Source organism: Diadema antillarum, unplaced genomic scaffold (genome assembly GCF_040938485.1).
Source record: "Diadema antillarum isolate AM-2024a unplaced genomic scaffold, OU_Dant_1.0 seq00000506_RagTag, whole genome shotgun sequence".
Lineage (NCBI taxonomy): Eukaryota > Metazoa > Echinodermata > Echinoidea > Diadematoida > Diadematidae > Diadema > Diadema antillarum.
The window spans coordinates 99,900-171,988 of NW_027271461.1; the positions used below are offsets into that span (position 1 = coordinate 99,900).

The window sequence follows — 72,089 nt, forward strand, 5'->3', positions numbered from 1 at the left end:
GCTGTCGCTCCACATGGCATCTGGTCGGGCTAGGTTTCTTGTGGCAGAATGTATGAGAATGCATGGAATATGAAAGCGTATTAGTGCTTTGATATTATACTTACTAATGTTATCTTAGTTCCATTACCATTACCAGCACTAGAATTAGTAGACCTAGGCCTATTATTCGTACTATGCTAGCCTGCATGTAGGCTATGATAAAATGATGTAAACCTAGCCCACAGTGCCCTGCTGGCCTTGCCTTGGCCTGATCTCGCTGACACTGTCACTGGTACTATACAGTATACTGTCTATGCCATGGTCAACTTCCCTACGCACATGGCCCTTCCTGCAAGCTTTATTAGTACGTCTTGACACCCAAGTTAACTGCGAGCAGCCCAAACTGTGTACAACCAAGGAGCTTCAAAGGAGCTTCAAAGCTCCTTGGTACAACGGAGCACCCTGGGCCCGGGCTGGGGGTTATACCCAAGTAACGTGTTAGATCTAACCCCCGAAAGCTCAAAGCTCCAGCTCCAAGATTGAAGAAGTTTAAACACAGCACATGGCATGCACAGTACAGACACCCATCCATGCGGCCTTGCCCTTAGTTTAGGGCATGGACATGGTGCATTGGTGGTCATATAGTTAAAGGGTGGTTTCAATTTCATTGCCTAATTAAAGACTCAAGAGTTTAAGACTAGGCCTATAGATTTACTCGAAGTAATTGTTAAGTTGAAGTACGTGTGTAGCAGTTTTAAACTAACTTTAGAGGAAGAGTCGATTTCTTCGGTAGTACTAGTCTAAAAGAACAAGGCCAGGTCGAATGCGAGGAATGTCATTGCATGCACGTGAAAAAATGACATGCATGCATTTAAAATTTAAATGAGTGGATGTGGGGAATGGCAGGTGATATGAATTTACACGATGTTCAAACACAATGAATGCCAATTTAATTATCGCGGTACTTACGTTGCATTAAGGTTTCCGGTTTCTTGAACTTCACAGATATATTGGAGTCTGTTTATATTCAACAGAATAGAATACTACTAGAATTTACCAGTAGACGCTGAGAGCATATAAAACACACCATCGAACGTATCACTATCTGAACATGTGATGTGTAAACTAGAGTAGCTATCATAGCTCGTGTAGTAGGCACATCGTACAAGCTTGCCAACGAGCGGACGGAAGCCGGCTTCTCTATTCAGATGTAAACATTGCTTGCAACGCGCGAAATCCGTGGGAAACCCCCCGAATCCGGATTGGTCATTCTTGGACATGTGACATAAAAACCGTCCAATTTCATGTTGATAATTGCTACATAAAAGTTGTTGGAAAAATGTAGAAACAGTACTAAACAACTCCATATAAATTTTAGCTCAGAAGTAATAATGTGTGAGGACAAACATACATGTTATATGAGAGGTGTACCTGTATTTTCTTGTAAGTTAACACTGATAAAATAGCTAACCGGGGATAGGCCACACCTCTCAGTTGCTGAACTCGCCGGCCGTGGCGAGATACGTGACAAAACATGCATTTTGATTGGCTGCAGGAGTCATATTACACATCGATTGACCAATGATGAGGACTGGTATCACTGTGCATAATCGTTTGTTAGTCATTCATTCGCGATCGGTCGGCTAGTGTTGCTGTTAATTCGGGAAGCTCTGTGAACGTGTAAGATCAAGTTTTGTGAATTCATCGCTACGACATTATTGTCAGACTTCAGTTATTATCGGTAATTCAAACGTGTTCAGTTTCCGATGATCTGTCATATGAATCTTTTGTGTAACTTGTACGTCTGTGCGTCTTGTTCATTTCATAAAGTCGGTCGTGTGTATGCTTCCGCAGCCGGCAGCCTCACCATAGTCACATAGCACAGACAGCACAGCCAGCCACAGGCACAGCTGTAGCTGCAGAACAGAACGTATTTCAGTCAGCTGTCGCTGTGCCTATGCCTGCGCCTGTGAAGATAGCTGTGCTATTATAATGCGCATCAAGGTCGTCCAGCTCCAGGCAGGCCATTTGGCATTGAGAAGACTTACCATACCATTCCATACTCATAGAACTAGTCTAGTGTAGGACGTATACAACGGTGTAGGTACCCTATGGCTATTTGCCTGTCTAGTTTAGAATCTGACATTAGACAATATTGCAGTAACCCCAGTTCAGAGTTAGACTATCTAGTGCATAGAATTCTAGTGGTAGCAATCCAATAGTAATTAGCAATAATAATCCCAATTAATATTGTGGAAATCTAATTGTAATGTTAACCGTAGCTTTGTAGTAGGTTTAAAGGACAAGTTCACCTTCATAAACATAAGGATTGAGAGAATGTAGCAATATTAGTAGAACACATCATTGAAAGTTTGAGGAAAATCAGACAATCCGTTCAAAAGTTATGAATTTTTGAAGTTTTTGTGCAGTACCCGCTGGATGAGAAGACTACTGCAGTGTATGAATAACTTAGATGTCACATGCGTACAACAATATAAGGAAAATATAAAGAGAATTTCACAAAATTCCATCTTTTGAAAAAAGTACACATTCCCCTGACTCGTTACCGATAACTGTTATGGGTAATATTATTCCCCCCGCCTTTAGAAAGAGGCAAGTCAATTGCTCTTTTATTATGCGAAAAAAGTGAAAATATGTTGAATTTTCTTTTATATTTTCTTTATACTGTTGTACGCATATGACTCACAAGCTGTAGTAGTCTCCTCATCCAGCGGTTCCAACACAAAAATTTTAAAAATTCATAACTTTTGCATCGATTGTCCAATTTTTCTCAAACTTTCACTGATGTGTTCTCCTAATATTGTTGCATTTTCTCAATCCTTATGTTTATGAAGGTGAACTTGTCCTTTAACTCTAGACAGGAAGATCTGTCTGTCCGGAGGACTCTCTTATATTTTTGCCATTAACGCTGTCCTCACTCCGCAGAACATTCCCCGACGGACAGATACAGACCGATCTTTCGGTCAAGTTTAACTCTTACAACTCTGCTGCTGTGCTCTGGTCTAGAAATAGAATAGTGGAATCTATCTTGTTTCCTTTTTTTCTGTAACGTTAGTTGGCTGCCTCTCGACTGTGAGTGTGATACTGTAAAAGTGGATATTTTCGCGCGACTAATTTTTCGCGCTTGCCCAAGTAAGAAGAGTTTCTCGTGTTTTTAATTCCGAGGAATCAAGACATCAACAACTGGGACATATGGCACGCAAAAATATTCGCGTGCTTTTATTTTCGCGCTAGCTTGCGGTTGCGCGAAATGCGCAAAAATTTCAACACCGCGAAAATTTCCACTTTTACAGTCAGTAGTGTTAGCTGAAATTTATGCCTTTTTGGCTTTGTATGGATTCTGAGTCTTGAGATGACAGGAATATCCAACTAGACTACGGAAAGCAATAATTTTCTGATGGGCATGACACAATGACAATGTATGGCATGCTGTCACTGAGAAATCCAAATGCATGATTTCACTCATGTAGAGCAGAGGTACCGTAGTTATGGGTAAACCGTAAACTCGGCCTAGCAGGTAAACTCGGCCCCCTGGGGCCAGCGCATGCATTATAACTACTAACTAATTGTAATGTGTGCGCTGGGTGCCAAGTTTACCCACTAGATCTTGAGAGAGGTGTACCGGTAGCTGTATTGCTTGCTGGGGGCCGAGTTTACCCATAAGTACGGTATACTTTACTTACTTTTACTTTCTACTTTACTTTTATCCAATGTGGGTGTAGGACAGTGCCTGTTCATTGATCAAAACTCGGTCCGAGAACTTGTCAAGTTGATTGTGTGGGAAAGAACAGGGGCATAGATCTAGTATAGTCTTCACCTTCACCTTCACCTTCGTTGTAAGGGAGTTGAGGATGTCCTGTAGTTCTCCCGGTCGAAAACGCCTTTGATGTACATGTAGATATCTCGAAAAAATTAAACTTTAACATTGTGTGCAGCGTGCGTTGATGTCAGACATAACTGAATTGCTTATCTGCCCAAAATTTGTTGAGACCATTTTTGAAGAAATTCAAACTTGAAGCAGTAACCAATTGTTCTGGTAAACTATTCCAAGCGTTGATAGTACGTTTGCTGAAAAAAACTGCTTCTAAGATTAAGTCTGCAATGAGTGCTGAAGAGTTTCATAGAGTGACCACGGGTATGCTGATACTCTGCTCTCTTTAAAAAATATTCAGGGTTTAATGTATCCATGCCATGGATAATCTTATAAACTTGGGTCATGTCGCCCCTCTCTCGACGATAGTGGAGGGAAAACAAATTAAGATGTGGTAGTGGCTCTGAATATGGCAAGAAACTCATACCAGGGATCAACTTTGTCGCTCTTCTCTGCAAAGCCTCAATCTTACGGTCATCAGTTACAAATCTAGGACTCCATGACACATTACAAAATTCAAGATGGGGGCGCACCAAAGTTTTGTACAATGGTATAAATGTATCTGAGTTGACATTATTGATAAGCCCAAGCATCTGGTTTGCTTTGTGTATTGCGGCTGCAATATGTTTCCGGAAGGAAAGTTCTCCATCAATGATAACTCCTAAATCTTTCTCAGTCGTGACATTTTCTAGCAATCCGTCATCCATAGTATATGTCCAATTTGGGTTATTATTTCCAAGATGGAGAGTTTTGCACTTTTGTGTGTTTAATGGTAACTGCCAAGTACTTGACCAGTTTGAGATACAATCCAAATCATCTTGGAGTTGCTGGCAGGAAAATTGGCTCGTTATTGGTGCATAAAGTTTGGCATCATCAGCATATAACTGAGCATGGCAAGTTGAAGTTACATCCGGCAGGTCATTGATAGACATAACGAAGAGAGTAGGGCCCAGCACACTTCCTTGGGGGATGCCGCTTGTCACTTTAGTCCACTCGGAGTTGCATCCATCCACCACGACTCGCTGCACTCTTTGTGACAGGAAGGTTTGTATCCAAGAAAGAAGATGACCACTAATTCCATATGATGCTACTTTCTTTAATAATCGGATATGAGGTACAGAGTCAAAGGCTCTTTTAAAATCCAAATAAATTACATCAATGGAATCTCCTTGATCAATATAAATGGTCCAGTCCTCCAGTTGACATAAAAGCTGAGTCGTGCATGATCTGCCAGGGACGAAGCCATGTTGAGCCTCACAAAAAAGGTGGTTCTGACTCATGTGATTTATGACAGCATCTCGAAGAATAGACTCCATAACTTTCACCACCACACCACTGAAATGAGACTGATCGGTCGGTAATTACTGGGATCTTTCCTGCTGCCCTTTTTATATATAGCAGTAATATTAGCACATCTCCAGTCATCTGGCAAGAAACCTTCATCCAGTGATAATGAAAAGATGATTGATAATGGGGTACAAATCTGGTCCGCAAGTTCTTTGAGAACACGAGGATGAAAACGATTCGGTCCTGCCGATTTAGAATTCTTCAAAGCTATATAAGTTTCTTTCTGACAACATCTGGTGTAAAAAGTACAAAATCTGTATTCTGACCATCATAAGATTTAGATGCTTCAGGAATATCATATACATTTTCATAAAAATGTGAAGACTTCACTAAACTTGCAGTTTAAGAGGTTGGCTTTTTCTTGGGCAGAAATGGCTTAAGTTCCATCAGGCTTTGAAAGGTTTGCGATCTTTGATCTGCTTTTAGTCTGACTATTCACGTACCTCCAGAAAGCCTTGGGGTTTGTTTTAACCACTGACAGCAATACGAGTCTCAAAATCACTGCACAGATCTCTTGTCATTTGTCGCAATTTATCCCTTTCATGAGCATAGGTGACATAGTGCCAGATGCTGTTTGTGCTCAGATATCTCTTCCACAGTCTTTGTTTCTTCTTGGAAAGTGTAACAAGTCTATATGTTACATAGATTTTCTTTCTCCTGTCTTTTTTTAACATCTTCCTGGAAATATTGTCATCCATTGATTTCTTTAATTTTTTTGCCGTTATTTCCCATGCTTCAGCACATGTCTTATTGGCAAATAATTCTGGCCAATTTTGATTTTCAAAGTCATGTCTCATATTATCATAATTTCCCTTGTTGAAATCAAAGGTAGACTGTCTTTCCTCCACTTCATGTTCATACACAAGAGTTAGATCGATTCTAAGACAGACGTGATCACTTTTGCCAAGTGGCGGAAGGTATTCAATGCTATTGATTATATCACGGAAGGTATTCAGTGTTATTGATTATATCAATGTCGTCAGTAAATACAAGATCAAGAACATTTGCTTGCTGGCCTTCTCTATGGCTGCGTTTATCAACTCCTTTTCTCGGCAGAAACAGGTTATCCAAACAGCTTTCAAGGAAAATTTACGAGTTGATAAACGCAAAGCTGTTTTGAAAGCCCTTTAGGAAAGCCTTTTACGAAAGGGTGCATTTATCAACTCTCCTTTCTCGGCAGAAACAGGTTATCCAAACAGCTTTCAAGGAATTTTCACGAGTTGATAAACGCAAAGCTGTTTTGAAAGCCCTTTAGGAAAGCCTTTTCGAAAGCCTGAAATTTGTGACGATCCAAACAGGTTTCCTAAACAGGTTATCAGAAACCTGTTTGTAAAAGCCTTTCGAAGTTGATAAACGCAAAGCTGTTTTGAAAGCCCTTTAGGTCGCCCTACTGCGGTTACGCAACCATGCGTTTCCAGTTTCTGAAAAGACGCGCGCCACGTAAAGTGCCCACGAGTACGTGTACACAGGTGTATACATACAGCTGTGTGTAATGCACGCATATGCTTGGAACAAGGAGGTGTTTCTCTCACCAACAAGGTTTGAGAAATAGAGTAACAACAGTCTCATTCCCTTTGATCCCATGTCTCATGCCGCCACTCAGAAATATTTGAAGTATGTGCTAAACTGGAGCTACCTCACAGATAGGAAGACAATTGATTCCTGTGGCATTGTATCATGACTCGTCACTCTCAAAGGAAGATATGTCTTTATGATGGTAATTGCTTTTCGCCGTCCCGTCATAGAAAACAAGCGGCACATTAATAGTACAGGCAGTCAGGGCTTTGGAAAGGGCTCTCGAAAGGGCTATGGAAAGGGCTATGGAAAGGGCTATCGAAAGTTGATAAACGCAGCCGACGAAAACAAGCGGCACATTAATAGTACAGGGAGCAGACAGGGCTTTCGAAAGGGCTATGGAAAGGGCTTTCGAAAGGGCTATGGAAAGGGCTATGGAAAGGGCTATCAAAAGGGCTTTCGAAAGTCGTTTAAACTGGGGAAAGTTGATAAATGCAGCCTATGTCTCGTTGACTGAAGGATATGCTGGATGAGGAAAGCATCCTGCGTTGCCGTCTGTTACTGAGTGTTAGATCTATATGCTAATACCAAATGCCTGGCCTGATGAGGTTGTGCATATCTTGGTATCTACTAGATGACTGACTTGTTGAGTTGATGTGGTTGATTTCAGAATCATAATTTTTTTTTTCCTTCTTTTTGGCATGGGCGTCACAGGAAGGGGGGGGGGGGGTTCCGTTGGTGTGAACTCACCCACTTCAAACACTTTGGCTTAAAAAAGTTTTACTTATAAATCAAGTCTGCACACACAATTTAAATCTCCATGGTTTCGGAGGTGGGACACCCCCTCACAGACACTCCCCACTCGCTCATACGGGCTCAGTCCTGGCATGTGCTCTGGTAAGAGGCTTTTTTTTTTCAGAAAGTTGCGCTGAAAGCCCTTTTTTTTTTCTTGTTAGCTGATGAAATCTGGAAGTGGAGAAATCTGGAAGTGGAACCAGAAATATAAATGCACCCCCCCCCCCTTTGCAAAAAGCTGGTGACGCCCCTGTTTTGTTGTGATTTGTCTGTTTACTGTGAGCCACAAGTTTGATTGATTTACAATGAATTTAAGTATTGCGACAAGTCCAACAACGAAAGATGACACATAATCATTTATTATAGAAATTGCTTTTTGGTAAGTTTAGCCTTTAAAGGCCCCAAAAGGGTGTTCATGTTCATTTATTTTATCACTACTGATATTAACCAGGCTTGTGTCTCATGTTTTGGTGAACTTTACAGTTTGAATTGTGCTAGAGATTTTTATGTTTGTACTGGGAAAGAGTTCCTTTTGCATCCCCATAAAATAATCCTAACTAGGCATATGACTCTGTAATCTAGCATAGACCTGACACCCTTAGCATTAGACTTACTGTCTATTGGCTAGTGTTGTTGTCTATTGGCTAGTGTTGTTAAGAAATTTTAAGGGTAAAGGATGAAAAGTCAGAGTTTAATGCAGAATGGAAACCTGCATATATGAGGGTTGAAACTCTGGCAGTGCAAACTTACAGACATGCTAGAAACGCTAACAGTGTGAATAAAAAGTTTGGATTGATTTCCTACACACGTTGTAAGAATTTTAAAGAACTAATGACATGTGGTCTATTTTCCACAGAACATTGTGCATATATGTCCGCTTTAACCCCACTCTGCCCTCATTCTGGCATATACTATGTAAGATGTTACCTTTTGATTTTCTCTACAGAACCAATTTTCTGAGACCACAAGTATCAACATGACCTCTGTTAACTGCTTCCAAGGAAAAGGAGACAAGAACTCTTCCAAGTAAGATTATCATTCAGATTTTGATATGTTATATCTATGTTTTTTTTTTAACGTGTCAAGTCTTGCTGATTTTGGTGACAAGAAATCGACAACAGAATATGCACACAGTTGCAATACAAAATATGCCTCAACCAAACTGGAATTATCCCAAAACAAAGACAAGACCATGTTGTCATGATAGCAGTGCAACAAATGCAAGGTAGTCATTAGTTGGACATTTTAGTAACATCATGCATTGTTTTTGTTTGTTTGTTTGTTTGATTGATTTTTTGTTTGTTTTTTCAGTGCTGTGTCTTTAAGGATGGAATTGTCTACCATTGAATCAACAATGAAGATCTATTCCCATAAATGTACTCATTCAAAGCAAACATGGATGAACAGTAAACATTTCTCCTCATCAAGTATAGCCCATTCAAAGAGCTGATGGTTATTATATGATTGAGTGGGATCCATATTGTGTAAGGTTTGTGTTGATTTGATGTCTCTGGTCAATTGAATGAATTTTGATAGTATACCGGTACATCTAACACCATCAAAAGACTCCACTGTGAAATGGTGTTCCACAACGAAAGTTGCTTCACTTTAGTTGTAGGAAATGCAAAGATCACAATATATGTCATACTAAATTACTGGTTCTTCTCAAAGTCACTTGAAATTATAGTTGTGTGTGGATACATATTAAAGTCATATTTCATCAATAAGCTGTAGGACAAATCTTGTCAGTTGTGATATAATCCAAAATCTCACACATGCTGCTGTGAAGATGCCCTCGACAGGATCTAGTCATGTTCTCTACCTCCTGGGATAACATTCATTCCTTTGCATTCCTTTCCCCATATAACAGAGTTCTTGCTCCACCAGGTGGCAAGTCCAATGATATTTTTGGGTTTGCAAATGAGCCAGCAGACCCCCCTCCACAGAGGAGGCAGAAGGCTACTCAGCCCCCGCCTTTTGCCCAGCACACCTATGACCAAGGCCCTGCTAAACCCTGCAAACCTGTCTGTAAGTATTCATATTTCCAGTCTCAGTTACATCTAAAACATAAAAAGTGTAATTAAGGAATGGTTTAAGAGACCATGTCATCATAAAAGTAAAGGCACATCTTTTATGGCAGAAATGGGATGACTGAACACAAAACATTAGTTAGATAAATTGCATTTCTATGGGAGTATTCATATATCTTGCAGTCGAAAGACTGAATTGCATAAGGAGTTACATTGTAAAAGAGACAGTGTAAATGCATAAAAATAAGCATTAATAGATGTTTAAAAAACAAATATTGATACTAAAAAGGGAGTGATGCACACAAAGACGTACAAATAAAGCAGAATCCAATCACAGTAATTCACGTCAGGACTAACTGCATAACATCCCATCACATTACACATAAAGACACTGTGAGGAGGGCTCTGTTCTCCCTCTCTCACGCACTCCTTTGCACTTATTCCCTTTCCCTCACTCTTTTACACAGTTTCGTGCATGCACACCACCTCACGCTTACAGGCACATGATAGGCCAGATTACACACTCGCTACAGTACACATCACAGATCACTGATCACATACATAGGCATAGCACAAAAGTTTGCCATTATGAGACACCTAAAAGGCTTATGATTATTGAGAGATACACTGCACACAAATATATGCAAGGATGGTTAGGGCTTACAAGAAAGACGGCAGGAAACACAAAAATCTGCAACTAGCAAATTGATTAAGCATTATTCATGGCATATTGAAATAAGAAATGAGAAAGGGAAGAGATCTAGAGGTTGGAGTAGATAGAGAAAGATTAGGGAAGGAGGAGAAGATGTGGAGAGTGAGTGAGAGGAAGGGAGAAAAGTGGAAATCGAGGATAAAGAATGGAGGAGAAAAAGAAGAAGAAAGGACTGAGAGTGTAAGGAAAAAGTAAGAGAAAAATGAAGTGGGATGATACAGAAAGGGGAAAAGGGAATGGAGAGCTAAGGAGATATGGAAGGAAGGAATGTGGGAAAGGAGGGATTAGAAGAAAAGAAGATGAATATAGAGAGGATAATGAGAAAAGGAGAGAGCAAAATAAGAGTCGGCAGGATAGATGAGGAATGGAAGAGAAAAGGAAGCATACCAAGCAGCAAGTATGTCGCCTTGATATCTGGCATGTACAAGACATGTACATAATCATGAAAGGTAAATCAGTCATCAAAAATAAGAATAACTAACAATTAGAAATATTGTTGGCATGAGTGGGGTGAACATGAAATCAAGAGTCATGGATGGAAGTATTCTTTCCATATTGACTGAATTGAAAATGGTGCTCAAACTGTACCCCTGGTAAATAAAGCAGTTGATACCAGCAATCACTGTTGTTAGAACTGATTTGCTAGTTATTTTTTAATGTAGACTTTATGCTTTCTCCCATTGCAGAATACAATAATCATATGTGATACCTTATTCAAAGAAGAAAGCTTATTGAATTACATGTATCAGGGATTATTGGACAGACACCATCAAATGGCAAGAAATTAAATGTTTGGGAAAGGCATAGAGGTCATTCTATAAGAATCTTAGAACTAAAATATGTCTTTCTTTTTTTCTTTGTTATGGAAATTCAGCTTCCTTTAACCCATTGACTGGTGAGCCATATGGAGCATCGCCAAACCAGCAACCTGCACGGTCAGACCCACAACCACCCCCACAACAGCAGCCACAGCAGCAACAACGGTCCAACACTGCGGGAAGACAGCAGACGCAGGCACAGTCTTCGTCGCCTCCACAGCATGCAGCCGGCACCAGCAGCGGCGAGCCAACGCACACCAGCATCAAGATATACAACCCTCCTGGTGGCAAGTCCAGCATCTCCTTTTAATGCCTTACAGCGACCACCCCCCCCCCCCTCCATACTGACCATTGACAGAATCAGTCATATGCAATGCCTGTCTGCTTTGTTCAGAATTGTTTCATGTATGTATACAAAAAATAATTACTAAATGAATTAGACAGAAAAATCTTTATGTAATGACTAAACCAGCAAATGTGAGAAGAATACAGCAATATGTCTTAGCAGCACAGAATGGCATCCTTAAAATTGCACTTAACCTTTGTTTCTTGTCAAAGCAATATTCAAGAAGAAATTATGTGGTAAGTACTGACAGCATATTTGTGCATTCAGAAAAGTCAGTGCACAAAAGTGATGAATTATAATGCTGAATGCTTGGGCTAAGTTACACAGAGTAGATTTGATTAAGATGCTAAAAAGAACCTGCGATCCTACTGCAAACTTGTCAGTGTTATTCAAGACATTCCCTCCCATATTTCATCATTGCATAGTTGATAAATCTTGTGGCTAGATTCTTTACTGTTCTCATCTTTTGTGGATAAGAAGAAACACTTCTGTCACTTTTTTACATTTGTCACCACAGGAAAGGAAAAAAAAAAAAAGAAGATTGAACACATCATGCATTCCTGGCAATGAGTTAGTTTGAAATGATGTAGTTTGCCTAAATTCTTACAGCAGCTACAGTTTTGCAGTAAAATTTAAGCAGCATGTGTGATATGAATTTTCACTTTTATCACACATAAAAAACATATACATAAAGAGGGGAGAGCCAGAAGAGATAATGTATATGGAATGCTTTGTAATAGATTTAGAATAATTTTTGAAAAGATGAATTGAGATGAACAATTGATTTGTTTGTAGCATTTAGTAATCAATGTAGAGGCTGATAAAAATTTGAATTATGCTTCAAAAAATTTATGATAGTTATTTCACATGCTGAAGTGTATGTGATGTTAATGTATATTTGACAAAATGGTATATATACAAAATATATCTACTTAGTGATTGAAAAGTAATATATACAACAATGATCATGAAACGAACTGATGATGTTCACCAAAATTAGGGTAGAAATTAATTAACTTTGTTTGAATTGTTACATGGCAATTTCCATGCAGTTGTCTCATAAATCTCTTGCTTTTTTTTTTGACAAACATTCTGTGGATTCAATATAGTGGATTGACCAGTTTTTGAAACCACTGACACATTTTGTTTGAGTGTGGAGTGCGTGGCTAATTTTCAAACAGTGTCATGTGTAGCTTTCCTGGCTATTAGTTTGGAACCTCCTCCCTGTACTTGCATAATGATAATTGTAGTGAATGACGATAACATTGAACAAGAAATATTTATATCATAGTATGCATTGGCACACCAAAGATTGATGATCCGAAGCTGATCTCAAAATCTGAAACCTTCATGTGGGAGACCGAAAAAATCATCACTTTTTAGTTGGTAGTTCTTAGATGTAACTCTCACTCATCATCTATGCCAGATTTCCTTAGATTATGGCCATCACAACATGAGAGAATATCTCTCTTTTCTACTATTTTAGAGTTTACCAAAATGTGTGGATAGTAAGACTTTGCTAAGTTTATTTGGGTCATCCTAATCTAAAATGACCCTTGAAAATTCTTTTAATGTAAGATGTGTTTTGTGTGTTTACAGCGCAATTTTTCCTCAGTCAAGAATCCGTGATATTGGCTGCAGGTTCTCATTTAAAAGTGCTGAAATGTTGCTGTGTGTGCATGGCAAGCACTTGGAAATAAAACACATGTGTTGCAAGGTGTTCATGGGTAACTTCCTGGAGATAGTGAGGGAGCCACCTTGTGATGAAACACAGACAGTTATTCAGGACTTGATGCATGTAGAGGGTAACCTGTGTGCAATTGAAGCTTGCATTCATCACTGGAATAGAATATATATTCTCTTAATATCAATATTATATTTGTATTGGCAGTGTATGGTGAACACACAATGTGGGTACACAGTGTGTGACTGATTTCATTGTTACCAGAGCCTTTCAGTAGCAGTTATGTGATTGATACAACATCATTACTTATGTTCCAGCAGCCAGAATTTAGTATTCTGTCCAACAACCAATGTTACCGGGAAACATTACTGCGCATGGAAAGTGTTGCGAAACAGAAAAAAATAAAATGATAATTTTATAATCTAATAATGACTGGAAGGAGAATGGTGTGTTTTGCAATGCAGGGCACACATGCTTTAAGAGATTCATTAGACATAGGGAAGTGTTTTTTTGTTGCTTTGGATGTTGACGACGCCATTCATTTCATTTTGATGTACTATGTGCAAATTTGTACAAAGCATTATTGAAGTGTGGATGACACCCAGTATCTTCCAAAATGTGCTAAGATTTGGGGTGTTGAGATTGTAAACTTTCACATTTCATGCCAAAAATGACTAATCTGGATCCGTGATTCTGGGGAAATATATTACATGTATAGGAAAATATGGTAATACATTATAAATGTAGTGATGATTGCACAAAAGAAGAGTTTACATTTCCAAGTAAAGTGTATTGCCTGGGGTCATTTTCTTGAAACCAATTTCTTATCAGTGGAAAGTAGTAAGAAAAGAACTTTATGTAGAGCCACTATTAATGAATTTGGCTTTAAATTATATGTATTTGGATATTGCAGAGCTAAGTGAAGTGAGACTGCTGTTTTTATTTTGATTTTTTTTTCATTAAATCAAAGCTGATGATGATCATGATTATGATGATCCATGTACTTTCAACTTGATTTTTTTTTTTTTGTAGTGACAAACTGTTTCTAAAGAGAAAAGATTGATACGAATCTACCCCCTGACTGGAGTATGATAATGACATGTCCACGAAGGATGTGGGGCAAAGAGTTACAGATTGCAAGCTGTAATTTAGTTTTCAGTCCTATTAGTATTTGATAATTTGCAGTGTTATAGTTTAAAGACATCTTGGATATTTAATGAATTACAACCAGAATTGTGAGGAAAATTGTATAGAATGTACCATCATAAACACACACACATACATACACACAAAAATACATCATAAGTACACACATCATGCAAATGTACATATGCTCTTCATGCAGTGCCCATATTTGTCAGTTTTAAGAGTTTAATGATTAGTGAATTCTGTTCAGGTTTATGAGCAAGCATTTGATTTCTTTATGTACACCGTACATTTGTTATGTAGAGTTGTGTTTGTATGTTATTGCATTTTTTTTTTTCAGGAGTATTTATGCCATCATACGTGTTATACACAGTTTGTATTGACATAGGGCTCCACATCTAGATGTTATGTAGAACCCTGTTAGAGTAAAATGACTAAATTACAGTATGTTTTGAGATATGTCGATCATAAAACCCTTTGCTCATTTCCCTCTTTCCTTTTTTTGTCTTCCAATGATTTGGTTGTGTTCTCATATTGCCATGCTTATATTTTTAAGTGTCTGCAAAAAATGCTGAATCACAAAGTTGGCAGGTAATGTTTCCTATGTTGCAGGTTTTCTTGGTTTTCATGCCTTCTCAATTTCTACAAAATTCCTTCTAGTTTTAGTCGGCTTTTGTCAAATTTCACATCAAAACTTCCTTGTAGATTGATCATGAGAAATAGCTATGTTTGGTGGCGTCAAAATTCAGCGAAGTATACAGCTGGAAGAAGCATTTTCCTGAATCCATATGGTACAGTTGTAGACATATCTTGCATTTTCTGGATATAACTTTTTTATATTGCAGGTATGAATTAGTGCTTGTCATTAAATACTGTGTTTGGCTAGCAAAGGATCCCACCCACCATGCAGGGACTGCTGCTAGGGTGGACCTTAAACATAACACTGGATTCTGTCACTGATACATCAACCAACCGTATGTATTATTGTGTGTTTTACTGATGGTGATACATACTGTATGACTGATGTTATGGCTTCCAACTATACCTGGTATGTTTGTTAGATTACAGTGACAAGAAATGTATTTCTTTCTATGGTAGAAATTTGAAAAGTGTGGTACTGGCAGTTAATTCCAACACCAAGTAAAAATGTTCACAAGACCCAGGAGATCCAGAAAAAAAAAAGCATTGGTTGGATGATATGTTTCAATAGTAGAGGCAAATGTTGCAGTCATGATATGCAGGATATGAATAGAATAGAATGTCTTTTCATGATACAGTTGTGCATATTCTTAAATTGGTTTTACTTCTCCACATGGTACTTCCATTTTTCTGTGCAATCATGCATGTTACTTTTTACCTCAGTCACAGGATAAAGTCCTCTCTCACTAAACCATCCATTCTGGCACCAAAGCTGAGATGGCATGTGGTATGATGTCAGAACAGCTGCTTTCAAATGTTTTGGGCAGCTGTAGGTATGTCAATTGTAGCAATGTATGGAATATTTGTCCATATTCTCTATAAGGATATTAAGACATTGTCTTTTCAGAAGACAAAAGTGATGTTATAAATCAGGTTACAAGTTTCAGTGTTGCCGTAAAAGAGATGCTATGACATGCCCACCACATAACCTGTCAATGTATGCCACAGTAAGCCCAGTTTTATCATTCACCCTCCTTCCTCCATGAGATCTAGAAGGAAGACATCGCCCCTGAAAATGATGTCGTGTGACTTGACTTTCTCGTACACATGCTCAGGTCAAAACTGCATTATGGATCAATATACCATATCTGTTTTCTTTTTCTTTCCAAGATGTATTCATTTTTGTTTGATACAGCATATGATTGTACATGTGTCTACAGAAGATTTTTTTTTTGACAACCTCAGAGCTCATCTTAGATCTCTCTGAGACTCTACAGACATGGCAACAAGCAACGATGTTGAGTGGCATTCTACCAACAAAATGACATTGTTCATTTTAAGTTTTTCAGTTTGAATGATGCTGTGCAGCTGGGAGGAGAAAATGAATAGTTATTATGTCTGGCAATGGTATTCAGCAAAGCTGTAGGCATGTGTAATGGCTGAATCTTGATGAGCCTAATGCCAAAACAGATCAATATTCATTTTTCCCCTGTGGAATATAATATATATGCATGTGGCAAACCTACTTAGACAGTGTGACTGCAATTGAGTCAAACTAGTATATTGTATGTGGCAATATTTAGGAGGAAATGGTGAATCAGGTATACAGGTATGCAGTTTATAAGCACCACTTATTCAACCTTTTCGTAAATAAGTGTGTAACATGTTACATACGCACACACACATATGCGCACTTTGTAGGTGTCACATCGAGGCACTCATATCTGACTTAAATACACAGTAAGGTGTATGACATTGATATCAAAGACGTACTGAGATAGCCGTCATAAGAATGTTAAATGAAATCATGTACTATATGAGAGTTTTGTCAAACATTGTCTCCATGCAACCAGCTTTCATCAAGAACCCTCAAAATGTGGGATGAAGACTGGAATAATAATTTTAGATGGCCACCTCTGTCACCGATGTCTTTAAAATATGTGATCTGTGATCTTACATACTGTAAAACCAGAAATTTTTGCATGCATTTTAATTTCACAAATTTCATGATAGCCAAGATTCGCAAAATTAAAATGCACACAAAAGTGCTTGTCTACTCTACAATGTATTGGATGCCAGTGGCAATTTGCGAAAAATTTCATGCCATGAAAAAGGTCTTCAGCTCCAGTTCACAAGAATTTCATGTCGCAAATATTTCTTGCATTATAGCATTACAGAAAGCAGGGTTAGCACAAGTCCGCCCTGACCCACATGGGCATGTGTAAGCGAAGGTTAGACTCATTTGCAATTTTTGTACAGCACTCTTTCTTTTGTTGCAGACAGTAGTACATTGTATCTGATTCCAGTGGAAGATAAGTTCGGACATGTATATCTTACTCTTAATACAGTGACTTTAGCAGACCAAGATACTAGTTTTGTGGGCATGGTTATAATTTAGCCAGATATAATCATAAAGTGGATGTGGAAATTTGGTCACATCTTTCTTGTATATGTGTGTGTGAGTTTTCTTTGTTTTTGTGTTTTTTCCCAGGACTATAACTGAACAATATGTGTGTTTCCATCTCTTTTTCTATCAATTTGCTATTTATAATATATACATGTACATGTCAAGTGAATTTCTGTCTTTTGCATGAGATGTAAAAGTGAGTCATATTTGAATGAGTTTAATATTCCAACAAATGTCTGATCTGGAAACATGTACAAAGTGCTCTGACCTTTATCAGCTGGCAACAAAGTACTGTCCTACTTATGCACTGTATGTATGACCTGCTTCATAGCGATGGTTGCAAGGGAATTAACTTTTCACATGCGTACTGGAAAACAGAATACATACCTAGGTATGTCGGCATTTAGCTGGAATTAAATTGTGCTTGTAAGATGTAATCTATCAGTAATCTGTGTGTCTGTTGATTCCTGAGTGATTTCTTGGCTTATTTGTGAATGGTACTGTACTTATGAAAACAAGAAAAAAAGAAAAAAAGAAAAACCAGAGCAACAGAGAAAAGAGGGGGAGGTGGACTGTCAATACAGCTGTACAGGAATATCATTTTTTGGTTGAAAAGAAACTCATTACTCAACAACATTGTGTTTGTTTATGTTGATGAATAGAGCAAAGTCAAACAAGGATTTATGAAAATGAGATAAATTTGAAGTATACATTAATTGCTTGTGCAAGTGCACATGTTTTTCACAGAACAGTTTTAAAGGGATAGTACAGTATTGGTGGAGCTGAGGATTTGGCTTTTAACCTTTTGCAAGATACCAAGAAACCACTTATGAAATAGTACAGAGCATGCCATTCTAAGAGCAATTCAAAGTTTATTTGATGAAAATTGGTTTTGGAATGGCTGAGACATCCAAAAACAAAGTGAAACAAAGCGATCGTGAAAAAGTGTGGGTCCCACACTTTATCAGAATCGCTCTTTTTTTGATATCTCAGCCATTTCATAACCAATTTTCATCAAATAAACGTTGGATTCCTCTTGGAATTACATGCTCTTTCATATTTCATAGGAGGTTTCTCATTATCCCACCCAAAAATGCTAAAAACCTGAATTTAGGTCTCAACCAAAACTGTACGAGCCCTTTAACAGTCACATCATGTTTGTAAATATGATAAGGTGATGGTATTGCAATTGATTTCTACATAAAAACAATACGGTGTAAAATCTGTAAAATAATGTCATTTACAGAGATACTACCTTCCACTCAAGTTTATATGTATGTATACAATACATACACATATGTAGAGTCATAATTTTACCAGGTAACTGTAGCATGTAATTTGCAAATCAAGTACAGTACCTGGTGCTCGGCCCTCAGAATACAATTGCAATTACACATAGGCGTACCCAGGATTTTTTAGAGGGGGGTGTTCAGTGGCGTACCGTGGGTCAAGACATTGGGGGGGGGGGGCGCACCTCATGGAAGCAACATCAGAATTGCATAACTGTACAATAAAATGCGAGCGAGCGGAGCGAGCGAGCTTGAAAATTTTGACATTTTTCAGTCCCCAAACTGCCGTTTGTAGCTATATATGATAATATATGTATATATAATATATATATATATATATATATATATTTGCTTTGGAAATTAAGGGGGTTGCACCGGGTGCAACTGCTGGCAGTTATTGGCAGTAACATCAGGAGAATGACATAACGATTAAATGCGAGCGAGCGAAGCGAGCGAGCTTGAAATTTTTGACATTTTAAGTCCCCAAACTGCCGTTGGCAGCTATATTTTTTCGCTTTAGAAATTAAGGGGAGGGGGCGCACCGGGCGCAACTGCTGGTAATTACTGGCAGCAACATCAGGAGAATTGCATAACGATTAAATGCGAGCGAGCGAAGCAAGCGAGCTTGAAAATTGTGACATTTTACAGTCCCAAAACTGCCGTTTGTAGCTATATTTTTTCGCTTTAGAAATTAAGGGGAGGGGGCGCACCGGGCGCAACTGCTGGCAATTACTGACAGCAACATCAGGAGAATTGCATAACGATTATGCGAGCGAGCGAAGCGAGCGAGCTTGAAAATTTTGACATTTTACAGTCCCAAAACTGCCGTTTGTAGCTATATTTTTTTCGCTTTAGAAATTAAGGGGAGGGGGCGCACCGGGCGCAACTGCTGGCAATTACTGACAGCAACATCAGGAGAATTGCATAACGATTAAATGCGAGCGAGCTTGAAAATTTTGACATTTTACAGTCCCAAAACTGCCGTTTGTAGCTATATTTTTTCGCTTTGGAAATTCGGGGGGGGGGGGGCGCACCGGGCGCAACTGCTGGCAATTACTTGCAGTAACATCAGGAGAATGGCATATAACGGTTAAATGCGAGCGAGCGAAGCGAGCGAACTTGAAATTTTTGACATTTTACAGTCCCAAAACTGCCGTTTGTAGCTATATTTTTTCGCTTTAGAAATTAAGGGGAGGGGGCGCACCAGGCGCAACTGCTGGCAATTACTGACAGCAACATCAGGAGAATTGCATAACGATTAAATGCGAGCGAGCGAAGCGAGCGAGCTTGAAAATTGTGACATTTTACAGTCCCAAAACTGCCGTTTGTAGCTATATTTTTTCGCTTTAGAAATTAAGGGGAGGGGGCGCACCGGGCGCAACTGCTGGCAATTACTGACAGCAACATCAGGAGAATTGCATAACGATTATGCGAGCGAGCGAAGCGAGCGAGCTTGAAAATTTTGACATTTTACAGTCCCCAAACTGCCGTTTGTAGCTATATTTTTTCGCTTTAGAAATTAAGGGGAGGGGGCGCACCGGGCGCAACTGCTGGCAATTACTGACAGCAACATCAGGAGAATTGCATAACGATTATGCGAGCGAGCGAAGCGAGCGAGCTTGAAAATTTTGACATTTTACAGTCCCAAAACTGCCGTTTGTAGCTATATTTTTTCGCTTTAGAAATTAAGGGGAGGGGGCGCACCGGGCGCAACTGCTGGCAATTACTGACAGCAACATCAGGAGAATTGCATAACGATTAAATGCGAGCGAGCGAAGCGAGCGAGCTTGAAAATTTTGACATTTTACAGTCCCCAAACTGCCGTTTGTAGCTATATTTTTTCGCTTTGGAAATTCGGGGGGGGGGCGCACCGGGCGCAACTGCTGGCAATTACTTGCAGTAACATCAGGAGAATGGCATATAACGGTTAAATGCGAGCGAGCGAAGCGAGCGAACTTGAAATTTTTGACATTTTACAGTCCCAAAACTGCCGTTTGTAGCTATATTTTTTCGCTTTAGAAATTAAGGGGAGGGGGCGCACCAGGCGCAACTGCTGGCAATTACTGACAGCAACATCAGGAGAATTGCATAACGATTAAATGCGAGCGAGCGAAGCGAGCGAGCTTGAAAATTTTGACATTTTACCGTCCAAAAACTGTCGTTTGTAGCTATATTTTTTCGCATTGGAGGGAGGGGGCACCCGGTGCGCCCCCTGGATCCGCCACTGGTAGTCAAGGGTGTCGGTTAATGTTCATGATTGGGGGAGGTATGACCAGCGAGGGGGCGTCGAAGTGACCAAGCGGGAGAAGGATGTCCAAAATCTGCACTTTATATAGAGCATCCCCTAATTTGTTTGTGTTTGTGAGTGTGTGTGTTTCATATAGATGGAAAAGTTAGGAAATAGCCAAGGTCAAGTCTTATTATTGGCAATGCAAGGCATTTTAATATAGACTAGTATGTAAAGCAACACTGCAAAATCAATGATCAAGCTTTGATAGCAAATGTGTACAACCTATCAAACATTGCGCAACATTGCAGCGACTCTTCTTGCCATTCCGATATTCTGAGTACACTGCGCACATCCTGCTTGTATTCAAAATGCCAACCAGGAATCACGCTGAATCACAATCTTTTGTCGTCTCCGGGCTTTTTGAACAATGTTATACCTCTTTAATTATATGGTTAAAAGAAATCTTAGAAAAATATCTTTTTTTCTTGATCATCCTTTCATGTCGATTACCAAGTCCATGTGTTATTACTAATTACATTGAGTATAGCAAGTAACTTGCTACTTCCAGAGCTTCCAGAGCTTGCTGCTTCCAGTAGGCTACTAATATACTGACTGTACTTGGTAGTCAGTGGCGTATCTAGGGAAAACGGCGCCCGGGGCAAGGGCGAAAATTGCGCCCCTAATTTCTGAAAAAGTGTTCAACCCCAACCCCATCCCGGTAGGGACTTTAAAAGAGTCCTCATGATATGGTTTTTGAAGCACTTAAGAGGGGTCTTTTGAGGGTGATTTAAATGTAATAGGCAACCCTAAATTTTGATATATTTTGGCGAGCGAGCGCAGCAAGCGAGCCGAATTTTTTTTTATTTCAGCTTTATACATAACATGGAATTCTTGTCATTTTTGGTTATTAAATCTTCGAATTACAATTCTAATCATAGTGACGGCCTTATAGATAACGATTTGTACCAACAGTGTCCTACCCCATCCCGGTAGGGACTTTAAAAAAAAGTCCACATGATGTGCTTTTTCAAGCACTTATAGAAGGGGTCTTTTGAGGGTGTTTTAAATGTAATAGATATTGAAGAATTTTGGCCAGCGAGTGCAGCGAGCGAGCCGAAAATTTTTGTATTTCAGCTTACAAAACATGGAATTCTTGTCATTTTTGGTTATTAAATCTTCGAATGACAATTCTAATCAAGATGTAGTGACGGTCTTATAGATAACGATTTATACCAACAGTGTTCAACCCCAATCCCATCCCGGTAGGGACTTAAAAAAAGTCCCCTTGATATGCTTTTTCGAGCACTTAAAAGGGTTTTTTTGAGGGTGATATAGAATCTGATAAATTTTGATAAATTTTGGCGAGCGAGCGCAGCGAGCGAGCCGACAATTTTTGTATTTCACCTTAAAAAACATGGAATTCTTGTCATTTTTTGGTTATTAAATCTTACAATTCTAATCAAGATATAGTGACGGTTTCATAGATAACGATTTATGCCAGCAAACTAAGGACTTGGAAAATTACTTACTACGAGTGAGTGAGCCGAAATTTTTATATTTCCACGTCATCATTACGTTTTGTTCTTCTTTTTTTTTTTTTTTTTTTTTGATAAATTTTGGCGAGCGGGCGCAGCGAGCGAGCCGAAAATTTTTATATTTCAGCGTTACAAAACATGGAATTCATGGAATTCATGTTTTGTTTTTATCTTGTTGATTTGGTTTTCTGCCCCCCCCCCCCCCATTCTCCTTCCCCCCGTCCGGGCGAGGTTTTTTTCTTCTTCTTCTTCTTCTTCTTCTTCTTCTTTTTTCTCGTTTTTTTTTTCACGTGCCCCCTTGCCCCCCCCCCCCCCCAGATACGCCACTGTTGGTAGTTGATACTACCGACTTAGCATGCAATGTGCCTATAATAGGCTGCAGCGCAGCATGCATTGTACACACATAATATTATGCATCATACACAATTTACGGTACCGCGTACGGTATAACACCGGTAACAAAGAGATTGTAATCTCTTTGACCGGTAAACAGTGAACATTATGCGCAATGTATCTTCGCGATTCGGTCAGAAAGCAAAGCAGGGATCGGGAATGTCTACTGTTTGCGCGTCAGCTTCGCGCGCGGTGCAGTAACGTAGTATACTATTAACACGTACTGTACACGAGTTCTTTAGTGCGTATGATATAATGTAATGTTCTCCATAATGTATCATCATCCACACAAACATTAAAACAAGGAAGAGAGAGAGAGAGAGAGAGAAAATGAACGCAAAAGAAATGAAAGGCGGAATTCAAAACGGAAATAAAAGCCGTAAAGACAGCTTTTGTTTCATTTGTCAACATCTAAGCATTGCTGAAGAGGGGTGTTGAATAGCTCAAACACATCCCTTTTGCCCAAGGGGGGTGTTTGAACACCTTAAACACCCCCCTTTTGGCAAAGGGGGGTGTTTGAACACCCAAAACACCCCCCCTCGGTACGCCCTTGACACATAGTGCGATTACATTCATTTAGCACTCTTACAAACTATAGTTGTTTCATAGCGCATACTACCATACCTACACTACCATACATACACTCTATTAATTTCTCAAATTAATTATGTATACATTGCACCAAAAACAATTACTAATCTAAAACCAAAGGCAACTTTTCAAAATACATCAGAAATTATTAGTCATTTAATACGTCAGTTGTTATTTATTTTATTTATTTATTTTTTTTTTTTTTTTTGATGGATACAGCATTACCTGACACAGTCTTCCCGGTCTTGATGAAAAAGTGTACAGGACTATACACTGGAATAGAATGCATCGATACGTGGTATATTGATTACATCCTCTGTATAATTATGTGCAGTGACCTTGAAGGTTAATGCCAGAGAGACAAGCGATGCTGAAAGCTGAACATCATGTACATATACATTTTACATGTACATGTACTTTCCGTTCATATTATCTTCTCAACAGCGCATGCATGAAGCCAAGGGATGGCAAGATATTATACACGTCATGACTACTTATTAGAGAAGAAAAAAAAAGAAAAAAAATGAAGTTGATGATTGTAACAAAGATTCATAACCCACTGAAGATTAAGAAAAGAAGAAGATTGTTTCCGCCCGGGTTCGAACCGGGGACCTTGCGCGTGTGAGGCGCACGTGATAACCACTACACTACGGAAACGGGTTCACACACTCAGAGTATTTTCTCTGCATTTTCCCCATCAGATACCCAAGGACGGCAGTTTTAATAGTCCACTACACGTCCAAGGCAAGTTGCATATTCTTTGCAGCAGACACAAGAATGACAAGGTAGATTGATTATACGGTTCATGATACGTGATATATCGCATGGATGAGTAGAATCGATGAAGGATGTCGTGGCAAGTATTTGAGTGGTTTTGATGGAGATGGACGAGATACGAGAGAAGTGTCCATTTAAGAAAATGAATCATCCTTGGCAGTACTTTCATTATGCGCGGTACCACTGTTCAGATTATACAGTACAATGTATGTAAAGCATAATATATATATATATATATATATATATATATATATATATATATATAATGTATATGATAGGGATATGTTCCATGAAAAATGCTCTACACTAACTTCTTTGGTGGCCCGTTCGGGCAACCCAAATCATCAAATTTCAAATTTCAGATAAAGACATGAAAAGTATACATAGTCTCTAGAAAAAATCGAGTGAAAATATTCACTCCTGAAGGAGAGAATCCTGAAAAGAGTGAATTTAGAGTGATATTGGAGTGAATTTTGAGTGAAAATGTTCAATTTGACTCATTTTGGAGTAACCTCAGGGATTACTCGAAGATTTTGGAGTGATCCCTTAGGTCACTCTAAAACGAGTGAAAATTGACATTTTCACTCTAAATTCACTCTTTTTTGTATTCACTCCTTCAAGAGTGAACATTTTCACGAGATTTTTTTAGAGAGTAAGGAACCACAATCATTTAGTAAAATATTTAACAAATACAATAAAACCGAAATTATGTAAAACTTGCCGGGTACATTGGACAATGAAATTATTCAAATACCAATTATGTGACTAAGAAGTAAAGCAGAAAAGCATTAGCGATCAAATAAGTTTATAAACATTAGAATAACTATAAACTACATTATGATGTGAAAATTGGCAGGTGTGAAAAAGAACGTCAACATATACCGGTATTCAGTATCAAACTGACTGATTTTTCATGCCATTATGTATTCATGAAATGAATATATTTGACACAAGGGATATACCTACCTCTGCCATTGGATATCATATAGATTGAAGAAAATATTAAGAAATATTTTTAAAGAAAGTACATGTTTTTGTGACCTCATCGGGCCACCAAATCATATCATTTCTCAAAAATGATGGCCTGACATCTGTATCTGGTAGCCACGGATCACCGCCAATGTCGAGACTTGATTATGCTTATACACTTATTGTTTATATTCATATGATGAAGTAGCTTGTACTCAATAATTGTCAAGTTGTAAGTATTTCGTCATTCTTTCTTTATTTCATTGTAGCGAATATTTCATGGAGTTCAGATGCTTGCGTGCTCTTTGAAATTGCATAGAACCCTTGGTGCACTTCATAATAATGGTTACAAACACTCATATGAAGTAAAATGTATCTAGGCCTATTCTTTCACCACTGCTTAGATATGTTGTCACTGCCAGTGTAATCTTTCCGTGTATGTCAAGAATTTAAGAAAAACTAACGAAGTAAAACTGGGAGGTGGGGGGGGGGGGGAGGAGGTGGGAGAGGAGGGGGAAAGAAAAAAAATGTGTGTAGTTTCCGCCCGGGTTCGAACCGGGGACCTTGCGCGTGTGAGGCGCACGTGATAACCACTACACTACGGAAACAAGTGCTGATGTCTTGTGTTCCTCGTTATTTTTTAGAGACTGTATCAAATACTGTGCCTGATAAACATCATATCTTGAATGTGAAGTATTTTCTGTCATCTATATTAGTTACAAACAGGTAACAGATGCCGACATGCAGCTCTTTCCATAGAAAGTGAAGTTGCCATGAATCAATGTCAAATTCCATCTGCCAACTGACTTTAAAACCAACGTGTTATATCAGAGATGAGAAGCATGAAACTTCACACACACGAAAGAAAATGCCTTTAAAGGAAACCAAAACCCAAAGAGAAATGTGGATTGAGTGAAAGCAGCAATATCAGTAGAACACATCAGTGAAAGTTTGAGGGAAATCGGACAATTGATGCAAAAGTTATGCATTTTTAAAGTTTGGGTGTTGGAACCGCTGGATGAGGAGATGACTGGAGGTTATGATGTCATGTATGGACAACAATATAAAGAAAATATAAAGGGAATTCCACAAAAGTTCACTTTTCTAGCATAATGAAAGAGCACTTGTCTAGCCGCTTTCAGAAAGCAGGGGGAATAAAAAGTTACCCTTAACCCTAAAAAGACTGGGCTATTTTGGTAGCTCGAAAGACTGGGGGGGGGGCCTAAAGGGCCCCCCCCCCCCTTAAGATCTCAGCCGTGGATTGCGCGATCGCCGCGGAAATTTGCACAATGGTAGTGTGTGATGTAATCTACAAGATCGTATATTTAAATTTTCCAAAATAGTCTTCTTTTATTTTATTTTGATTAATTATGCTAATTTATGCAATAAATCAGACTTTTTTATCTAAATCAGTAAATAAAGCTCCAAAAGTGCTCATTTTTGGTCTAGATATTCTTTGTAGCATTCTTAGCAAATGTACTTGAAAAAAAATTCGGTATCAAAATTAATTTCTTATTTATTTTATTGTTTTATGAATTTCTTATGTATTTCCTTGTTTTTTCGACCTTTTGTTTTTGTTGTTTTTTTCAGCAAAATTTGTGGCAGACCATTTTTGAAGCATAATACTACTAAAACAAATTGATTCTAGCCATTGAGAGTAAAAATAAGCATATTTATATGAACCATGTGATAAAACTCAATTTGTATTGACTTTGTACACAAAATCACATTTTTGAGCCATTTTCGGTCTCACATGCATGTACAAAAAGTTATGTAACTTCAGAACCGTACCCCCGGGCTTCACAAATTTGGTGTCAAAATGTGTGGGAAACTCGAAAGAAAAAAGTCATAGAGCATCGCGGCGAGAGCATTGCGTGTTGCTGAGTAATCGCGCGAAATGTCGAGGGGGGGGGGCCTTTTAGGCCCCCCCCCCCCAGTCTTTTTAGGGTTAACATGTATGTCAGTATCACGTTGATGGAATGTGTAATTTTCATGAATAAATTTCCATCTATACGCGGTTGCCAACGATAAGTAAAAAGCTTGACTCTATGGTAACCCATGATATCGATGTTTTCTGTTATTTATTGTGTCCAATATAATTTATATATCCGACTTGGCAGGAGAAAACAAAACATCTCGTGGTTTCTCTTCCGCACTATAGCGCGGGGGAGAAATCATGGTCCCAAGTCCTATATATTTATGATTATTGTCATCATTTACAATCTGATTTAAGGTATATACTTGGCATGATAAGCTCACACCGTGACTTGGATTCCTAGCTCGCACACCACGCACTGTGTGTGAATGTGTGTGTGTGTGTGTGTGTGTGTGTGTGTGTGTGTGTGTGTGTGTGTGTGTGTGTGTGTGTGTGTGTGTGTGTGTGTGTGTGTGTGTGTCTAGGGACTTCACTTGAACATGCTATCTTTCTATCTCGCGGAAAATGCTATACATTTTGAGAAACTGGATTCTGTTGCACAGTTCTATCAAGTTTAATGGTTTTAATTTGGAGTGGAGATATTTCTGACCATTCTTCGTGACTCTGTGCTGTTTCTGGTTCTGTCATCCCGCCCCCTCCCCTAACCCGGCGAATTAATGCGCCTATGCAGTATCGTAAACTCGGCAAGTCTGTGAGATATTAATCCGCAGAAGTTTGGGTATTCCCAAGTCCCTCCAAACAAGTCGAAGATCGCCCAGTGTAGACATTACCCATCAGGCAGTTATCACTCTGTCGGGGCTGCGACACTTAGGGGGCAAAATTAATGAGCTCAAGGGTGACGCTTCAAATACGAGTGTTGCCACCTGGAACCATGCATTACTAGCATATAACGGGAGTGTAAGCTACAAACACCAAGTGTGTCAGAATATACTGTATAAGGTAAGTACACGTACTATACAACCTACTCGCCATTGTATTCCTACTGATATTTGATCTTTTCCGTCTCAGCGGACGCAGCCATCCAGCGCAATTCCTGATCAAAATCGTGAAACCATATGCATCTGAGTCAAATATTGTTTCTACGATAACAGCAGTGGGTATGCTTTATGTACATGAGATTTGGTGAATGAAATGGGTAGGGAATAGACTAGGGAATGTCCCCGTTGCCAAACTTAATTGATCAGAAAATCACTCTTCGTATTATCGCGGGTTTTACTCAACCTTATCCATTATTTATAGTGTGTGTGTGCATTTCGGACAGCTTTATCTCTCACACGGCGATCCCTTTTTTAGCGCATTGTTGCAATACACATACAGGTAGGTCTACAATACTGCGTGAGGGTACGTTCTGCCTCTATTGTTAACTTTATGTTCGCCAATATACCTCCTTTGTTAACACACTTCCGCAGTTTGGGACAACCTGTCGCAGGCAACTATAGTCCCCGGGGATTCGGCTCAAGCATGGCACACTCTGGTCAGGGTAGATCTAAACACTCCCAAAGCACCGTTCATGATCTGCGTACTGATGTGCACAATACGATAATCGTATAGGTCCTACGGTTAACTTTATGTATACCACGGTGTCCTGATGTCGACGAGACGAACTGATAAGGAAAGTGAAAAAAAAATATTGCAAAACTGCTCAATGTCATCTGAAGTTCAAGTGCAATTCCACTTCAAGTTTCAAGTTGGCTTGAATGAATCAAACACTAGGGTCAGAGAGCAGCTATAGGCATGAGACTTTGAGGGTGACTCAACCCCGCCCTCGTTCCGGGAATTTAAATAACACATTGGTGGTAATTAAGCCGTAAGAGTGTATTTCGGCCTACAAAATAGGTCTACTCGGTATATTGACTTAATTATTGTTATTGAAAATGAATATTGTCACAAGGAATGTGACTTTTCGAGGTTGGAAATCCATATAATTTGGGGTATTGTTTTGGGGGTGTTTTTATGTTTTTCTTGAGACGTAAGAAAAAGCTTGTCGGACGTATGAGTGTGAAAAAGATCCTTTGAAGAACGAGTTTTACTCCTCATCCAGATGCCTGTAGTGCGTGACTTGATGCAGGTGCAAACAAAATAGTTTATCTAAATCGCACATAAAGTCAAAAATTACTACAGAAATCTGAAGTATATTATATTTTTAAGAAATTAGCGATCAGTTACTACATCTAAAAGTCGAGATGGAAAGTTCTACAAGAGTTCAAGTTGCATGCTTGATTTACGAAAAAATAAATATCTTGGATCGAAAAGGTGCACCCTCAAATTTGACCTGAACTTGATATCTTAATTGTGAATTTCTCATTTTGTATAGTAGTTCCGTAGTTTGGGTGCTCCACACAATACACATCACATAACTTTTATGGCGGGGTGTGCAGAGGTATAACGTTCTTCCTACTACAAAGCAGAACTCCGATTGGAATGGATCTCAGAATGGAAGGTGATATTTAGGTGAAAAGATTTCTTTGGGTGACGCGGAGATATAGACGCCTCTAAAACATTAACCCATATTCTTTCTGACACGTAGACGAAATGAAGGAGTTCACTGGAATGATTGTGATTTATTCGGAGATAATAAGCGCAAAGGAGATGCAGCATGAGCAACATAGTGAGAAACTAGTTTGACAACGGCGTAGATTGCTCCCCGGAACTGTGCTAACAAAACGTTTGCATAATACGTTCATGAGAACATGCCGAACAAATGGTGCAGAAAGAAAGTCAGTAACCATCTAAGAAGATGAGTGAATTCGAAAGAAGAAAGCAGAATTTCTGAGATTGATACGAAGTCAAATTATTTCGAATTCAATTAACTCGAATTATTGCTGGTGTAAAGAATCGTTCTCTTTTGTTTCCAGCTCTTCCTTCTCGTAATACAAGTATGATAATGTTATAGTATTACCACGTAGGCCTATGCAGATAGATATTACATAGCAATAAGTGGTAAATGAGTCAAGTCGGCTGCGCAGTGTTCATGTTTGGAGAGAGAAAGAGAGAGAGAGAGAGGGGGGGGGGGGTGACCGGGGGATGCGACTGTCGAAAAGGCTAACAGAGGGGATAATGGAAATATAGACCTATTGAAAAACGGACGCCAGAGAAAACTGTCCACAGTGGAAACTATTCCACTCTCTTGTCGATGGGATCAGACGACTAGGAAGCCCTATACTATGTGCAGCTAATCCTCCGGAGTGAAAGGTATGTATCTCTTGGTATACAGGTGTAGCCGGCATTGATAAAACATTTCAGCGACGTGTCCGGCCGTCCCACAGTGGAATCAATGACACATCTATAGTGGAACCAATTTGTGTGCAAAACAGCCGGAGACGTTCTGCGACGATTGCCTTCATAACAGCAAAGCTTAATAATAATAAAAGTTTGAGTGACATCTTTTGGACAAGAAATTGCTTCGGTATAGGACGACATCAACCTTGGCAACTTGACAGCAGCTATATACGAGATTGAACGTAATGAGAATCTACAACCATTAGCAACACTGAGTGACATGCTGTCTTTGCTCTTGGACAAGATGAACTCAAATAGGCCTATACCGCGGGAGAGTACACCGACTCCAAGGGCAGGCCTGTGCCAGATCCTTGTCGATGAATAGCACTAGACAAAGTTTGTGGACAGCGCTTGGAAATGATGACAGAAACTGTTCATGACAGTGTTTGGTTCAGATCATGCATGCAGCCACTCGCTGGTAACTTCCTTCTCATAACGTGATATGCCTGGTTGATGCCATAACAATTCTTTCTTGCTCTTTTCGAGAGGACCAAAAGTGTCGACACAATTTGCCCCTTCTCCAGTTCTTAAACAAGAAATTAATTAAGTGAGATCTTTTTACGTGCGTGAGTTGAGATTCTGTCATATTCTGTCCCTGCTTGTCTACAGTATTCCGTCCTTCCTTGCCAGTAACTCAGTAAGCCCGAGCTGATCTGCGCTCTCGATAAGTAGACGCAGGTATTGTTATCGCTTCATTGTTCACAACCGTCAGTTGATCGATGACGGTGTGATTGACAGCTCTTTTCTATAGATAAAGTATTCCGTGGGTCAGCATAATGCGGTGATGATAATTCATTTAATTCGGGATGCCCATCCCCGGCATTATCTCTGTAATTACCATCTACTATGACTTGATTGTGTATAATGTACGTGCTTGACTTTCTGGGGTAATGTTTCTATAATTCCGAGGCAGGTATAACCCATTCTTTACAACACGCATTTCCCATAGACACATGCCCGAGTATACTCGGGACTCGTCCTCAACGGGTTATAGGCCCCCTGCAGTCCATCTTGGGAACTTTTCTCTCAAGCCTAAACATAAGCCTATCTGTCGGTTATGACAAACTGAAAATATGTTAACAAACCAATGCACAGTAAGCATGGTAAGCGTGTTTGGGATCAAAGGCGATTTATAGAATTGATACTTGGCAGGTGGATGGGAATGGGTATGAATAAGATGACGAAATTGATTTGTTTGATTTTGTTATTTTTTGTCTATACATTGTAGTACGTGGTATATGACTGTAATTGATTATTATGAATTAACATCATTATTTTGACTACCACATATTATTTTTCTTGTTCTTCAGTGGATTAGATTTGAGGAGAAGTGATATTCAGTTGCTGCATTATTTACGAAGGATATATACGCTGTTGTTGTTGTTGTTGTTTGTATCGCAGTCGAAGTTATCCCACCATGAAACGGAAGACGAAGACCTGTCTCCTAGCAACCATAGGTGTGGTAGGAGCGATCATTGCTGCTATTGGTGGAGCGCTTTTACATTTCTACCCAGTCATCTTCGACGAATTATTGCTGGAGGTGAGTTACTACGAGAGCGACGTATTGCATTCAACATGGATACGGAGCACTAACCTCTACCGCATAAGCACAAACAGGAAACCAAGGGTATTTTAGACAAACTGCATCATCATCCTCAATTTACCACATGATCCATGAAACAGCTTTAGGTTCCACTTATTGTATAGCCGACATAAACAATGATTTTAGGTTTTGTTTTTGTAAAGCGGGTGTCTTTGTTATGATCGGCTGGCACGTGGAATCGATCCTTCCTGGGATTAGGCATTTTGTACATTCTGTCGAAAAGAAAAAGTGAAAGACGGTTTGAAAAGAATAGAATTACCTTCTGTAAGTTGTACACGATTCACCCGAACAAACAATATGAAAACTCCAAATCAAAACAAAAGAGCAAAAAAAAAGAAAAAAAAAACCCACACAACAATAACAACCGTCACTGGTGCTGTTGCCTTGATTTATATTTGTGACATTTTCAAAATAACTCTTTTGGCAGTCTTGACGCATAAATCAACTCAGTTACATGGGGGGGGGGGGCGTTTCATAAAACACGTTATCAGTGACAACTGTCACATTTCGGTGATAAATTCTCTCTGAGCCAATCAGATGCAAGGATGTCAGTAGCATATAACAACTATGGCAACTTGTCACTGATGACAAGTTTTATGAAACGGGGCCCTGGTATGTCACTCATTACCATTATCAACTTGTTTCTTAATGCCAATGGCACCACGAGAATAGTGTGTTCCACTGTCCATAAACACTAAAAGAAGTTCTTGTATGTATATTGGATTAAGCTGACGTTGGAATAAAGTATGACTGTCTCATCCAGGAGTGAACAGATCACATTGATAGAGGTAATACAGCCGGTCACGTGATAAAGGTGCAATTCAATTCAATTCAATTCAATTCAATTCAATTCAATTCAATTCAATTTAAAAATTATAGTTTGTTTATTTCGATCATCAAAAAAGAAAAAAAGAAAACATGATCCAAATTGGTACAAGTTGTCGATTTGTCTTTCATTCATCTGATAAAGACAGGTTTCTTTTTTCGAATACAATATAAAGTATATGCACGAATGATGTCATTAAAATAGGAACAATGCACACTTTGTCATGGTAACAAAAACAAGTAAGTAATCATAACGACGGAAAACAGTGTTCCGCTTTAAAGCCAAGCTTGTAAGACGTGGAACACTGGAAACAAAACAACGACAGCACCAATTTGTTATACCAATAAAGTATATTCATATTAAATTCATCTATCATATACCATCGTACATTAACATTGCTCGTTGATATGATGTGCAATGTATGAGGAGTTTCGAAAAGACGACATCGAAAGTAGAATAAGTATAGTGGCCTTTCTCTTGCTCATGGCTATATATTAGCTTTGTCGATAGAGCATGGATTTTTTTTTTCTGCTCTATAATTTATCAATCGTGGCAAGCTTTCTGTAAGAGTGGGTGTTGTGGGCACCGACTCGTGACACCACACTAATTTTGGGCGTTATCCCAAGAGGAAATCACAAAGCATTGTGGGAAGCGTCACGAGGTCTCATGAGATATCAAATTTCCTTAGTCAGCAAAGATCACATCCATTAGATATCTGGTTAAATCAATAAAATTGTAGCAGTACATAAATTCATATCACAAAATCGTTACTGATAACATGATATATCCATGACAATGTTGTATTGTGATTGAGATAAAGAGATATATTGATAGCTGTTAACGATAATGAAAATGTAATGATGCCAGCAATGATGCGGCGAGCATCAATACGATTACCTGATTTTATGATTGTTGTCATTGTTGCTCTCATTTAACTATATTATTATCATTGTTATTATTGGTATTATTGTTGTCATTGTATCATTGATTATCGTCATCATTCTCATTTATCATCTTCGTCTTCATCAGAAAGAAAGAACTAAAGGAAAATCCAAGTTGTTAAAGAAGAGCAAAAAAAAAAGAAAGAAAGAAAGAATATTAATTGATTGCGAAAAGGTATCCAATATGTACTCTGGCGTTATCTTAAGGACGAAGATTTCAATGGTTATCTCGTATTTCTGCCGTTCCCCTTACGATGGTGTTTCTACCTTCTAGAAAACTCGTCTGGTGAAAGGCACCATGGGGTACGCCAACTGGAAGAATCCTCCAGCGGACATCCACCTCGACTTCTACGTCTGGCATCTAGAGAATCCACTGGAGGTCGAGAAAGGTCACAAACCCAACGTCACCCAGCGAGGACCATACACATACAGGTACTATACTGAAAGCAGGTATGCCCTGTACTGAAAGGATGTACCATGTATTACATATTCTATGCGTGCAGAAATAACAAAATCAAAACATTGAAGCATTAATAGACGCGCGTTTTCCATGATGCTGAGTGTGCAGTTCAGGGCCCCGTTTCATACAAAATGTTAGGATGGCAACTCTTGCTGGAATGGCAATTTCCAATAGCAACAGCCAATCAGGAAGCTGGATTCTTTTCATTACCATGACAATTGCCATTCCAGCAAGAGTTGTCATCGTGTCAACCTTTTCTGAAATGGGGCCCAGCTGATCTCTTCTATTGTGTCGAGTGCTGCTGACCCACAGTCATTGTGTTTTGTTTATGATAATAATGACGGTTATAAGTTCATAATCGTAAGCTGTATTTCTTTATCGTAAAAAAAAAAAGAAATCGAAAAAAAAAAAGAAAACTAGAAAACAAAAACTTCACAATGACAAATATACGCAGGTAGATTCAATTGAAGTTCGACACACTGGCTGTCTTTATACTGTTGTACAAGAGGTGTATAGTACTTCGAGCCAAACTCACCACAGTTCGAAGACTGCACAATTATCATTTTTTTATTGTATATAGGCATGTTCTGCTCTTTTGATCGCTTTAACAAAATTTGAGCCAACAGTAACAAAATCCTGAATAATTCACGAGGTCTACTTTGAATATGCTCGCCCCTTTCATCCCGGAAGGGTCTTTCCTTTCGATACTACAGTATTTATCGATTACGATAATTCTATTTACCTTCATTGACATGGTATACCACGTGTATTTAGTCCTGTGCAATTGTGTCTGATAATCACGGGGAGATATTAGCATGGCAAAGCAATGAAATGACATGAAGTGCACAGTTAAAGCGATATTTTGACCGGAATTTGCTCACATGCTATATAGCTGTGGTATTACTGTGTGCATGTAGTTATTGTCACTCCCCAATACTCTGTCATTCAGAGAATCACGGGAGAAGGTCGATGTCGTGAAGCACGACAACGGGACACTGTCTTACGTCCAGCCGCTGTCATTCGTCGTAGATCCCGATTCGGAGTATGACCCGATGACAGACAACATCACAACGCTCAACATTCCCTTATTGGTAAGATATCATCAATATACATTGTACAACAAACAACATAGGAGAATGTGTATAATCGGGTGCTGTTCGTTATTTCGAAGGTTTGCTATTCCGAAGGCTCGTTATTCCGAAGGTTCGTTAATCCAAAACACACAATTCCCTATACATCGGAGGTTCGGTAATCCGAAAATGAAAAAGGGTTCGTTAATCCGAACATTTGTGGCGTTATTCCGAAGGTTTTGTTATTCCGAAGATTTGTTAATCCAAAAATGAAATTCGGAATAGCAAACCTTCGGAATAACGAATCTTCGGACTGAAGAGCCTTCGGAATAACGAACCTTCGAAATAACGAGCTGTATAGCGCGTGACAAAATATTATGTCAAATACATGTTTAGGCCGACGAATAATTCTGACGTTGTAACCTCTTGAATCTGCTGAGTTGTCCCAAAAGGAAGGAATTAACAAAACAAAGACATAATGGCATTTATTAGCTATATTTCATGAGCCATTAGGTTAGGTTCCTTATCAAGGTCAAACGATAAATACACACACACACACACACGCACACACACACACACACACACACACACACACACACACACAAATCGAACAAAACAAAACGAACAATGTCGTTCTTTTCACTACCATTGGACAGTTCGTGTGGCTTTTCTTCAGTATACTCAAGGATGTATCATGCCTCCTTGGTATACTTCATTCTTCTTTTTATACAACGATCCTTGCTATTATAGCTTTTAGGGTTAGTCATCATATACATTTTTGTTGGTACTTCGGTCTCACTTGACCAAAATGTTAAAACAGGACTATTTCTTCTTTTTTATCGCAGACGGTGATTGATCAGTTACAGTTCACGCCGGAGCTTGTACAGTACTTCTTTAATGAGCTGGCAGAGCTGTTCATCAAACACATTCACAGTACGCACACCGTACATGACTTTATCTGGGGCTACTTCAGTCCTCTCCTCGCCTTGGCCAAAATTCTAGAGCCAGACAAGGTCCCGAAAGATCACTTCGGAATTTACGTCGATGTGAGTATATCGAATGTAATCCCCCCGTATTGTCTGTCCGTCTGTCTTCCTCTCTTTCTCTTCCTTTCTATCAAACACACACTCTCTCTCTTTCTATCTTGTTCACTATTTTTCTATCCATTTTATTTTTTTTTTATTTCATTTCATTCATTTGTTCAAGCACGGTAACCAAATTCAACCAATGCATGTCATGATCCGAACACCGTGCGAAATGGCTGCGAAATGGTCTAGAGTTCCTAAATTCAATGTGCTCTGCATATACGTGACAATTTATGTTCAGGACGATATTCTTGTCATTAACACAAGCGGACAGGAAAAAAAAAACACCAACAAAAACATAAAACAGGGGGACATGACAGTGCTGGCGTTAGTATATAATAATGGCAGGTCCATTTAGGTAGATCACCATCCTGAAGTGTAAATCAATCAAGATTATTCTTCTTATCATTATTATCACTGATATCATAATGTTGTTATCACTTGATGTAATCATTTTTATCTTAATTGTCAAATTACAAATTCAATCTTAAAGCAATCCATAAATGACAGAACCTTTCTCAGTATTCCACCAGCTCCGATGCAGGCATCATATCTTTATTGTGTTGCTTGAAAGTTTGCATGGTGATATAAATGAGGAAGAGAAGTTTGCGGTAACGCCATGTGTATGTAGTCCTTGAGAGAACTATTGTTTGGTTGGAAAAGACCCTAGAAAGAGGAGAGTGCAAGAGGGAAGTGACATTTAATGATTATGTAGGAATGGCCTATCAGGAATATATTTATATTCGATATTGTCATTCATTGTTCCCGTTTTTTTTCTCATTTTCTTGACCCTTTATTTGTCATTGGTCTGCACTTCAGAAACGATTCCAAATTAATCTGTAGAGTGACAGCTCGCGATATAAAGAAAAGCTAAGTTTCAAATTTCAAGTATGAGTGATTAGTAATTACCGCCTTCAGCTATTAATGAAAATTTTAATCAATGTGTGTTTTGCTTAATTTTATTTTGTTGGTCTATTTTTAAGTTACAGCCTATGGGGTGTAAAGTCCAGAGTACAATTTTGTCGTTGTTATCTATCATGCCAACAGAGAAACAACTCTAATGACGGTGTGTATACCGTGTTCGATGGGGTGAAAGACCACACTAAGACAAGCAGCGTCGATACGTGGAAAGGAATGGACTCTCTTCCATACTGGACTACCAAATACGGAAACATGTTGAATGGCACAGGTGTGAAAACGAGACCCACGCAGTGATTCACTGTTTAACGGCATTTTCAAACGTATACAAGTGCCTTCTGGTATACAGAGATTGTTTGAGACAAACAAGACTTGCCTCACATAAGATCAACTAATGATATTTATATGCAAAGTGACATCAGTGTGTTGGATTGTGTCAATGAATATGTCGATTGAAAACCTTCTATTGCGTATCATTGGGAAGAAATAAATGCATTAATTTGAATACCGTCATGTTGCTTCCAAGCTTTTTACAATGATATGATTGAATAACTTGACAATTATAATGATAATGATATCAATGAGAATAGTAGTAAATAGTAGTAGTACTACTGATGATGATTATAATAAAGATAACAATAGTATCAATATTGCTTATTCTTATTATAATGATGTAAGTGCTGATAATAACCTCGCACCTTTACACCCTCGTGATTTATTTTCCTAAATGATCCTTTCACACAGACGGGACATACTTTGGTCAGCTTCTATCCAAAGAGGACAGCCTGTACATCTTCGTCTCGGATATTTGTCGGTAAAATTGAATGAAATATAGCGTATATGATTCACTATAGTGTTACTATTTATTTTTCACTACTTCCACTTATATCGATCGTAATTAGGCCGTTTATCAAAATATGGCAGTGATTATTGATATTGTAGCAATAATGATAAGAATGATTATGATGATATCATTGGTTATATTGTTATTTTCGTATTTACTGCTGTTACTATCATTACTTTCTCACTGTAAAGATAGCATGTTTGTATTTGATATATGATATTAGATAATACAATAGTATATCACAAATACTATCACATTAGTATTAGTATTATGATATAAGTGCAATAATGACAATTATTTCGGCGTTTCTGGTCTAAAATATTTTCCCTCCCTGAAATCCTAAATTAGTGCTCGGACGCTGTAGACCTATAAATATGTACTGAAAAAAACGCTATAGCACAAGGAGCCTTGATACATCCGCAAAGGTCCTTTTAAATACCATATGCCTGTAGGCCTGCAATACTGCATAAAGACGTCCTCTGTAAGAATCGTCCTATAGTGTAATTCGATGGTGTGTTTTGTATTATGGTTATGACGCGTGTGTTCGGTCATATCTTTACATTTATTATGTTATTGGCATTATGTGATAAGCTGAAGAGACAATATAAAGTTACGATGTTGATGGTAGGATAAGCGTGTACTGTTCTGACAATAATTTCTACCTCCTCTGCTGCTGTAAACTATGGGTCAATATAAGTTGTGAACTGCTTTGTTTTGCTTATTAAGCACGTAGCAACTGTCATGAATTTGACGTGAATTATGATTCCAGGAAGTTTGTATGAGGGTCTTGTCTTCATCGTCTGAATAAGCCCATGAATATTTTAATACAATGGTAATTAATTGACTGCATCATAAAAAAAACCCAGTTTGAATAAAAACAATGGTGTGAAAATCGCAGGCAGACGAACAGACAGACAGACAGACAGACAGACACACACACACACACACACACACACACACGTCTGCGTCAAATCTTTTGCATCGTATTAGTTATGTCTACTTTACTTGGCAGATCTGTGAAGACGACATTCCACAAGGAAACGGTGACTCGAGACAACCCAACATGGCGCTTCACAGTTCCGTCTTCAGTCTTCCAGAACGTCTCAGCGAATCCCGACAACGTGGCCTTCTGCACCCCCGATGAGAGCCACTGCCTTCCCGGTGGACTTCTTAACATCAGCTTGTGTCAATTCGGTTCGTGCACCTGTTTGCTGTCCATCCGATCTATATGTGTTTTTTTCCCGCCTGTTTTCTTAGCTTTTAGTCTGTACAGAAACGAATAAAATTAATCATCATTCGTCAAATAATAACGACGGATTAGAGATATTTCATATTATATCATATTATTGTGAGAGAGTATGTTATTGGTATTCTGTTGTCTTGTGCGTATACCATTTGGAACGTTATTTTGCGGGGATCTTGTGTGCATAGATATTTTTAGTAGGTAGTTATCTTCGTTATTTTGAGTATCATAACGATGATGACAAAGACAACAGTGCATAGTGTGTTGTAATGAAGAAAAAAAGAAGCATCCGGGTATTATTGAACATAAAAACAACACTGTGTCAAGAATAGCTCCACGCTCTTCCTTGTATAGTTTACCATTATTATTTCCTCACCAGTGTGAATTGAGGCAAGGTCATGGGTCCTCGGGTGGTCTCATGTTCTTCCGCGTCGTGATTTTTACAATCTATTCCCATTTTTTTTTCTCGTGACACACAACTGGTTTATACGCTGTCCAATCATACACAGATACACACAGTCGTATATCATTTTCCTGCGTGTGATATACAAAAATTATGTTCTGTTATTCCGGCACACACACACATTCACAGAGTCAGACATTTGCCTACGTCTTGTAATAATGTAAAAGTGTGCTGTGTAGATATTTTGTTCTTCAATCACACACAGTTTCGAGTATGACAATACGTCATTATTTTATTGCTCATTCACGCCTATATCTGATTTGCTTTTAGATTAGGGCCTAATTATCACAAATGTGTTTGATACATAAAACTGAAACGCCGAACAAAATGATTTATAACTTTATTACCTGGAAAGCTATAGTCCAATGCCACATGAAGGAGATCTTGATCTATGTATGTGTAGGGTCTACTGTCTGCTTTTGGTTTGCAATGATCCCATTATTCTCCTTTCCAGGCGCACCGATATATTTCTCGCTTCCACATTTTCTCCACGCTGACCCGGAAGTACTTGAGATGGTTAATGGGGTTCACCCAGATAGGGATCTACATGAAACATTCATAGACGTAGAGCCCGTAAGTTGTAAACACACCGAAATCCTGCTGTCCATTATGTCGGCTTTCGTTTACAGATCAAGTTGACAACATCACAATATACAATAGCAACATCTTTGAACCACTTTTCGTACCACTTGAATAACTACCACTTCTACAATTTCTACCATTTTATTCCATGGTACATTATTGATAGGGTATGTGCATGAACTTTTGCGTTAACTGCTCCCTTGATAATTATGTATAACAACTTCTATCACCTTTGTATATTACTTATCATTACTTCTCTTTCTATATACACCATATTGATTCAATGTTGAGTTATACTGTACTTCGAATTTATCCCCACATTGCGCATATGCAACTTCGCTGTATACTTACAACTGCTGTTTACTTTTCCTATACTTCTACATATAGTTCATGTATACCACTTCTGCAGTTCACACACACATATTGCTACAACTTGTCTAACTGCCCGTTTTATTTCAACTACCGCTGATATGGCTATGACCACTATTACTACTCTAGTGCTCTACTTCTTGAATTGATATGAAAAAATTAGTGGCACAGAATACATTTCGGACGTTACCATTCTTTCAAAGAAATGAAAAACACGCTTAACTTTGTCATGCTTGAAACAGAGAGAAACTATCTTTCCTTGAATTAGAGAGCCAATATTGAAAACAAAGGTCATAAGAGATAGCCTTGAAAATCAAAACCTCCATCGAAAGCAAAACCTGAAATCCCCACAATCCTGTGGACTATAATGGATGTTATTAGGAAATTTTCTTGGTATTTGTATACGGCGTCAAATTCCTCATCTTTCCTTTGTCTTATGAAGAATTACTAATTCTTTCTTTTGCCCCCACCCCCCCCCCCCTCTCTTTTTCTCAGTATACTGGCGCACCATTGAACATCTCAAAGCGGAGCCAAATAAACACGCATCTGCAACCGTATCATTTCATTGAGTGAGTTTCATTTTGAATGAAGATAGTAGGAGTATAGCCCTACAATGATTTTGACTTTATATATTATGTTCATTGTAAAACAAGACGATTTTATCCGTAAACTTGCATTATACTGTGTGTTAAGATTTTGGTCAGATAAGAGTCGGGCAAAGCCAACGCAAATATTTTTGTGATGTCATATCCGTCAGTGTATGATTTAGGAAGGAAATGTTGACAATGGTTGATGAAAAAATGTGATCAGGCAAATGAAGTGGTCCTTGAATCTTGTTAGTATTATCGTCATCAGTAGTGCTCGGGTTACGTTAAGGCGGTATCATTGTAAATGACATAAAAAGGCTTATATAGACCATGATGGTGAAAAACTTGGCAGTAATAAATGCGTGGCATAGTATGATGAAGGATAGGAGGGCAATAACATTAAGTTTCGTTTCGAGTTACGTTTTACTTCATTATACTTAAAACTCATGCTGAAGTTTGTTGTTCACGATTTTTGTTATGTAAGTATTAGAGAATCAGTGACTTCAATTATCTACAGTTTCTTTGACATTTTTTTATACGTTTTAATCTACGTTTGTGTATGATATTCTTTCTGACCCTTTTCTTGTCTTTTTCAGCTTCTATAGGCATGTACCTGAGGCCTATGTACCTCTCGTTTGGATGAACGAGGTAAATTCTTAAAGGGATCGTACAGTTTTGGTTGAGACCTAATTTCAGGTTTCTAAATTTTTTTTGGTGAGATAATGGGAAACCTCTAATGAAATATGAAAGAGCATGTACTATGAGGAAATCAACGTTTATTTGATGAAAATTGGTTTTGAAATTGCTGAGATATTTTAAAAAAAGCGATTCTAATAAAGTGTGGGACCCACACTTTATTACGATCGCTTTGTTTTCCATTGTTTTTGGATGTTTAAGTCATTCCAAACCTGATTATCATCAAATAAACTTCGAATTCCTCTTAAAATGGTATGCTCTGTACTATATCATAAGTGTTTTCTTGGTATCACGCAAAATATTAAAAGCCCAAGTCTCATCTCCACCAATACTGTACCATCCCTTTAAGATAATGATTATCATACGATCTTTTCAAGTGTCCACTTTCATTCCATCCATACACACTAGATTGTTCATATTATTTAACTCAGAATTGTTACAAACACAAATTAGCACACTTCCTCATTGAAACCCACACGCATACCACCCACACACACACACACAAACATGACAGAATGTACACTTTTCAGAGCGTAATATAAGATACAGACGCAGACCTTTCCACAGCTTAATTACAATTTTTATCGTGATCACAAAAATACATAGTGGAGTCCACATCTCTCGTTCACCTGTGCTTTAGCTGGCTGTTCATTCAGAACGGCGATGTATTTCTGTACTGTGTGGATTCGTTTCAAATGACTTTTCTATGGGTCATGGTTCGATTGAAACATTTCTATAGCTTTCAGTAATCCCATTGTATGAAGAAACAACACAAAACGAAGTGAACTGTGAAAAGAAAAGAAAATGGAATGTTGAGATATTACATCTTTTAAGATGACAGTGATATCAATCACATCCATATACTATAGCACGCCAGTTCCATGCAAATGAAATACTAAGATAAACCATGACCATCCTTTAACTTATTTATGCGTGATAAGAATCTGTAGTAAAGCGACAATTTTTAGTTAAACTGCATGGAACACAGAGTAGAGATAGGCCCACCAACACTTCAGCTCTCAAACTATAGATGTATCTGGATTTTCTCCTTGAAATCGCAGAGAAGTGAAGTTACCAAGGAAGCCGCCCAACAAATTCGTAACCAGCTTCGGGTTCCCCTGGCTATAGGAAAATACGGTCCTTGGTCAGTTTTAGCTCTTGGGCTGTTCGTAGTCTTGCTCGCAGTCGTCTGTCTGGGCTGTCTGTGGCGGAAAGATAAGGAGTCGCTACACGTCCAAGGAAATGAAAATGCAAACGTAAGTATCAACTTCACGTATGTTTACTCCTTAATGGGATGGTGCATGAGCAGAATCTTTTTGTCGGACTTGTAAAAGGCAAAAGAGGTATAGTCTCCGATCAATCCGATAAGTAAAAACCAGACAAGCGAGACCACTCTACACGAGTATAATCATTATGCTGTCATGGTGTCTGTACTATACAACTTGTAAACTCATTTATTTATTTTCTATCAAGAAACTTCTTTCCTGATGTCATGTCAATATACATCTATATGAAACAAATAATGGTCAATCACAAGACATTCACCATCAAGGACTTGACGTCTTTAAAAGGTCTTCGGAGGCAAAAGGTCATAACTCTGGTCAGCTAACAATATCGATTTCCACCCACAATAATTGTTAATGATTGCAGAATCACCATCATCACTGTTTGTTTCTGAATACATGCAACTTTTAAGAGCGATATAACGGAAGTAATTTTGATATGTCATTGTATTTTGTAGGGGTGTCAAAAAATCGCATGCATGGTTGTACAGGAAATTCACAGACAAGTCAGGCAGGTCCTAAAAAATGCATTGATATTCTAAACGAGACAGGATCATAGAGAACCATAATTATCATGTCGCCATCGCTTTGTCAAATTTTCGAATTTCAAAATAATTCATTTTTTTTTATTTACTGTCCGTTGATAAGTGCATCGACTATGAAACTGGCATTACGATAACGTATTAGTGTGGATCAAGTATCTCTTATTAATAGTTACGTCACTTGCATTGCCTTAAAATTTTGTGATTTTTCTCCCCTCATGTACAGAACGAGTATAATGCAAGTGAAAGCGGGAGACTTCTGATGTGATCTGAAATTTGGGACAACTCGGAGATCAGTACTATTATATAGAGTGGATGAGGCGAAGTTTGACTGTCTCTACTCGAATAGGGATGGTCCCATGCTCAAGAGTTTCTTAGATTGAAGAAGTGCAATAAAACGCTTAATGTAGTAATGTAGATGAATCTAACTGGACAGATTTTAGAAATCCAGGGAGTCTTGTACTTGTGTTCGCTGTCACAGCATGCACATGACTTTGTCTGTACCGCATGAATCACTTATAATATGATGGAAAAAAAAACCACGGTAAAATGAAACCAAAAGTACTTAATTGTTAATGGAGCGAGGAGATCAGTAATGAGGTGATTTGGAAAGAGACAACTCAATCAAGTTATAAGTGTCTTTACTATACAGAGGTGTAAATGACATAATCCTATATGCACTTACCTAAGAGGATATAATGTTGTAACAGGTTACTGTTTTAATGAAGCAATTAAGTGAAATCAATTGACAACTCTACATATGAAATGTGTGATGATGCATGCATGATGTTGTGGGAGATTACAGCAGAGATTTGGCAGTTCATTGATTTTTATAACATTTTTGTAAGTGCAAAATTGCATGATCAATAATGTGGCTGCTAAGTTTCGACGATTTTTCTTTATTCAAGGCGATAATAAGGGGATATGTTCAGATTCTACAGTAAAGTATAGGACTTTCTTTGTGCAGTAAACTATCATATGAGATAGTATCATTAATTTATCATGAATTTATGATTAATTATTGTATCCATCGACCTATATCGTTGTTACGAAGCGCAAGCAGGCGATAATAAGAATTCAGATGTATCTGAGGAATAATGGTTCTAGAGCATGCACCGCACGGTTTGCAAAAGAGATTTTGTTTATGAAAAATCCTTAAGCAACGTGTTATACCCATTGAAACCATCAAAACAATGTGTGAAAGGAATACCAATCCTCGACTGACATGAATGTGTACGAAGGGTTTGCTCAATCTATATTTCTCACAAATTCATTATTTTCCTTATATTGTGACAATTACAGTAACGACTCCTAGTTGTTTCGCCAGAAATCCTCAAATTTCATGTGAACCAAGTTGTTGGTATGAGCCAGTGGAGGAGGTTGTAAGTGTGTATTAATAAAACTCAACATAATTATGAAACAAAATAGCTTGAGCTTCTGATTAGATGAGATAAATCCCAAGAATGGTGATGAGAAGTACGAAAATCACTTTGCTTTGCTTCGATTTATGATGTCAAAGCTCCCAGTTTGTCGAAATTCGGGAAGGGACATGCATGGACCGCAATGAGTCATGCTAACATACCTTGATTCGAACCGGAGATATCTTGCAGTTATGAACAAACCATTTCTAATCTGTACTAATTTTTCCTGTAAAGTGTTGAAGAATAGAAAGATTGTTTCAAGGAATATTCCTATGTATCTACTCTTTGAACTCATTGCTTGGTATAGGCATGCAGTTTGCGTTTCAATTATAAACGGCTCGCTTCGATGGTACAGTGTAATAGACCAATGGACATTTCTTGGATATACTTTAATTGCACGGTTGACGGGTATTGTACAGGACTCTCAAAAGCCCATTTGAGGGCTCTACCATGAAGTCATCTTTTGGTTGCCTTTGGCAACAAAATAGATTCTCATAACAACATCTAAATAGCCATGCGGAGAGTGTGATTTTTAATCACAGGAAGTACGCAGGGGTTGCAGAAACGTTTGTTAGTTAGTTAGTTAGTTTGTTTGTTTGTTTTATTTCTGTTCGAGAAGCTGATCCGCCGAGGAGGGTGGTACCTGGACTACCTAGAGGAGTCGAGTCGAGGGAGCACCCCACCACATACACACATCAGGATGAAAGTTCTTGATCGACATTGTTTCATTTTTTTTAAAAGCAAAAATGGGGTGGGGGTGGAAGGACTGCAACACCCAGCCACCTCATACGTTTTGTCTAAGTATTTCATGCAAGTCCTAGATTCAAAGACGTCCATGCGATGTTTGAAGACTACCGATTTTGCCATATAAATGTCGCGACACATAACACACTGAAATGAAAGGCAATGTACTTAAACCTATACCTTGAGCTTGCCACTATACCTATATTGTTATCAGGTAGACAAAAATTTGTGAACATTGAGCCGAGTGAGAACGCATCTCACGCTCTGGCTATTATAGCCATCTTATGAACACTGTATTACAGTTGTTGTGTATATATAATTATATATATATATATATATATATATATATATATATATATATATGTATATATATATATAATATAATATATATACATATGTTTATATATAGACATATATATATATATATATACATATATATTTTTTGTTTTTGTTTTGTTTTGTTTTTTAGCAGGACTGAAATTGTAGGCCTACATCATGCATGTATAAGAGCAGGAACGTGTTTTTTTTTTCTGTGTACAGATTTTGATTTTAAATGTGTAAAGTGTTTATATATGTATCACAGGAGGCGATAAGTAATAGACATTATTTTAGAACAGCAAACCTCATATCACATATGTTATGGAAGTTTATTAATGTATGTGCGTATGTATAAGTTGTATGCAATGTAGTTGTCATAGTGAATGGACGCACATTTCTGCGTTGTCTGATTAAGCTAATAAAATGCAACAATGACACTCATATGTAATGTGTTTATGGTCACTTTATATCGTGTATTCACATTTAGTATACAGGAGGAACATTGTTCTTTCTTTCTTTCTTTCTTTATTGTCTTCTTTATAAAAGCAGGGTAGTCCCATTCAAGCCGCAAGGCCTGCTTTCCAAGGGAGCCCTGCTGGACAAATCACATTTATGATACAATAAAATACATACATAACAATCACATGCAACATACACAATAATACATTTCATAAAAGTGGAGATCCTTTGTAGAATAGATAAAGCGAGAGAGAGAGAGAGGGGGGGGGAGAGGGAGAGAGAAAGGTGACAGAAAGAATACATGTGTACATCTTTCAAAGAAACGAGAAATTAGCTACTGCTGGTAACCACCTGGATGTTGCGGACATTGCGTTTAAATAGGGGCAGTGAGGCGGAGGATTTGATAAACACAGGTAGTGAGTTAAATAGCGTCGTTGCTGTGTATGAAAAAGACTGCTTTTTATACTCGGTCTTGGGTTTAGCTAAATACAGTTGGTGCATGGAGACTGATCTCGTAGAGTATGGATTAGCTCGTTGTGGTAAAACTCGTCTTAGATATTCAGGAGCAAGGCCATTCAGAATTTTGTACATAAATACATTGTAATTATATTCCAGTCTATGTTTAACGGATTGTAATTTCAATGAATCTAACATAATTTGAACAGGGGTATCATAAGGTGCATCTAAAACTAAGCGACAACATTTGTTTTGACACCTCTGTAGCCTCATTAAGTTTTTCTTCGACAGTGAGCCCCACACAGTTGAACAATAATCAATATAAGGAAGTATCAAAGTGAAATATAAATGAAGGAGTACTGATTTCGTCAGGCAGTGCTTAATCCTTCGCATACATGTAAGCGAGTTCATAATTTTCTTAACGATATCATTAATCTGAAAAGACCAATCTAAATTCTGATTTACAATAACACCTAGATACTTAAATTTGGTTACATTTTCTAACAATTTGTCTTCCATTCTAATTTGCAATTTAATTGGATTTTTCTTCCTTCTACCAGAAATTAACATAACTTTGGTTTTATCGGTATTAACAACTAATCCATTTTCATTCAACCATTTACATAAAACATTTATATCATTCTGTAACTGTGTTTGAACAGCCTGTACTCCATATCCTGAAGAAAAAACGGTTGTGTCGTCTGCGTACAATGAAATATTCGTACTTATATGAAAAGGTAAATTGCTTATGTCATTAATGTACATACAAAATAGAAGCGGGCCCAGTATTGAGCCCTGCGGTACACCGGAATATACTGGAAGAAAATTACTTCTTACACCTTTGTATGACACCAATTGCTTTCTTCCCAATAAATATGATTCAAACCATGATAATTCAATACCGTCAATACCAAAAAAACTCAGTTTCTTAATAAGAAGATCATGGGGAATTATATCAAAAGCTTTCCTCAGGTCTAAGAAGACAGCACCAGTAAATCGACCTTTGTCAAGGTTATCGTATAGCATTTCACAAATTTCCATTAAACACGTTGAGGTGGAGTGTTTACTCCTGAAACCAGACTGCCGATCACTCAACAATTCTTCTTTATGTAGGTATCCCATCAATTGAGAATGAACTGCTCTTTCTAACACTTTGGAAACAATTGACAAAAGAGAAATAGGACGAAAGTTATTTAGTTCATGACTTGCTTTTGCTTTGGGAACAGGGACTACTTTAGCCATTTTAAAATCATCAGGGAGACGCCCAGATTGTAGTGATTGATTAAGAATGCACACAATAGGAATGGCAACCAATTCAGCACTAAGCTTCAGCAGTCGAGGGTGGAGGTCATCAAGCCCTGCAGATTTCGAACAATCTAGGTTAAGTAGTTCTTTTTTAACAAATTCAAAGGTGATCTTGTCAAATACAAAGCACGATTGTGCTTTACTAAGTCGTTTAGTAGCATCTATGCTGTTGTGGTTGTGTCTCACTTCACCGGAGTCTTCTTTTCCATGAATTGACTCAGCGACTTTACTAAACATATTATTGAACTCCGTTGCTATTTTTAAAGGATCAGATACAATTTTCCCATCGATGACAACATGTGAAGATGCGTTACATTTACTATCAGGCAAAAGCCCTTTTACTATATTCCAAGTTGTTTTCATATCAGTACTTTCCTCAATCCTGTTGCGGAAATAAGCCCTTTTCAACTTTTTATTCAAAATATTAGCTTTGTTTCTCAATGAAATATATTTCTCCCACAAAACAACAATTTTACTTTCATCACAAATATTCTCATGTTTCATCTTATCATATTGACGTTTATAATAATCTCTATTCCTTGCTACTTCTTTATAAGCTGAATTTATCCATGGGGAACCTTTAAGTTTCTTACGCACTGATACATAAGGTGCATGTTTGTCAGACAATTTCAGAAAAACATCTCTAAACTTCTGCCACATGATGTTGACATCAGTAACATTTGAAAACAATTTATTCCAATCAATACAACCTAAGTCATCGAGGAATGCAGTTTCACTAAACGATTGAAAAGATCGAAAACGAGAAATTTGAGGCAACATATTTGAAGTTTTTACTTTTGTTACAATGTATACTAAAGAGTGGTCACTGAACCCAATAGATTGTACACCTGAACGCAATTCCCCGAAAGCTATTGAAACAAAAATCACATCAATAAGAGTCTTACTAAAGGGGGTCACACGTGTTGGCCTCTCAATGAGCTGTTTTAAGCCCAGTGATTCACCTATTTCAGTTAACCTGCCGGACAAGGAATTTTCTGTAAGCATGTTACAATTCAAATCACCTAACAATATTATCCTATCGGACACAGAAAATACTTGCTCTAGATTTTCCTCGAGTTCTTGAAAAAAGGAGACAGAGCTATTCGGTTTTCGGTACACAATACCAATGTACAAACTAGCCTCATTTCTGACTTTTACTTCGACCCAAAGCAATTCTAAACTTTCACATTCCAAGTCATGTCTCCTGATATAAGGTATACTGTTTCGAATGTAACAACAAACGCCTCCTCCAAAATAATCTCTGTCTTTCCTCTCCATATTATAGCCATCAATACGACATACATCCTTCCCAATAGTTTCATCTAACCAAGTCTCAGATAATGACATTATATCATAAGGATGACCTTTTAACAAACAATTTACGTCACCTGTTTTATTTCTAAGGCTTCTTACATTTAAATGGGCAATTTTCAGCCCCTTTTCAATAGAAAATAAACATTCTTCATAATTCAACTCACTCTTATTATCATTTACAGTAGTACCAAATAAACCTGTACTTATCTGCTGTTCTGAATTAATATCATACACAAAGGGTAATTGGGAAAATAAACATTTTGTACACTGCCAATCCACAAATTTCTCATGAGGATCATTATACTGAGCACTTGAAACATTTACACATCTAGTATGAACCCATTCTGAACAGTTCGTACACAGCAAAGCTTTCTGATTTCTCTTTACAGTTTTTTCACATACAGCGCAGGGATACAAGATAGGCATACACAATAATATTCAACGGAACAGAGGGGGTAATAATATCAAAATGAACAGTGAAAAAAAAACACAAAGCAAAATTAATCCAAATTACGATAAGCATGTACATAAGTATTCGCTCGGTTCACGTAATGTTCAACGTAGTCACTTTGGATAGGTGTTCTTTTCTCGTTACCTTGTGTCGGTCGCCATTGGGAGTTTTGACTAGTATGACTCCGTCCTGTGTCCATATTCTGTGGTCCTTCGCTGAGTTTGCAGTTCTGAGTTTCCACAGGAGTTTCGCTCTTGCCTTGGTTAGGCTTTCATACATGCCTAGTTGATGACGGTGGTGGATTCTGCGACGTCGATGACGATGTATTCCGTAGTTTTCTGCGAGCGACGTAGATTCGTTCGCGGATTCGGTAGTTTGTGAACTTCACAATGATGTTCCGATCACGCTTTCCTTGACCGTTGGGTGAAGGCCTGCCGAGACGATGGCTGCGATCGATGTCGCTGGCGTTGATTTCCATATCAAGCTTGTCACGGCATAGGCTCCTTATCACATCGTCGGTGTTCTCGTTGTCGTCGTCGGTCTCGGGTATACCAGAGAATACCAGGCAGTTCCTCCTTGTATACTGCTCGGAGTCGTCGGCGGTGGCTTTCAGGTTCTCTACCTCCTTCTCGAGTGCAACGATGCGGTCGCTGTGCTCGTCGACATCGAAATCGATGGATTTTTTCACCTCCTTGTTCAGTCTGAGATAAGACAAATTTTTTGTTCCCCTCATTTTCTAAGGTAACCCGGTCGCTGTTGCTTGCTCATTGTGACCAGGCAGTGTTTTCTATCGAAACTGATCACTGCCATCTATATAGATCATGATTTACTGCATGACGTATAACTGTGGAGTGTATATATGTATTGATACTGAACCTATTAAGCCTACTGATTATTGCTTAACCTCTTGCTCACCACGAAGGGCTATTATAATTCTATCTTTCAGTAAGTTGGTCATGATGAAGACAACATTTTCTCCACTTTCTAGATTACAACTCTACTGAAATTGTGATAGACTTCCACTATGCACTTTAACGTTTAAAATATTATTTTTGTCATGTTTCTTGCTACCACTACATATACACGTTTGATTTTACGAACAAGCAAAATAGAAATGTTAAAAATAACACCATGAATTTATACACATCTCACCATGAGAGGTCCTTAGGGAGTTATGCAAGAATTAAATTAATGATACCATTCGTATCACTTTCGTTACGAGAGTTTAAGAGGACGACAGCCATCTCACACATGTCACGTTTAAGAATGAGGAGTACGTGTATTTATTTTAGATTCGAGTATTTTTTACTATAGATGCCAGTGATATTAGGAGGTTGTATTTTGAGAACTCTCTTGTTTTATACATACTACAATTTTATCTCTCATCTTTACCTTCCCAACTCCGCTTTACATCAATCGCTTTCCTGTGGGTTGAAACCTGTCATAGAAACATACATACTCTATATAGTGTAGATTATGAATAATCTATCATTTAAGGTGAAATCCCAATTGATTTTCAAGTTGACTACCGTAGTCCTAGTATAACGCCAAACAAACTGACAATTGAAGGTGTTTCTTTAAAATCACAATCCCAAGAAGGAAGAAATAGGTAATGTGATTTTGAAGAGAGTATGTATAAGCAAAATAGTGCAGGCATTAGTCTGAACCATAGTAATCAGACAAGGCAAAAAAGAATCACAGCTATAACCCTCCCACCGTAATTAGTCTGTGCATAAAGAATGGAGCTTTCATCAATTATTTTATATCAAGAATAATCAGCAACGATCACCATAGTCATAAGTCACCATTACTAAATCAATATAACTTTAGAGCAATCTTTTTGATGCTTTGCTTTGTTTGTTTGTTTTTTGCTTGAATTTCATTCATCTTTAAAAGTTAGATTTGTGTGCAAGCAGATGGAAAACTTGTCAGAGCGTGTATTACCTCGTCTCATTTCTATGTGTAGGCGTGTGATTTGACCAATAAACTACCGCAAGTTCATTAACAACTTGATGAAATATATAAAGCGAACTTCGAAATTCCCGGTATTCCTCTTTATTTCAAGCGCGCTATAGTTTGGAATTATATAGGCCTATACATGATATAGCGCTGTATATACGAAATTACACACACAAATACACACACACACACTCACACACACACAAACACACACACACACACACACACACACACACACACATATATATATATATATATATATATATATATATATATATACATATATATATATGTCAAAAAAAAGATCTGCGTCGAGCCCCCCACCCCCCCCCCCCTCCCCCCGGGTTCCGTCGGTCATGAAGTGCATGGGCTTGAATAAATGCATGAAATTGGTGATCCAAATCTAAAAAAAGAATCGTGAACAATTGGTTCCTATATATGTTTCGTTCTTGTAATTGTTTTTGACGCAGATCTTTTTTTTTGACATATTATATATATATATATATATATATGCGCTCTTCTTTTTTTTTTTTTTTTTTTGCACCACACAAAGGAATACATCGGTGTTTTTACCCCGGAAGTGCGTAAGTGCATGGCACTAGAAAGAAAGTTGCGCTGAAGACCTTTTTTTTCAGAAAGATGAGCTGAAGACTTTCTTTTTCTTTTTTTTTCCTTGTCAGCTGAAGAAACCTGGAAGTGGCACCAGAAGTTGCGCTGAAGGCCCCCCCCCCCCCTTTTTTTTTTTTTTTTTTTTTTCTTGTTAGCTCATGAAACTCGGAAGTGGGCCCGTCACTTTTGAAAACGCTCCGCCGGCCCTGCACTCCACCCCCCCCCCCCCCCCCCCCCCATGATGCATCGCAGAAGGTACAATGGCAATGACAATGAAAATGAATTAGGTAGGCACCTACAGAGCCTACAAGTGTATATTTATTTCTGTATACGCCTATTGGCGCCTCGATATCATGGGGGCATAAAGAAGAAATTCATACATCGAATATGCTGTAAATATTATCAGTGCCAATAGATGGCAAAACATGAGAATATTTACAGTGAAATCACATATATGTGAGAATGATAATAATAAATGGGGAATTTCTAAGGGGGACCTCCTGTCGGTTTTCAAGGTGTGAAAGTACCGGAGAATTACAACGCGATCTGGGCCCAATATAGTCACTGCATGAATTGAAGATTGCAATCTAATGATCTAACGCTATTGAAAAGTGCAATATATTTCATTTACAGATGTTTATATTCTCTTAGATAATGATAATGTAATATACTTTCGATCTCATCTTTTGATTATGTTGAAATGGCGGAATTAAGCTGGAGTTTGTGCAAAAGACTCGATCGGACTCCCGCCGTGGCACACCCTGACATTTGGGCTGTGTGAGGCGCACTCCTCCCATTCAACGTCACACACGTGGAACCAGCGAGAACAAGAGTCACGCCGCTTTGGGCTCGCGGCATTGAGCTGATGAAACTCCAATGCAATGTAATGTGTATGTACGGGCTGCGGGCTTGCAGCTATAACATCACACAACACGCGTTTTGGTTGCCCGGTCGTGCGTGGCAAGTACACAGTGTCTAGCTGATTCGTGGAGAGCTCAAGGTGAAGTATGGACTTTTAAGATTTATGCGCATGCATGAGTATTATTTAAATACTGGTCAAACTGTTTTAGCGCTATAAAGCCCTGTGATGTAGTAGTACAGCTGTACGGGCCATGTAATGCCAACTGCTCCTGAAGTGTAGTCCCATGTGCTTATATATTTGATGGGACATTCGCTCATCCCGAACAGAGCTTGGCCTAGCCCTATAGCTGGTAGTAGTAGTAGTAACATCTGTTATGTGTGGCTGGGTGGCATCCTAACCTGTAACGACCCGGGGTGCTCCTTCACACAGTTATATCATGGACCTACTACACATATAGACCATGAACAGAGGTCTTTCTTTGATCCAATGTTCACCACCGCCACCTGATTATGTGCATGATTAGTGGCAGTGCATCTTTATTCTTAATGAGTACATTCAGACGTTTTGACAATGGCGATTGTGTAATCGTGCATCATCACTGACAAAAGAACCCGGTACCTTGATACCTTGATGTAGTAATCCCTTGAAGCAGCTTGTACATGAAGCTATACTGGGATGAACTCGAACTGTGTGTCATGAGGGGGTGTCATTCAGTGTATGTACAGATGTCTCACTATCATACAATAAAATGTGAGTATAGGTGCTCAGTGCGAGTAAAAACAGCGTCGATCCTCTTACACAGTGGCTGATCCAGCAGGAGGCTGCATTGCCCTGAGGATGGGCAAAGCAGCTCCTTGGAATAATGTTGGGTTGGCGGTGCTTACTATGGGTCCCAGCAGGCGATTCCATAGTCTTATGGCTCTTGGGTAGAATGAATACTTGTGGGAGTCAATGGTGGATCTAGGGATTGTGTATTTGAGTTGGTGATCTTGTCTTCCAATGTAGTTAGCTGGGGTGATATCGGGTGGGAGGGGCATGGCAACCAGGTGATGTTGGATTTTGTGAAAAAGTGTGCATTGTGCAAGAAGGCGGCGAGAGTGAAGGCTATCCCATCCGAGTGCTGTTACTAGGGCTGTGGAAGATGATGTTGGGCTGTAATCACATAGGACAAAACGGGCTGCAGACTTTTGTACTTGCTCGAGTGAGTTGATATTAATAAAAGTGAAAGGATTCCACACTGCAGAGGCGTATTCTAGTTGTGGACGGACCAGTGCAGTGTAGGCTCTGGCCTTTACTTCTGTAGTACATGGAGACAGGGTTCTGCGGATGAGTCCCAGGGTTTGGCTTGCCTTGTGCCTGATGGTCTGGCAGTGCTTGTTCCACCGAAGGTCAGCCGTAACCGTCACACCTAGGTACTTGTACTCGTTGACTCTGGGAATTACTTGATTGGAAAGGAGGTACTGATAAATACTGGGAGTGCGTTTGCGGGTTATTGAGAGGATGCCGCATTTCTTCACGTTGAAGTTCATGAGCCAGTTTTGGGACCAGGCCGATAGTAGTTGAAGGTCTTGCTGTAGTAAGTGAAAGTCATCGTCAGAGACTCCAACTCTCCCGTTTTCGACGGGAGATCTCCCGCCGAAAACCCAGTTTTGCAAAATCTCCCGTTCTCCCGTTGGAGATTTGATTTCTCCCACCCTGGCTCTGTGTCTCTCGGTGGAAAGGATTTCTTACTTATTGCTATCATATGTTGAAAAAATAAGCCTTAGATAGCACCAGAGAACATCTAGAACCCTAGGAACTTCGCGCTTCGCACACATCAACTTGGAGTCTCCCGTTTGCCAGGGGTTTCGGGCGGGAGAATCTCCAGATCAGAAAGTGCTTGGGGTTGGAGTCTCTGCATCGTCAGTCACAATCTCACGGTTTCCCTCATTTCAGTCCTATTTGGCTGAGGTGCCGTTTCAGACTCAACTGCCTTAAGCTTTGAATAAACACCAATGATGGGGAGCAGCAAACCTCAAACAAGGACAAATTTTGCGTCACAAAATTGGTAATTACTGAAGCGGCCACTTGCGGCCATGCATGTCACATCCTAGACAGAAAGATCCGTCTGTCCGGAGGACTCTTTTATATTTTGCCATTAACGCTGTCCTCCGTAGACAGACGGAAGGTACCAGTACCCATTGCTGTGTGGATGTTCTTAACCACTGTCTCTATGGAAAATTGGGTGAGGTACCTCACCCTTCTCGATTGCGTCTAATTCATGGCCCTAGATCGGCAAATTTAAGCTTGAATAGTTAAATCAACTATTCAAGAATAGACTACACTCACCAAATTAATGAATAATCCAATATTTCGGTAGAATTTTCAACGCAAAACACACATCAACCAGCCCGTCGCGTCGTCACGTTCAAACTGCAGAAACATACAGTATGAATCTCTTAGCCAATCACATGCGAGGTAGTTTCTACGTGTTTTTTTTACTAAAACACGTACCTCGCATGTGATTGGTTTACAGATTCAAAATGGCGACCTACGGCTAGCAAACGGCGATGTTGCGATATGGATAAAATTTCTGCATTATAACCGAGTTACTGTGAGTATTTCGATTGCCCAATGTGAGAAATTAACCCCAAATATTGCTGCATAATGTGTCATGTCATGTCAAACTTGTTTGAATGTAAAAAAGCTGTTTGAAATTTGGTTTATCGTAACGTTTGATCTGTGCGCGTTGCTCCACACAGGAGCTGGGATCATTGACTTCGGTCTGTATACGGAGGGGATCCGTGAAGCCAGACGCAGTCTCCGCGGAACATTCCCCGACGGACAGATACAGACCGATCTTTCGGTCAAGTCACATCCCTGAATGGCAAGACAAGCATGTCGTCTACTGTCACTGCCCATGTTTACTCTGAAACAATGTGCGACAAATGGGGAAAAATAGATTACAAATCACAGTCAACCTGCTTAATTATTTGCTTTTTCTTGTAAAGTACTTGCATTTCGCAAATGGAATTGCTTTAGCGATGATTTCGCAATATACACTACAACTGCACATGCATTTTTCTTGATTTAAGAGAGTTATTATCTTCTGCCCACATAGTTTTTAGATTTCTCAATGCGCCGTCTTGTTTTTATCCAGGCTGGCTGTCGGTGGACAACACTGGATCAAAGCAGGAAAGCATGTTCAAAATGTTTTTGTGACACTTTTGACAGAAACAGGTGCACGAATTAATTAACGAGCGATGAATGTCCATGTGTAGTAGGTCCATGGTTATATGAAGCGTTCGGGCTGGTCACAGTCACCTAACCTGGTGCCTGTTATTAGTGTTAAGGAGGCAGCAGATCTACTACCAGGAAAGCTGGATGTTGAGGAGATGAGGTGTAAATTGCAAGATCAAGAAGGTTTGTTAAGTAGAGTAGCTAGAGTCTATAATTTATTTTGTTGCCATTTGAGGCCATGAGGGAGTCATTGGAAAGTGTTTGATACAGATCAAATGTGGTTGGTTGTCATATTTTTTATGCTGGTTGGTATCAGGGGTAGTAGTATAGTACTAAGTTGTAGTAGTACACTAAATAGAAGTCATTAAAATTTGCAATGAGTTTAATTAAGTATATCTTTTTAAACTTTAATATGTGTGTGAATGGATTACAGTTGTACTGCAGACAAAATGACTGAATCAGTGGAAACAAAACGCAAGGGAACCTATAAGGTGAAGACCCTGCAGGACATTGAGGCGAAGGTGCAGAAGATCTGGAATGAGCAGAAGATATTTGAGGAGGATGCCCCAAAAGATGCCAAGGGACCAGGACCTGGGTAAGGGTTCTGGAGTTGATGTTGTTATTTTTCTGCTTCTTTCTTTCTTTCTTCATTTGTTTTGTTGTTTGATTCCTTTTTTTTGCAGTAGAGAAGTATGTATGTGTGTCATTGTGTGTTTCATTTGTTGCCTTAGACCACAAAACCAATACAGAGTTATCACATTGAAATACTTACTTTGTGTTATTTTTGTCTCTTTTCTAAGAGTAGATTCATGACTTTAGAATTACTTTCAATGCTATGAATTTTATATAATCATCAACTTTGGATGTTCATAACCCATTTCCAACTGTTTGAACTTTATTTTTCAGAAAATATTAGCGTTGAAGTTTGTGGTCTGTTGAACTGCATTGCTAGCTCGATCTTCATTGCATGTGAACCCCCTCCCCCCCCCCCCCCCCCAAAAAAAAAATAAATAAAAAAAAGAAGGGGGGAGCATTAAGAACTCTTTTCTTAGGTAGTGGCAATGAGTGGATAATCAGATTAGTAAAAATGATTTTTTTTTTTTTTTTTTTTTTAAATCAAAGCTGCTGCAGATATTGTCCCAAGTGGTTTTTAGGATTTCATGCAAATATTTACCTATCTCATCACTGGAAAACATTGAATACTGACTTCAGATGCAAAAGAAAATAAAAAGGAAAGGAAAGGGCTCGTGCACAGTTTATAGACTTGAATGTGGCCACATCTTAAGCATTTATACCTCTGCAAAGGCTCACAATGCATAGTGACATGCAGTTAACGAAAGTCTAGGAATTGCATTGGGAATGCCACTAGAGGGAGGATAGAAATAGAAACAAAAGAGAAATATGTAAGTTGCTTTGTCTTTATCTCACAATAAGTATTAAAAAGAGCTTTATAGGGAAGAAGATAGAATGGACAAGTGTAGACCAAATTAGAATTCACTGACACAACTTTTGGTAGTGAAAACAAATTTATCTGAAATAGAGATGTTACGACAATGACGGTTATGATTACTAGTTTGGCTATTGATATTATTATTATTATTATTATTATCATTATTGTGCAATTTATGTTGCTGCGAGATTACACCTCTTTTTTCTTCTTTTTGTGTGTGTGTTATGTTAGAAAGGACAAGTACATGGTGACCTTCCCATACCCGTACATGAATGGACGTCTCCACCTTGGTCATACTTTTACCTTCTCAAAGGCTGAGGTAAATTAGAACATGATGCTATTAATATTTTAAAATATCATATTGAAATAACAGAATATACTGTACATTGATAGAATATAGCGAAATTAAAAAGCAAACATGTTGCAATCAGAAGAATGTTTCCATGGCAAAGTCAAATGAAAGACTTGATTTGATTGCCCCTCCTAACATGTGTGATTCATTGTCTGTTCTAAGTTCAATCGTCTGCTCTCAACAAGTGCCTAACTTTTGAGAAAAATGTTGTAGGAATGTTTTTCTCTCACAAATACAGAGCAGTCTGTAAAGTGTATTCATTGTTACAATGTATGTGAGGTGTCATTGTGTAGCAAGTACTACTACATGTAAATCAGACAAAGAGAAGTATAACATAACAATTCTGATGTTTTCCATTCTACAGAATTTGGCATTTGAAATATTTGGATATGAATATTCTTGAAAGCATGACATCGAGTTTGTTTGAGTATGCTGACATGATGTGAATATGCTCGAATGGTTCTCCATTGTCCAGCATTTACATTTTCTTGTTTGGCTTCTTCCTGTACATAGTTTGCTGTCGGTTATCAGCGTATGAAAGGCAAGAGATGTCTGTGGCCATTTGGACTTCACTGTACAGGAATGCCAATCAAGGTATGCTTATAACTTGTTCTTTGTTTGTTTGTTTGTTTGTTTGTTTGTTCATTTCCATCTGAGAAGATGGCTGGATAGCTCATATTCAGCTGCTCTGGCTGGTCTTCCATGGGGTCCAGTTGTGTGTACTTGGGGTGGACCGCTTCAGTGGTTTATGCACTGTGCTCTTCGTGATAAATGAATGAAGCAGGATCTTTTACGTGCATGAGTTGTGACTCTTTCTCTCACATAGGACTTCCATTTTATGTCCTATCCGAGGGACAGAATGTTTTGCATCTACTAGATGGGATAGGTGATGATACTCGATATCTGATAAACAGTAACATCAGATTCTCTTTCTTTCCTCCACAAACCCATCACAAAAATTATTGTGTAAGTTTTGTTATCACTGTCATGGAAGTAGTTATTGTACTTTCGGAGTGCTAGTTAAGTGTAGAGAAGGACATTTTTTTAGTATCATGCTTTGTTCATCCTGATTGAAAGTATATCATATAGAAGTAATTTTCTAATGACGATTGTACTTCATGCACTCACCAATATCCTTGTTGTTCATTGAATATTTACAAACTGTAGATGCATGTAACTTTTTGTATTTCAGATCAAAGTCTGTTGCAAGGCTGTTTTACTTTTAAAGTCAACCTCTTTTGGAGGAGTTGCAATTACAAGAGATAACTTATTAAAAAGAAGAAGCCAATTTTCCCAAGTCAATATTTGTTCTGTAACACACACTTGGACATGAAGTTTTGCTGGGACACAACAATAACACCCTTTTTGGTGGTAGTTTAAAGGGATCACATAGTTTTGGATGAGCTGTAATGCAGGTTTTTATCGTTTTTTTTAATGAGATAGCGAGAAACCTCTTATGAAATATGAAAGAGCCTGTAATTCCAAGAGGGATTCAATGTTTATTTGATGAAAATTGGTTTTAAAGTGGCTGAGATATCCAGAATAGAGCAATGCTAATGAAGTGTGGGACCCACATTTTATTACAATCGTTTTGTTTTACTTTGTTTTTGGATGTTTCAGCTATTCCAAACCCAATTTTTATCAAATAAACTTTGAATTCCTCTTAAAATGGTATGCTGTGTACTATTTCACAAGTGTTTTCTTGGTATCTCGCAAAAAGGTTATAGCCCAATTTTCATCTCCACCAATACTGTACCATCCCTTTAAGCAATGGAAAAGGGATTTTGTTGTTGTTGATGAAGTCTATTTGATGTTCTCTTTCTGCAGGCATGCGCTGACAAGCTGAAGAGAGAGATGACGGAGTTTGGCTGTCCTCCTTCGTTCCCTCCTGAGCCAGAGGAGGAAAATTCAGCTCCTGTCGAGAAGGAAGATACTGTTGGCAAGGACAAGGCCAAGGGCAAGAAGGTATTTATACAGAATGATGCTTAGAGTAGTGAGAAGGGCACAGGTTATTTCCATCTCTCTCATGGTAGCAGTAGCAGGTGGAGTCATTGTGCAGTGGAAGATGGAGTTGGGGGGGGGGGGGGGGGGAGGCACTACCGATATTCTTACAGTGCCAGGTAAGATAATGATGATATAAAGATGATATGAGGAGTGTGTTGCCATAGAGGCGTGAAGAGATTGGCAAATTTGATAACCTTGAATTAAATTGTCATTCTGGCTGTGAATTCCATGTATGCGAAAGTAGATCTGCAATAATAATCTGCAGAGTTTTTGGGAGTATTATACTCATTTCCCTGTGTACAAAGTTTTATCAGAAATATAATGTGCAGCAACCAGGAAAATCTTGTGTATATGTGGACTTCCACAGAGCTCTTAATGTGTGGTTGTGTGAAACATACAGTAAGCAGATGTTGTGGTTATTTAGATACTGATAGTTATGTGGTGTAGCTTATTAGGGTCACCTTTTGGCATAACACAGAGTTTTAAATCTACTTGATCTCTCATGGTGTGAGTTGTCAAGATGTGTGAGTTGGCCAATGGTTGATTGTAAACAATTTGTCCAGGAGTTTAATGGCTGTACTGGCATGTATAACAAGTGTGCCTGTCATGCTCAACCAGGAACATCATGTCATAGAAAGACAGAGAAAGAAAGACAAATATATCTAAGTCTGAGAGCGTAGAACTCACAGTGTATGAGATGACTACTTTAGCATTGAGCGGACCATGAAGCAACTATCCTAGCATTCCACATCTAGTTAGAATAGTAGTAGACCGGTATTTGCCCTTTCAGTGTTGTCTGATTTCATTATTTTATTGTTTCTTGTTTCCCAAAAGAGCAAGCACCTGGCCAAGACGGGAGGAGTGAAGTACCAGTGGCAGATTATGGCCAGTATGGGTATCCCTGCGGCAGAAATCCCCAAGTTTGCTGATGCAGCCTACTGGCTTGATTACTTCCCACCCATGGCTAAGAAGGATGTCTCCCGTATGGGCTGCAAGGTCAGTCATTGTCACCCATTCCTTCCCCCTGACCAACTTCTGTACTTCCCCTGAATCAGTAAACTTTTCTTTGATGTGATTTACCTTTGATAACTTTCTGCTTCCTTCTGATGTTCGCTGGTATAGGCTTTTGATGAGACTGGTCTTGAGACTAGTCTATGTCATTCAGCCCCTTTTTCCCTTCCCATTTCTCGGTTTCTTCCCGAGAATCATCAGTTGTTTGTGTGGGGTGGTTTACATTTAATATATTTTGCAAATATAATATTTTACAAATTGGAACTTGTAAAACCACTTTAAAAAGTGGTTGAATTCATGATTGAAAACCACAGTGATAACCACAGTGGTGGAATGAGAAAGAAGTCTTTCTTTTTTCAGGAGAAAAGTTGGTGATTTCTCACCTTGGATGCAGCACATATGTGTAACAAGAGGCAATCATTCCACAAGCTATTCATTTTGTATGTATCAGTCAACTGGTGAAATGTACTGTGTATACAACACTCTTGTGATCCCTCCTCGTTGTCTCTCAGATGGGCTTCAAGGTTTCTCAGTGTCATCCTGTCCCTTCACATGTTTACATGTTTGTGGGTGTGTTCAATCATTAGGTCGATTGGCGTCGAACATTCATCACCACCGATGCCAACCCCTACTACGACGCCTTTGTGCGCTGGCAGTTCCTGTTGCTCAAGAAGCGGCAGAAGGTCAAGTTTGGCAAGCGCCATACAATCTACTCACCCAAGGACGGTCAGCCTTGTATGGACCATGACCGGCAGTCTGGTGAGGGAGTTGGACCACAGGAGTACACCTTGATCAAGATGAAACTGATGAAGCCATACCCAGGAAAATTGAAGTAAGTGTTTGTTTCATTACATGGATTTCAATCTCCTTCTTGCTTTTCTTCCCTCATTCACAAAAGATTTGCAGCAATAACTTACCTGTCTTACAAAGCACTCTTATATGCTTACTGTTGCTTTTTGAAAATAAAGTGGAGTCTTTGCAACTGATTAACAAATTGCCCTACATCGACGTATTTACGTCGATGTAGGGCAATTTGTCAATCAGTTGCAATGAAAACATCTCAATGGAAGAATTTCATGAATTTGAAAAAGTTGAATCTTTCTGTTCTTCCTTTCCCCCAGCCTTGTAAATGTCATGGGGCATTTCTGTAGTCATTCATTCACTTATATGTATGTATGAGAGTTGTTAGCATTTCCTTGCAAAGCTTGTAAGCACTCCGGTCATTTTGTTGGAGAAGTTATTACTTTGTAAAGATTTATTTGTCTGTGTGTGTCTGTGCATGTGTGTGTGTGTAAATGTATGAGCATGTGTGTAGGAGTGGGCATTTTGAGCAATGAATTTATGCAAACAAGACACTCTGTGAAATGCACTTTATATGAAAGAAAAAATCATGTCCAGAAATCAAGAGTTTCTAAAAGAGATTTCTGAATTAGTCATGTGAGATTTTAGAAAGTAGAGAGAATTCTAGCGGTTGACATTGCTGGGTTGACTGCCACAAATGAATCTCTAACCTCTGACCTCTAACCCCTTAGGTCAGTGGAGGACAAGGATGTGTTCTTGGTGGCTGCCACTCTGCGTCCAGAGACCATGTATGGTCAGACCAACTGTTGGGTGCGGCCAAACATGCCCTACATCGCCTACCGGACTGCTTCGGGGGAGATTTTTTGTCAGTACGCGGCGGGCAGCAAGGAATGCCTCCTACCAGGGTATGACCACAGCCAATGGTGAAGTGGACATAGTGGCAGAACTGACTGGACAGGTAAGATATCAATTATATACATCTTGTAGGAGTATCATTTCTTTCTGTCTCTGTGTATCTCTGTCATTTTTTTTCTTGACATTGGATACCTTTTAACATTTAAACTCATTCCCTTGCTCTCTCACAAAAGGATATCATGGGCGTGGCCCTCAATGCACCCCTGACATCTTTCGATGTCATCTACACCCTTCCCATGATGACCATCAAGGAGGACAAAGGAACGGGTGTGGTCACCAGCGTCCCCTCCGACTCTCCAGATGATTATGCTGCACTCAGAGACTTGAAGAAGAAGAAGGTGAGTGGAATAGAACCAACCAGTTTGGGATCCAGGGGCAAGAAACCGAGATGGACTAGTAGGGGCAACCCACCCTCCCCCCCCCCCCCCCCCCCCCCCCCCCACAAAAACAACTTGTCAAAGATCTAGTGGGAGAAGACCAACTGGTCAGTGATCCAGGGGGAAGAAATCAGAGTAAATTGTTGAGTTTTGTTTCGTTTTTTTTAACCCTAACTGCACTGGGGGGGGGGGGGGGGGGGGGCCTCGGAGGCCGCCCCCCTCGACATTTCGCACGATTACTCTGCAACACGCAATGCTCTCGGCGCGATGCTCCATGACTTTTTTTCTTTTGAGTTTCCCGCACATTTTGACACCAAATTTGTGACGCCCGGGGGTACGGTTCTGAAGTTACATGACTTTTTTGTACATGCATGTGAGGCCAAAAATGGCTAAAAAATGTGATTTTGTGTACAAAGTCAATGCAAATTGAGTTTTTTTTCACATGGTTCATATAAATATGCTTATTTTTACTCTCAATGGCTAAAATTAGTTTGTTTTAGGAGTATTATGCTTCAAAAAGTGTCTGTGACAAATTTTGTTACAAAAAAACAACAAAAAACAAAAGGTTGAAAAAAACAAAGAAAATACATAAGAATTTCATGAAACGATAAAATAAATAAGAAATTAATTCTGATACCAAATTTTTTTTCAAGTACATTTGCTAAGAATGCCACAAAGAATAATTATACCAAAAATGAGCACTTTTGGAGCTTTATTTACTGATTTAGATGAAAGATTCTGATTTCTCGCATAAATTATCATAATTAATCAAAATAAAATAAAAGAAGACTATTTTCTAAAATTTAAAAACACGATCTTGTAGATTACATCGCACACTACCATTGTGCAAAGTTCCGCGGCGATCGCGCGATCCACGGCCGAGATCTTAGGGGGGGGGGCCTTTGAGGCCCCCCCCAGTCTTTCGAGCTACCAAAATAGCCCAGTCTTTTTAGGGTTAAAAGGGGGTTTAATGAATATATATATGCATCATGCAATATTACTGCAATTATATTTTGAAGAAAAAAAAAAGGCGATAATGATAACACGATGAGATGGATGGATTTGTTTTATAGGATTTCCGTGAGAAGTTCGGCATCAAAGATGAGATGGTGCTGCCATACGAGCCGGTCCCAATCATTGAGGTGCCAGACTATGGCAACCTGTCTGCCATCAAGGCCTGTGATGAGTTCAAGATCAAGAGTCAGAATGACAGAGACAAGCTGCAGGAAGCCAAGGAGAAGGTCTACCTCAAGGGTTTTAATGACGGGGTGAGTCCAGCCCCAAACCAACTTTTGTGATTCTCTTTTTTTGTGTGTGTGTGTGTGTCTGTTATGAGAAATAGTTCAAAACGGATGATAGTTGTCTGATTTTATCATGGGCATTCTGGTGTCAGCAGATGCTTTAGTTTGCCATAGGCAGTCAATACGCAGCCATTGATTTGCAGTCTGTGGAAGTTTGATGATACCGATGAAAAAACCTGATCTTAATTCCAATACAAAAAGATTTGTTGTACATGTTCATTGTGTTTTTAAAAGTCTTCCACATTGATCTCAGTAGGAAGTGCACTTTCTTTTTGTTGTTGTTGTTGTTGTGGGGGAGGAGTCTGATATCTGTGAAATATACTACTTTAAAAAACGAGGAACGTTGGTGTGCATTTTAATTTTTGCGAATTTCGCGAGGGGCCAAGATTCGCGAAATTAAAATGCACATGAAAAGTTTCTTGTCTACACTATATGCATTAAATGGTAGAGGCAACTTTAGTTGAAGAAAGAATATGATCAACTGGGTGTAAGTCTTGAGGCTATTGTGTGCTGTTAATATTTTATGCAGTTGCTCTATTCTTTGAACTCTCATCAGTGTATTGAGGTTTGTGAAATGATTTCTGTCTGCTGTCATTTATTGCTGTCCTTTTCCGTCAGGTTTTGATTGTCGGAGAGTTCAAAGGGAAGAAGGTCAAAGATGTCAAGAAGGATGTCAAGATGAAGATGGTTGGGGAAGGCTCGGCTGTCCTCTACTTTGAGCCAGAAAAAAGGGTCATGTCAAGGTCAGCGGATGAGTGTGTGGTGGCGCTGTGCGACCAGTGGTATCTGGACTACGGCACTCCCAACTGGCGTGCTCAGGCAGACAAAGCCCTCGCTGCCATGGAAACGTAAGGGATTAATGATGTAATAGATGATTGTATGAATGTATTTGACAACTAAGAAAACATAACAGAACCAAATGACAGTGTTTATCAGCGCACTTGAGCTGGTTTTCATTTCACTTTGGAACTTATTCCTCGCATACATGGATGCTTGTGAATTTGTTTAGTGTATCAGGATTTAGGTGATATCGATATCAAGATATTATTACAATTATTGCTTGTATTATTTCTCTTCAGTTTTTTGCTTTTTACTTTTGATCTGCAGGTACTCTGACGAGAGTCGCCAGAACTTCATTGCCACCTTGGACTGGATGCATGAGCATGCGTGTTCAAGATCATATGGGCTGGGTGAGTGCTATTACATGCTTTCATCTTAACACCTGACCTCTGAAAATGATATCCTGCATTTAGTTCAATTGCAAATAATTTGTATAAATTTGTCAGTCCATTTCACATTGTGGTATTCTCTTTGTTCTGGGTGCCTTCCCCTCTGGAGTATCAAAAAACATCTATGTTGAAGCTGAACTTTAATCATTTTACTGCCAAAATAGTCTTCAATGTAAGACACCTATAAAAGAGGATGATTCCTCCTCCATTTGAATCTAATTTGGTCTCTGCTTTGTGGTTGCCCGCGGTAACCAGGATCCAGGATGCCTTGGGATGAGCAATACCTGATTGAATCCCTGTCGGACTCCACCATCTACATGGCCTTCTACACTGTCTGTCACCTGCTGCAGGGTGGGGTGTTCAACGGGCAAGGCCCCAGCCCACTCCATATCAGGTAATCATCTCTGCTTTTTCACCTTTCTATTTCAGTTCTCATATCCTCCCTTCATCCCCCCCCAACAATATCTATTATCTATCAATCAGTCTATCTATCTATTTATCTACCTATCTCTACCTATCTATCTATCCGTCTATCCATCTATCTGTCTATATGTATATATATATATATATATATATATATATATATATATATATATATATATATAAATATATATATATATACAAGGATACAAGGATACAAGGATACAAGGAACTTTATTGTCTGTTAAAAATACAGAAATTCGTCTTCCACTGGCATAACAAAGGAAAAAAGAGCAGACAACATATATTGCACGTATTATAATAATGGTATACAAACAGGCAGACAAAAGCATTGAACGGACAGTGTCTTGAATGATTTAAATAAAAATCTGTAATTCATATAAAAGAATATATACACAAACTCCCGCACGAAGTTACACATACACATGTGCACACTCACACCAGGGAGGTGTCACCTCCCTGCTCACACACACATGAATACCCGCATACACTCACTCACACACCTGCACACACACACACACACACACGTAAGCTGTCTAAAAATACCCTACCAGACCCTAGTTGCACACTTCCTCAGTTCCTAGATATCTGTTTAACTTCTCATTCCCCTCCCCATCCCTCCCATCTCCCCTGCAAGTTATGATGAAAAGTAGATGAAAGGGAAAATGATCATGTCATAGAGAGAAGTTAGGAGAAGAAGAAAGCTGGAAGGTATTGACTGGTGGAGATGAGGAGGGGGGGGGGGGGGCATTAAAAATCACCTGGCCAATAAAAAGACCCCCCAAAAATGACAATACACCAACATTTAACAAGAGAAAAACAATTGACACCAGACTTATACCGTTCAAAAAAATAAATCGTACACAATATATATATGTATATATATCACTGCACATCATACTGATTGTAGTTTTGGCTTTATATAAGGAGTATAGCAATGAAAACTCCAGTGTTAGTATATTTCCAGGGTGGGGCAGCTGGTGATGTAGTCTAAGACATGTTTGAGGCTTTTCCTTTGCAACATGGTGTTGATGTAATTGTGGTAATTGTAATTTTCTTGGGAGTGACAGTGTTTGTGCAATATTTTGTTTGTCAGTCTTTACCCAATTGTGCAGTGAATATGACTAATTTTTTCTTTGTGTGTCTTTAATTGTAGAATAAAAGAATTGATTGACATGGTCCCAAGAAATGCATTTATTAAGAAGAATATAAGGCCAAATGTTTAAAATCCAGTCACATGAGGTCATTTTGAAAAAAAAAAATTGATAGACTTGTCAGTATTAGGCTAAAAAAACAAGAAACTTGTTAGAGGTACAAGGTTATTTATGTTATCTAGGTGTAATACTCTCGACAGAATGTAGTATGTGGTGTAAAATGCTCTGAGCAGCTTGATTTGGTGGAGAATAAGCATATATGAAAGAACTATTATTGTTATCATCATTAATAATCATGTCTTTCTTTTTTGTAGAGCGGATCAGATGACACCAGAGGTGTGGAACTACATCTTCTTCACAGAGAGCCCGTTCCCTGCATCCACTGGGATCCCAAAGACCAGTCTGGACCGGCTACGGCATGAGTTCCAGTACTGGTATGGCGCTGACCTCCGAGTCTCTGGCAAGGACCTGATTCCCAATCACCTGACCTACTGGCTCTACTGCCACACTGCAATCTGGCCAGAGGAGGAGAACAGGTAAGGTGGTATAGCTGGTCAAGGGTACTGTGAGGGCGCCCTTCAACTTCCAAACACCTTTTGATAATGTACAATACTAAAAAAATTAGTATTCTGTGACAATAAAAATACTGCAATATGATCTATCGCAAAGCAAAGGAGCCTGCAATCTGCATAGATTCATTTGCAATAGTGAACATTCAAATCAAAATTGGCAACAGTGTCTTCTGATGCAGAGAGTCATGTTTGATCTTTTACAGTGTTAAAGTGTACCTTGCACTCATAACATTCATAGCTCTTGTGCAAAGCTGGAAAGTCAGTTCTCCATGAATGTGAAAGTTCTTAAGTTTAGTCTATTGTAATGTAAGGTTGCCTCACAAGCTGCAAGAATTTATCAGGGGTGGCCAGTAGAGGAACAGCAGTTCTCAGTAGTCCCATCATGTGTGATGAAATGGTAGCAAGTGTCACTGCAATCCTCTATTCCATGTAAACATAGTTGCAGGTGGATCGTATCCATTTGAGAACAAAGTGCTCTGAGTAAACCATGCTAGACAGAGGAGTACGAACTTTGGTGTACAATTACTTATCTCTCATAAACTGCATGATTACTAGCATTTCACCGTGGAACATAGCCTTGTCAGAGGTCTGTACCAGATATTTTTGAAATATACTCTGAGTAGTTTCACAGGGTTGGTGTCATTGCTTTAAAGTAATCATAATAGTGAAGATGTATCCCTGTCGCAATGCAGGAAAATAATTCATTGATGAGTGAAATGTATTTCCTCGGTTGTGTGTTTAGGATCATAGTATACTTACAAAAGACATACTTAAACTGCTCTAGTGAATGCATTATATTCTATGTCTTGATGCAATGTGTAAGAACTGCTCTGGAAGTATTCTATTAATGTACGGATGTGCTCATTTAGGTATTCCAATTTATATTTTTCTCCCCAAGATGGCCAAAGGGAGTGCGTTGCAATGGTCACTTGTTGCTGAACAATGAGAAGATGTCTAAATCAACAGGGAACTTCCTCACTCTCTCAGAAGCTATCAACACTTTCTCAGCTGATGGTGAGAGTCTACTCTTTGTGTGTGCTTGATTCAATGCACTTAGAGCATAATATGTACAAGTGTAGTTTTTTGGAATGCCTGTTCGTGTCTTCTGTTCTTTCTTTCTCTTTTTCTTTTGATAATAGACACACCAAACTGATGAGTTTTAGTAACGTGCATGTGCAAATTCTGTTTTCATGTGAATCTGTGCCTTTGTATAGAACTCTACCTTTGTGACACATTCTAATGTTTTCTGCACACACCCCACACAGGGATGCGGTTTGCTCTGGCTGATGCTGGGGATTCCCCTGTGGAGGATGCCAACTTCCAGGATGCGGTTGCCGAGTCTGGAATCCTGCGCCTCTACAACTTCCTGGAGTGGGTACGGGAGACTCTGGAGAGGAAAGACTCGCTACGCTCGGGACCGTGTGACACTTTCAATGATCGTGTCTTCGCCAGTGAGATCAACCAGGCCATCGTCGAGACGGACAAGCACTTTGAGAGGATGATGTTCAAGGAGGCCCTCAGGACAGGCTTCTATGAGTTCCAGGTACAGTATTCAGGGCATGCTGGTGTCAAATTTGCCTTTTTGTGTGCATTGAGCTCACATAAGTCTGTACACTCATCAGAGATTTATGTTAAACAAAGTATGTCTCGTCAGCTTCTATTTCAGAAATAAGACCCTTCACTGTAAATGATGAAGACCTATATGACACACTAGAAAGTAACTATTAGACAACAGTCTACAGAAGTTCTTGAAAGTCATGGTAATAGATGTCACAGATGTTGCATTGAAAGTTTGAATTATGACAAAAATAGTATTCTGTGGTTTTTAGAATGGAATGTGCAATGTATTAATTTGATATCATATTAGCATTTCTTTAAACATGGGGTTTTCGTGAAATGAACAGGAGTGTTGATCCAGTCAGGAGTTGTTAATATGAATATGTCTACAGCATGTTCCATTGCGTTTTGAAGAAAGCTTCAGTGTATTCTGAAGAAATGGGACAATTTCTTTAAACACATTGTTCAATACCAGAACTTAAATGAATTATCAAAGAAGCATTTGAGGCTGGCTTGAAGACTTTTTTTTTTTTCAGTCTGACGTGGATTTAGAATGTTTATATACATAGAAAACAAGACACAAGATTTTCCATCAATAACTAGGTCACAGCACTTTTAGGATAATGAAAATATGATCAGTCCATGTCTCCCCTGAAGTCATATTTGCCAGGGGAAAGTAAAAGAAACGATCTATAATTCTCTATAAAAAATCTTGACAAGTTTGTGTAAAGGAAACTTGAGGCTCATCACAACCCCTTGGAACATTGATTTAATGCTTGCTTGCTATTTACAGGCCATGAGGGACAAGTATAGAGAGCTGTCAACAGAGGGCGTGCATCGAGATCTAATCCTGAGGTTCATTGAGATCCAGACTCTGCTGCTGGCTCCATTCTGTCCTCATCTCTGTGAACACATCTGGTCCCTGATTGGAAAGGTCAGTTTTTTCCCCTCAGATATATACATTTTGTATTTCAAAAATAAAAGATAAAGAAATGCTCCTTGGCACTTTTATTTTCTATTTCTTTCATTCAGAGTCATTATCTTGTACATCTTCTTTGTCATTTAGCCTAGTAAGGATTCATCTGCTGCTGAGTCACAGATATATTCCCGCTAGTTAGATAGTCCATCTTGATTTGCTATCGGTACAAAATTTCTTTCTCCAGATTTTACTTATTGATGAGAGGGTCACTGCATCACGTGTTGATCCTGTAGCTTTTCTAAGATAGGATTGCTATGTCTGGAATCTAAAAGTAAACCAACAACAGATTGTAGGTCCTAATGATTTGCAATGAAGGGAAAGAGGAATATATAGAAATACCAATATCATCAGAATCAATGACATCATCAGTATCAATGACATCATTAGTATCAGTGACATCAGTATCAATGACATCGGTATCAATGACATCGTCAGTATCAATCACATCAGTATCAATGACATCATCAGTATCAATCACATTACCATAACTTTTTATTCCCTAAATAATGATGACATCTCATCCCACAGGAGGACCTGTTGATGAGAGCCAAGTGGCCCGAGGCAGGCAAAGTGGACGAAGTCCTGGTGCGGTCATCAGAGTACCTGATGGACACGGCCCACGAACTTCGTCTGAGGGTCAAGAGCATGAGTCAGTCCAAAAAGGTAGGAGGAAAAAGGTGGGCACAAGATTGAAGGTGGACAGAAAGAGTGAGCAAAATTTTGGCTGTCTAGAAATAGTGAGAGATTGTGAGACATTGAGGCTATCAGTGTTTTCCAGATTGTACAACTTATTATCCAGTCTAGTGATCACAGTGGTCATATGATCAGGTCATGTGATCAGGCCTGCAGCAATCATGACAGGTGTCTATGTATTCTTCAAATAATAATAATAATAATATGAAATGTTTATATAGCATTTAATACAATATGTTTCGAAGCGCTTTTCACTAAAACATTCGCAGTATATGATTTCATTATTTTATACATTTGGGTTGATGTGTTATTGTC

The 72,089-nt window shown here is 38.8% G+C and overlaps 3 protein-coding genes and 2 non-coding genes across 5 annotated transcripts in view; 3 read left to right on the plus strand and 2 right to left on the minus strand.

Moving 5' to 3' along the window:
• The first annotated feature begins 1,617 nt into the window (after positions 1-1,617).
• Positions 1,618-12,425, plus strand: LOC139733922 (uncharacterized). Its single transcript, XM_071644735.1, has 4 exons — positions 1,618-1,720; positions 8,475-8,554; positions 9,399-9,556; positions 11,145-12,425. Exons 2-4 carry the CDS (start codon positions 8,505-8,507, stop codon positions 11,396-11,398), a joined length of 462 nt encoding a protein of 153 aa, XP_071500836.1. The 5' UTR covers positions 1,618-1,720; positions 8,475-8,504; the 3' UTR covers positions 11,399-12,425.
• An 11,507-nt stretch (positions 12,426-23,932) lies between these two features.
• Trnav-cac (transfer RNA valine (anticodon CAC)) lies at positions 23,933-24,005 on the minus strand. Its single transcript has one exon. It is a non-coding gene; the product is annotated as a tRNA-Val (tRNA).
• A 1,624-nt stretch (positions 24,006-25,629) lies between these two features.
• Positions 25,630-25,702, minus strand: Trnav-cac (transfer RNA valine (anticodon CAC)). The gene has a single exon. It is a non-coding gene; the product is annotated as a tRNA-Val (tRNA).
• A 2,102-nt stretch (positions 25,703-27,804) lies between these two features.
• On the plus strand, positions 27,805-45,414 carry LOC139733923 (lysosome membrane protein 2-like). Its single transcript, XM_071644737.1, has 13 exons — positions 27,805-27,969; positions 31,711-31,849; positions 33,954-34,111; positions 35,089-35,230; positions 36,055-36,255; positions 37,342-37,483; positions 37,957-38,026; positions 39,069-39,250; positions 40,217-40,335; positions 41,209-41,282; positions 41,897-41,948; positions 43,058-43,252; positions 44,048-45,414. Exons 2-13 carry the CDS (start codon positions 31,727-31,729, stop codon positions 44,087-44,089), a joined length of 1,500 nt encoding a protein of 499 aa, XP_071500838.1. The 5' UTR covers positions 27,805-27,969; positions 31,711-31,726; the 3' UTR covers positions 44,090-45,414.
• An 8,344-nt stretch (positions 45,415-53,758) lies between these two features.
• LOC139733924 (leucine--tRNA ligase, cytoplasmic-like) overlaps positions 53,759-72,089 on the plus strand; it is a 26,311-nt gene continuing 7,980 nt past the window's right edge. The window contains 19 exon segments of the mRNA XM_071644738.1: positions 53,759-53,857; positions 57,383-57,533; positions 58,620-58,707; positions 59,254-59,334; positions 60,568-60,705; positions 61,579-61,740; positions 62,343-62,587; positions 63,288-63,417; positions 63,419-63,514; positions 63,645-63,809; positions 64,922-65,116; positions 65,768-65,997; positions 66,257-66,339; positions 66,634-66,772; positions 68,288-68,509; positions 69,444-69,559; positions 69,811-70,088; positions 70,896-71,036; positions 71,610-71,744. Of these exon segments, the coding sequence (XP_071500839.1) occupies positions 57,388-57,533; positions 58,620-58,707; positions 59,254-59,334; positions 60,568-60,705; positions 61,579-61,740; positions 62,343-62,587; positions 63,288-63,417; positions 63,419-63,514; positions 63,645-63,809; positions 64,922-65,116; positions 65,768-65,997; positions 66,257-66,339; positions 66,634-66,772; positions 68,288-68,509; positions 69,444-69,559; positions 69,811-70,088; positions 70,896-71,036; positions 71,610-71,744 (2,790 nt within the window). The 5' untranslated portion in view covers positions 53,759-53,857; positions 57,383-57,387.

Coding starts and splice junctions, on each gene's coding strand:
- LOC139733922 (XM_071644735.1), top strand. CDS start 8,505: ATGACCTCTGTTAACTGCTTCCAAGGAAAAGGAGACAAGAACTCTTCC. Junction 8,555..9,398: donor GGAGACAAGAACTCTTCCAA/GTAAGATTATCA, acceptor CCCATATAACAG/AGTTCTTGCTCCACCAGGTG. Junction 9,557..11,144: donor TAAACCCTGCAAACCTGTCT/GTAAGTATTCAT, acceptor ATGGAAATTCAG/CTTCCTTTAACCCATTGACT.
- LOC139733923 (XM_071644737.1), top strand. CDS start 31,727: ATGAAACGGAAGACGAAGACCTGTCTCCTAGCAACCATAGGTGTGGTA. Junction 31,850..33,953: donor TCGACGAATTATTGCTGGAG/GTGAGTTACTAC, acceptor TCTACCTTCTAG/AAAACTCGTCTGGTGAAAGG. Junction 36,256..37,341: donor ACTTCGGAATTTACGTCGAT/GTGAGTATATCG, acceptor TCATGCCAACAG/AGAAACAACTCTAATGACGG.